The sequence below is a fragment of the Bos mutus genome, chromosome 27 (assembly GCF_027580195.1).
Source record: "Bos mutus isolate GX-2022 chromosome 27, NWIPB_WYAK_1.1, whole genome shotgun sequence".
In the NCBI taxonomy this organism is placed as follows: Eukaryota; Metazoa; Chordata; class Mammalia; order Artiodactyla; family Bovidae; genus Bos; species Bos mutus.
In genome coordinates this window covers 28,034,339-28,106,427 of record NC_091643.1, presented here as the reverse complement: position 1 = coordinate 28,106,427, position 72,089 = coordinate 28,034,339, and positions in this window count along the sequence as shown.

Below are 72,089 nucleotides of genomic sequence, written 5' to 3'. Positions count from 1 at the left end.
TTACAAGCAACAGGTTAATGTTAAGTGTTTCCCTAAGTTCTGTTAGACAGTCTACCAAATTATCAAAGCCAAGGAGGAGGTCATGGGAACCCCAATTTATCTATAGCTGACCGGTCAGAAATACAGCTGACTAGCTGGGACTTAAATTGGCATCTGAGGGAGCAAGAGAGACAATTCTGTGGGATAAGGGTCTGACCCCTACTGTCAGAATAGAGTTCAACTTCAGGACATCGAGCTGGTGTCAGAGAATTGCTTAATATGTGGAAAATCTACACATCCAAAGTCAGAATTATAGAGTGTGAAGAAGCACAGAGGTGTGTTTTCTTCACACAAAGATTATATAGTCAGTACAAGGCTGAGGGGGCATTCAAACCCAGGCAGACTACCTCTAGACAGACAACATGCTCTTGGCCTCTGTTCAATACTATCCACCTACTAAAATATCCAGAGATTACCCGTAACTCACATTACTTACAAGAATAACATTTAAATTGTGTTTAAAAGCACTACAAGATCTGATATTATCATCCTCTCAACTTCTTCGAAGTTGGACTAGAAACCGGGAAGCAGAGAAATAACAGTGGGAGATGTCATTGTCCTACTTGAGGGCTTCTTTTGCGGATTGAGGAAATACGTCCCTATTTTCCAAATCAGAAATCAAGTCTAAACATAAAAAGACAGGATATCTTAAATAGGACTGTCATAGTGAAAAACCTGGCATCCATGATGAAAATAATAATACGGAACGTATTTTGAAGTAACAGGCACCATCCTAGGCTGTTAAAGTGGGTTTTCTCTTTAATTATAATATACTACGGTTACCACTATGGAGAAAGAGAAGAGCAGCCGGAAAGGCAGGGAGCTGGAGCTTGATGTTCTCCTGGTGCACATACTCTATCTCACACAGAGCCATCCGGTGCGATCACACTGTGATGAGGACGGAGCAGGACAAAAGTATCACCGCCCCATAATCAAGTCTGAACCCAGATAAAAACAGCATTTACCAAACCACAGAAGTAAGTGAAGGTCCTCTTAACCTGGCTAAAAGGAGGGGTTGCCACTCCTTCACCAGTTACTACCTGAGCCTCCTCCATTCCTCTGTCATGCTGCTGCTGCTGCTGCTGCTGCTAAGTCGCTTCAGTTGTGTCCGACTCTGTGTGATCCCAGAGACGGCAGCCCACCAGGCCCCGCTGTCCCTGGGATTCTCTAGGCAAGAACACTGGAGTGAGCTGCCATTTCCTCCTCCAATGCATGAAAGTGAAAAGTGAAAGTGAAGTCGTTCAGTTGCGTCCGACTCTTAGCGACCCCTGGACTGCAGCCTACCAGGTTCCTCCGTCCATGGGATTTTCCAGGCAAGACACCCCACTCCCTAACAGCCTCCAATCCAGAATAAAACTTTGCTTCTTTGAGCCGTCTCCAGAATCGCTTGACAAAAGCCCAAATCCTATCATTTCTTTCTAACACTTCCCTGCTGACATGTTCCAGGATCCCCAGGATGTGTGTTCTTCCTCACTGAAACATGTCAATGAACCAGCTTTGTTCAATCACAAGTTTCTGGTGCTTTGCAGCTGACAGCATTGACACTATTACATCACTAAGTTATTGATGAAGAAACTGGCCTCAGAGAAAATAAATCACTAATTATTCGACTCTAGACTTAAACTCACTTTGCTTTTTTCCTTTTGTTATTTTTGTTTCTATTTGGGTATGTTTTTGTAATACAAACTCCAGAGACTTCCCTCTGAGCCACTCACTGCATTATACAGTTTCCCAAAGATTACTGTAAATATACATGATAATAGGAGGGCAAGAGAGAACGCTAGTGCCCTCTGCATTCTTATTATGTACTGGCTGCTTTATCTGTATCTCCTATTTCAATCTCACAAGTACTGAGTTGGCCAAGACGTCCCTTATGATTATACAGTGGAAGTGAGAAATAGATTTAGGGACTAGATCTGATAGATAGAGTGCCTGATGAACTATGGAATGAGGTTCGTGACATTGTACAGGGGACAGGGATCAAGACCATCCCCATGGAAAAGAAATGCAAAAAAGCAAAATGGCTGTCTGGGAAGGCCTTACAAATAGCTGTGAAAAGAAGAGAAGTGAAAAGCAAAGGAGAAAAGGAAAGATATAAGCATCTGAATGCAGAGTTCCAAAGAATAGCAAGAAGAGATAAGAAAGCCTTCCTCAGCAATCAATGCAAAGAAATAGAGGAAAACAACAGAATGGGAAAGACTAGAGATCTCTTCAAGAAAATTAGAGATACCAAGGGAACATTTCATGCAAAGATGGGCTCGATAAAGGACAGAAATGGTATGGACCTAACAGAAGCAGAAGATATCAAGAAGAGGTGGCAAGAATACACAGAAGAACTGTACAAAAAAGATCTTCACGATCCAGATAATCATGATGGTGTGGTCACTGACTTAGAGCCAGACATCCTGGAATGTAAAGTCAAGTGGGCCTTAGAAAGCATCACTATGAACAAAGCTAGTGGAGGTGATGGAATTCCAGGTGACCTATTTCAAATCCTGAAACATGATGCTGTAAAAGTGCTGCACTCAATATGCCAGCAAATTTGGAAAAATCCCAAAGAAAGGCAATGCCAAAGAATGCTCAAACTACCACACAATGGCACTCATCTCACACTAGTAAAGTAATGCTCAAAATTCTCCCAGCCAGGCTTCAGCAATATGTGAACTGTGAACTTCCTGATGTTCAAGCTGGTTTTAGAAAAGACGGAGGAACCAGAGATCAAATTGCCAACATCTGCTGGATCATGGAAAAAGCAAGAGAGTTCCAGAAAAACATCTATTTCTGCTTTATTGACTATGCCAAAGCCTTTGACTGTGTGGATCACAATAAACTGTGGGAAATTCTGAAAGAGATGGGAATATCAGACCACCTGATCTGCCTCTTGAGAAACGTGTATGCAGGTCAGGAAGCAACAGTTAGAACTGGACATGGAACAACAGACTGGTTCCAAATAGGAAAAGGAGTACATCAAGGCTGTATATTGTCACCCTGCTTATTTAACTTATATGCAGAGTACATCATGAGAAACGCTGGACTGGAAGAAACACAAGCTGGAATCAAGACTGCCGGGAGAAATATGGATAACCTCAGATATGCAGATGACACCACCCTTATGGCAGAAAGTGAAGAGGAACTCAAAAGCCTCTTGATGAAAGTGAAAGTGGAGAGTGAAAAAGTTGGCTTTAAGCTCAACATTCAGAAAATGAACATCATGGCATCCAGTCCCATCACTTCATGGGAAGTAGATGGGGAAACAGTAGAAACAGTGTCAGACTTTATTTTTCTGGGCTCCAAAATCACTGCAGATGGTGACTGCAGCCATGAAATTAAAAGACGTTTACTCCTTGGAAGGAAAGTTATGACCAACCTAGACAGTATATTCAAAAGCAGAGACATTACTTTGCCAACAAAGGTCCATCTAGTCTAGGTTTTTCCTGTGGTCATGTATGGATGTGAGAGTTGGACTGTGAAGAAGGCTGAGCACCAAAGAATTGATGCTTTTGAAGTGTGGTGTTGGAGAAGACTCTTGAGAGTCCCTTGGACTGCAAGGAGATCCAACCAGTCCATCCTGAAGGAGATCAGCTCTGGGATTTCTTTGGAAGGAATGATGCTAAAGCTGAAACTCCAGTGTTTTGGCCACCTGATGTGAAGAGTTGACTCACTGGAAAAGACTCTGATGCTGGGAGGGATTGGGGGCAAGAGGAGAAGTGGACGACAGAGGATGAGATGGCTGGATGGCATCACTGACTCAATGGACGTGAGTCTGAGTGAACTCAGGGAGTTGGTGATGGACAGGGAGGCCTGGCGTGCTGTGATTCACGGGGTCACAAAGAGTCGGACACGACTGAGCGACTGAACTTAACTGAACTGAACTGACTGAAATGATGTTGCAGGAAAACCCAGACAAATTTTTTTTACCAATCCAATATGTACAACAATCCTTTGAAGAAGCTCATTCAACAACTGAAAAAAATCTGTATATCAATGGTAAGCAATTTCTCAAGACTAGCGAGTTTTAAAAATTTAACCTACCTGTGCAAGTGCTTAGTCGCTCAGTCAGGCCCAACTCTCTGCAGCGCCATGGGCTGTAGCCTGTCAGGCTACCTGGTCCATGGAATTTTCCAGGGAAGAATAGTGGAGCAGGTTGTCATTTCTTACTCCAGGGGATCTTCTCAACCCAAGGATGGAACTTGTGTCTCCTACATCTCCTGCATGGGAAGACAAATTCCTTACCACTAGAGCCACTTGGGAAGCCCTAACTTAGCTATGCTGCTGCTGCTAAGTCGCTTCAGTCGTGTCCAACTCTGTGTGATCCCAGAGATGGCAGCCCACCAGGCACTCCCATCCCTGGGATTCTCCAGGCAAGAACACTGGAGTGGGTTGCCATTTCCTTCTCAAATGCATGAAAGTGAAAAGTGAAAGTGAAGTCGCTCAGTCGCGTCTGACTCTTCGTGACCCCATGGACTGCAGCCTACCAGGCTCCTCCGTCCATGGGATTTTCCAGGCCAGCGTACTGGAGTGGGTTGCCATTGCCTTCTCCAAACTTAGCTATACCAGCTATCTTATTCTCACATGCCCACACCATACTGGAATAGCCCATGTCTGGAAAGGAGTTAGGCCAACTTTCTCTGTAAGCACCATCTGGTCTGGCCTCATGCTTAATTCCGGATAAAGTTCAGCAGCAAACATATACTCTGCATGCACTCGCTTTATATTCCAGTTGCTGTTCAGTTTTTCACACAAGTTTTAGAACAGAACCCTCTCTATTTCTGCCTCTAAAATCTACTAAAATCAACCTGATTTTGAGAGCATGTTGAGAGTATCTTGGTTATTATGGCAGAACATTTACTCTAACACAAATAATGGCACTGGCTTGAGAGTTTCTAGCCAAGATGGGAACTAGCAAAATAAAATGTGCTATTTCAAGGAGTGGTATACATGCAATATATACTATCAACAACTACTAATTAAATTACCCTTGTCCTAAAGAGACACTTTCATTCTCCTGAACTATAATTGGAGGATCTTAGGTTACTGGGATGCTTCTGTCCCAAAAGCATACTAAGTCCTGGTTTCATTTACCTTCCTGCTTTTAACAAAATCATTTTCAGTAAAAAAAAGGCAAAAGAAGAAAAGAAAACAGAAACAAAATATATCTCATATGCCTCATCCTCTATTATATCAATTTTCAAAAGCTGATTCTTTGTTGAAGAACTACTCAAACCTGCATTTGAACAGGAGTTCACTGCAGATAGCAATAAGAACTGTAGACATTATTAAGTTAACTCCTTATTTCTTAGACTCTGATAATCTGCACATCAGCATAGCTAAAGTAAATGCTGAAGTTATAGGCAAAACAAAAGCGTTTCACTTTTCAGACTTGTTTAAGATGAAATCATAGTACAACATTTTTGAACTATAACTAAAATTCAAGTTCTACATATCTTCAAGAAGACAACATCACTAGTAATGCCAGCATTTCTACACTGATTTTTCAAATTTACTGATGTAGATAAAGGGTATAAATATATACTAAGATGACATTTTCCTGAAAATAAAAACACTACATAAATTACATGAAGTAGCAAACCTTTATGTCATATATACAGCCATTTATACTTTGTATCAATGAACACTCATATATATATATATATATATATATTCAATAATGTAACTTTCAATGAAATCATAATTGATTTCTAAGTGTCACTGAGTAGTAAAGTCTGAGTCATGATTTCACTTTAAATTTGACAGTACAATGCAAAAGAAGCACGGAAGCCAAGAGGTCTCACAATTTACGAAGCATTCCAGGCAGCTATGTGGTTTTCCTTCCAATAATGAGCACTCAAGATCAAGCCTTACAACTGACACTTTTACACATTTAATGAAGATATAGGATTGTGGAATAGCAAGTTTTTCATTTGTACTTTCATTAATATATTTCTCATTTTTTCACTAGTGAATACAGAAAAACTCAATATAAAGGTGGTGATCATTCAGAGACCTGGCAAGGTTTGCTGCAACGGAGCCCCCAGTACTAACATTAAGTGGATGGCTCACAGCAGCAGCTATAAAGGAACAGAATTTAATATTCTGGGACTCAAGTCTGGGACTGCAGTTCCATAGACTCAGAATTAAGGATCACCTCATTTCTTAAAAGCAATAAGGGATAAAGAAATAGGAAAGGACTACATTAAAAGGCCAACATAATACTGGATTCAGTGTAAGAGCCCCGTAGAAATTAGACATTTTGATTAGTGGACACTAGAAACACTACGAAGACCAGAAGGCCTGGAAAGTAGGGTCTGATATAACATGGACATACTTACAATGATTAGACATTTTGGGATGAAACTTGCTTCAAAAATTGAAGAGGACTTAATATTTGGAATTCTGTTCTTATTTCCTGTGTTACCATTTTTTTATATTTCAGTAAACTCATAGAAATTTTTTATTCTAGACATAGGGCTCAATTTACATTCCCACCAAGAGTGCATTAGGGCTCTTTTTTCTTTACACCCACACACACCAACAGCTCTTAACTCACGTGTTTTGATGACACCCGTGCTAACAAGTGTAACATGGTATCTCATTATAGCTTCGATTTGCATTTCCCTGATGACTAGTGATGTGGAGCATCTTTTCACCTGTCTCTTGGTCATTTATATGTTTTCTTTGGAAACATGTCTATTCAGATTCTCTGTTCATTTCCTTATCAGACTATTTGTTTTTCTTGCTATTAAGTTGTATGAGTTACTTATATATTTTGAATATTAACCTTTTATCTGATACATAGTTATGATGGTTCTTCCAGTCCATTCAGAGACCACAGTGATAAATGGTAAAAGAAAAATAAAAGGGGAAGTGATTGATAAGGAATGATGGGGAGTAATACAGTAATACAATGTGATAAGTGCTATGACGGAGTTAAAGCAAGACAAGGAGTAATTGGGAGGCGTTTTATTCTAGTTTGGGCAGTTGGATAAAGCTCCCAAAAGATCATATTCAGCTGAAATGAACTGACCGAAAAAAAAGCAAGTCTTGAAAAATTCTGGAGGAAGAGACCTGTAGGAAGAGAAAGCAGCTAGTGCCATACATCTCAGGAAGGAAGAAATTCAGTATATTTGAGAAGAGGAGGCCAGTCAAGTTCCCAAAAGGAGAATGGGGGGCTGGGGGTGATGTGAGATGAAATCAGGGAGGCAAGAAAGTGTAGATAGGAGTAAGGTCAAACTCAGGATTTTAGATTCAAGTATAAAGGGAAATCAATAGAGGGTTTTCCCAGGCTGTAGTTGGATCTTATTTATGTTTCGCACAGAACTGAGGCAGGGAAAAGAGCCTTATCAGGGAGATCAGACAGTAGAAATTACAGGCGTATTAAAGGGAGATGGAATGCCTTGAACCAAGTAGTGGAAATAGTGGAAATGTGGAGCTGGATAGATTTGGGGTGTGTTCTCCAGGTGGAGGTAACAGGCACTGCTGATAACCTACACCAGGAACATTTATTCCTTTTAATTATTTCTGTGTCTCATAAGAATTAATTTGCAGTGTTTGTGATTTGGTAAAAAACAAACAAACAAACAAAAAAAAAAACAGCGTTTCTTTCAGATGTTTTAAATCTGTTTGAAAGCTGGTTAATCCTACTGTATACCTATGGCCAAACTATAAATTATACTCCATGGATATTTCAGACATTGCAAAGTTACCCATTAAAATATGACTAGCTAAACAAAGATTACTTTGATAATAGTTATGTCTGTATTTTTTTTCTTTGTTAAAAAAGTAAAATTCTGGTGATTAGTTTGAGGATGTTTAATAGTTTAATAACATTTATTAAAGTATGTTAGGGAAAAAAATAGTAAATTTCACTCCACCAAAAACAATATGCACTGACAATAAATTTTGGAAGATTCATAAAGAATAACTAACCTGAAACTCTGTAACAATGAATCCTCAATATGTAGATATGAGAGACGGTTTTTTGTTTTGTTCTGTTTTGTTTTAGTTTTAGGCAAAAAAGAAAACAATGAATGGCTAGTAAAACTGCCACAACAATCTGGTTTTATTTTATTGTAAATTACAAAGAAAAGGAAAAAACTTTTTCGAGTTCTCCTATCTACACACTAAAAATAGCGAAAGAGTTTGTTTGATAGCATGCCATCCCCATTTAACATAAGTTTAAAGGCACCCAATAATAGTAATCATTTAGAAGGCATCCATCAGAAAATTTCCCATTGCTATTTATTTTATTAGTTCAGTTGAGTAGAAACAATAGCAGCCTTGCATTTAAGAAAGTTAATGATGGGTTTGTTTTCTTTTTAACAAGGAAGAAAGAAAGAAAGCTGAAATGCACACTGTTGTTGGAGTGAAAACAAAGAAAACTCATCAAAGCAACCAGGAAGGCCACCCTGGAAACAAAGGATTCAGGGCCTAGATATTGGTCACAACAGGATGCCTTCAAATCCTTGGGGAAAAGTCGAGAACACGGAACAGTGAATTTGGCTAATTGTTCAGCACTCCACACACTAATGTCAAGAGCACACTTCTGACCCAAATTCTGATTAGTTAGGATCTAGTTTAGACTTTGAGATAGATCATCAAATTCATTCTTGCCAAAATCTTCCAGGCATGGTTATGATACTTTGTTTGACCTCAGACAATAACTATTCTTGAAATCATCAAACTGATTTCCGTTTTTCTATCTCCAGTGCTCTTTAAGTCAGAGAATGTCCTTTTGTTGTGTCATGACTGAACAACAACAAACAACTGGACTCTTGACTTTAAACAGGGGCTTGCTTTTCACTTGAGTATAGAATTTCCATCTTTAATGATCCTGGAGAAGTTCCTACCATCTGGGCAGTAGATGCAGAGTCATGTATTTAGAATATGGACAGGCTGCCGGTTGCAATCAGAAAGCCATGTGACACTGTAACTGAGATACAGGGCAAAATGTAATAATTCTACATTTAGTAGCACTCTTACCGTGTATTAGAAATCACAGGCAAGGAGAGATTGATTTCGTAAGTGCAACTTGGCCAGGAGGAAAAATGGAATTTTAAAATAGCACTATAACAATTTTTTTTCCCCTCTGAGTATTCAATTTATCCTGATAATTTGAGCAATGAGCCTGGGCAAGCTCAGAGAAGAGTATTAGTACCTTTGTTGAATGTGTCAGTGCTGCAGATATTCACATCAAAATATCAAATCAAGAACCTACAATTAAATATACTAATCAAGCCAGTCAACCCTAAAGGAAATCAATCCTGAATATTCATTGGAAGGACTGATGCTGAAGTTGAAACTCCAATATTGTGGCCACCTGATGTAAAGCACTGACTCATTGGAAAAGACCCTGATGCTGGGAAAGATTGAAGGCAGGAGGAGAAGGGGATGACAGAGGAGAGAGGGTTGGATGGCATCACTGACTTGATGGACATGAGTTTGAGCAAGCTCCGGGAGTTGGTGATGGACAGCCTGGCGTGCTGTAGTCTATGGGGTTGCAAAGACTTGGGTATGACTGAGCTACTGAACTGAACTGAAGAATTCATAGGCAGAAGTAAAGAGAGTATTTCGTGTTCATCATGGGGCCTCCCCAGTGGCTCAGACAGTTAACAATCTGCCTGTAATGAAGGAGATGTGGGTTCAATCCCTGAGTTGGGAATATCCCATGGAGGAGGAAATGGCAACCCACTCTAGTATTCTTGCCTGGACAATCCCAAGGACAGAGCGCCTGGCGGGTCCATAGGGTCACAAAGAGTCAGACACAACTGACACTTTCATTTTCACGAAGCTGGATTTCTTCCATGACTAAACATAACTGCCTTCGAAAATAATGACGAAAACACTAATAATGATCCTTTTTTTCTCTATCTCACCCATTTGCTGCAACATTTCCTGTCCCTTCTACAACCCTTCTGTTCCTGTCATTTCTGAAGTTCAGAAAATACAGCATCACTGTGACTTCAGACAGAAAGACCTTCATTTTCTTCACTTAGATTGACTGTATTTGTTTATTTCCTAAAATGCTCATTTCGCTTAGGAAGAGACACAAGTTGATGACAGGTGAAATTACAGTTTCCTTGTGTCGTCATCTAACAATTTATTCTAGGTCTGCTAATTCTCATGATGCCCTACTAGAGAAACAATTAAAAGACAATGAAATTTTTAGAAATGCTAATCAAGTATACTATATCACTGTCAGATTCAAAATATATCGGTTCTTATTTTTCACAAGATTTAAGAGGCTCTCTTTCTGTACAGTTTAGTAATAAGAAAAGTTGCAAAGAATAACAGCCAAGGATGAGAATTAGCAGCCATAAAATTAAATGAGGTTAAAAATTAAAAACTCTAAATGGTAACTAGACTACTCTGCATAGACATTTTGAAGGGATAAAGAAAAGCTCTCAGCGGACTGGCAAACTCACAAAGGCAAGTCAGTGACTAAGGATCAGTAATCAGCTCACTGGAATGCAACCCTCTGGGAAACTTCACCCAAAAGAAAACCTGCCTGGACACATGGTTAGGAAGGAAACTGGCATTCTGAAAATGCTACTGAAGGCAGCACCAGGAGATGCAAACCATATGGCATATTTAGAGATGTTTTCCATTCATATTCATGTATTAAAGGTTCTGAGATCTTCTGCAAAGGAATGTGTTTAATTTTACTTAACCCAGCATTTTCCATGCTTATTTCAGCAAGCTCAGTTCAGTCGCTCAGCCGGTCCGACTCTTGAGACCCCATGAATCGCAGCAGGCCAGGCCTCCCTGTCCATCACACACTCCCTGAGCGACTCAAGACTCACATCCATCGAGTCAGTGATGCCATCCAGCCATCTCATCCTCTGTCGTCCACTTCTCCTCCTGCCCCCAATCCCTCCCAGCATCACTGGTCTTTTCCAATGAGTCAACTCTTCGCACGAGGTGGCCAAAGTACTGGAGGTTCAGCTGTAGCATCATTCCTTCCAAAGAAATCCCAGGGCTGATTTCCTTCAGAATGGACTGATTGGATCTCCTTGCAGTCCAAGGGACTCTCAAGAGTCTTCTCCAACACCACAGTTCAAAAGAATCAATTCTTCGGCGCTCAGCCTTCTTCACAGTCCAACTCTCACATCCATACATGACCAAGGAAAAACCATAGCCTTGACTAGACGAACCTCTGTTGGCAAAGTAATGTCTCTGCTTTTGAATATGCTATCTAGGTTGCTCATAACTTTCCTTCCAAGGAGAAAGCATCTTTTAATTTCATGGCTGCAGTCACCATCTGCAGTGATTTTGGAGCCCAAAAAAATAAAGTCTGACACTGTTTCCACTGTTTCCCTATCTATTTCCCATGAAGTGATGGGACTGGATGCCATGATCTTCGTTTTCTGAATGTTGAGCTTAAAGCCAACTTTTTCACTCTCCAATTTCACTTTCATCAAGAGGCTTTTGAGTTCCTCTTCACTTTCTGCCATAAGGGTGGTGTCATCTGCATATCTGAGGTTATTAATATTTCTCCCGGCAATCTTGATTCCAGCTTGTGTTTCTTCCAGTCCAGCGTTTCTCATGATGTACTCTGCATATAAGTTAAATAAGCAGGGTGACAATATACAGCCTTGACGTACTCCTTTTCCTATTTGGAACCAGTCTGCTGTTCCATGTCCATTTTTAACTGTTGCTTCCTGACCTGCACACAGATTTCTCAAGAGGCAGGTCAGGTGGTCTGGTATTTCCTTCTCTTTCAGAGTTTTCCACAGTTTATTGTGATCCACACAGTCAAAGGCTTTGGCATAGTCAATAAAGCAGAAATAGATGTTTTTCTGGCACTCTCTTGCTTTTTCCATGATCCAGTGGATGTTGGCAATTTGATCTCTGGTTCCTCCGCCTTTTCTAAAACCAGCTTGAACATCTGGAAGTTCACGATTCATGTATTGCTGAAGCCCGGCTTGGAGATTTTTGAGCATTACCTTATTAGCATGTGAGATGAGTGCAATTGTGCGGTAGTTTGAGCATTCTTTGGCATTGCCTTTCTTTGGGACTGGAATGAAAATTGACCTTTTCCAGTCCTGTGGCCACTGCTGAGTTTTCCAAATTTGCTGGCATATTGAGTGCAGCACTTTCACAGCATCATCTTCAGGATTTGAAATAGGTCACCTGGAATTCCATCACCTCCACTAGCTTTGTTCATAGTGATGCTTTCTAAGGCCCACTTGACTTCACATTCCAGGATGTCTGGCTCTAAGTCAGTGACCACACCATCGTGATTATCTGGGTCGTGAAGATCTTTTTTGTACAGTTCTTCTGTGTATTCTTGCCACCTCTTCTTGATATCTTCTGCTTCTGTTAGGTCCATACCATTTCTGTCCTTTATCGAGCCCATCTTTGCATGAAATGTTCCCTTGGTATCTCTAATTTTCTTGAAGAGATCTCTAGTCTTTCCCATTCTGTTGTTTTCCTCTATTTCTTTGCATTGATTGCTGAGGAAGGCTTTCTTATCTCTTCTTGCTATTCTTTGGAACTCTGCATTCAGATGCTTATATCTTTCCTTTTCTCCTTCGCTTTTCGCTTCTCTTCTTTTCACAGCTATTTGTAAGGCCTCCCCAGACCACTGTTTTGCTTTTTTGCATTTCTTTTCCATGGGGATGGTCTTGATCCCTGTCCCCTGTACAATGTCACGAACCTCATTCCATAGTTCATCAGGCACTCTATCTATCAGATCTAGTCCCTAAATCTATTTCTCACTTCCACTGTATAATCATAAGGGATCTGATTTAGGTCATACCTGAATGGTCTAGTGGTTTTCCCTACTTTCTTCTAAATTAGTCTGAATTTGGCAATAAGGAGTTCATGATCTGAGCCACAGTCAGCTCCCGGTCTTATTTTTGTTGACTATATAGAGCTTCTCCATCTTTGGCTGCAAAGAACATAATCAATCTGATTTTGGTGTTGACCATCTGGTGATGTCCATTTGTAGAGTCTTCTCTTGTGTTGTTGGAAGAGGGTGTTTGCTATGACCAGTGCATTTTCTTGGCAAAACTCTGTTAGTCTTTGCCCTGCTTCATTCCGTATTCCAAGGCCAAATTTGCCTGTTACTCCAGGTGTTTCTTGACTTCCTACTTTTGCATTCCAGTCCCCTATAATGAAAAGGACATCTTTTTTGGGTGTTAGTTCTAAAAGGTCTTGTAGGTCTTCATAGAAACGTTCAACTTCTGCTTCTTCAGTGTTACTGGTTGGGGCATAGACTTGGATTACTGTGATATTGAATGGTTTGCCTTGGAAACGAACAGAGATCATTCTGTCATTTTTGAGACTGCATCCAAGTACTGCATTTCGGACTCTTTTGTTGACCATGATGGCTACTCCATTTCTTCTGAGGGATTCCTGCCCGCAGTAGTAGATATAATGGTCATCTGAGTTAAATTCACCCATACCAGTCCATTTCAGTTCTCTGATTCCTAGAATGTCGACATTCACTCTTGCCATCTCTTGTTTGACCACTTCCAATTTGCCTTGATTCATGGACCTGACATTCCAGGTTCCTATGCAGTATTGCTCTTTACAGCATCGGACCTTGCTTCTATCACCAGTCACATCCACAGCTGGGTATCGTTTTTCCTTTGGCTCCATCCCTTCATTCTTTCTGGAGTTATTTCTCCACTGATCTCCAATAGCATACTGGGCACCTACTGATCTGGGAAGTTTCTCTTTCAGTATCCTATCATTTTGCCTTTTCATACTGTTCATGGGGTTCTCAAGGAAAGAATACTGAAGTGGTTTGCCATTCCCTTCTCCAGTGGACCACATTCTGTCAGACCTCTCCACCATGACCCGCCTGTCTTGGGTGGCCCCACAGGCATGGCTTAGTTTCACTGAGTTAGACAAGGCTGTGGTCCTAGTGTGGTTAGATTGACTAGTTTCCTGTGAGTATGGTTTCAGTTTGTCTGCCCTCTGATGCCCTCTTGCAACATCTACCGTCTTACTTGGGTTTCTCTTACCTTGGGTGTGGGATATCTCATCTCGGCTGCTCCACCAAAGCGCAGCCGCTGCTCCTTACCTATTTCAACAAGGGAATACTCTAATATTTGGTGAAACACAGTTTGGAAAAGTTTGTTGATAAGTCAAAGTTTTGCCCATAGTTCCATTTGGTTCTCTCTGAAATTAATCTGTGTCCTGACACATATCAATTGTCTGCCAGACTTTGTAAAAGTCTAAGTAGATCTACGAATTGTCACAAAGGTAGTGCAAGATAAGAAATCATTTTTATCTCATTTCTGATATTAAATGTTCCTTATCTGTTACCTTGGCAGAAAAGGAATTAAATGAGTTATTAAAGTGTGAGATGATCATTGCCAATTATCTCTGAGAACTATTTAAGCTTCTCTTAAAGGTGTGTCCCAAATAACATCTACCAAGAGACTGATCAAGGAAGCCCAAAATGGGCTGTTAGTTTAACAAATAAAAACATGGGCTATGGAAAAAAATTAACTGGTTTTTCTCTGAAGTCACAAACCTGCTACTAAGCATCATCACTTTCACAATCAGCTCATCAGGCATTTGTTAATTGTGCCCTGAGCTGAGCACTGCATTTTATCAAAAACATATATATCTTGCCATCCAGTTAGAGAAGCACTGAATAATTTTAACCATATCAAGCTCCCCCTGCTTGACAAAGTATTCAAAACGAATTTTAAAACTATTTCCTTTGGAATGTAATAGATTCTCTTATCATTCTCTAGTTGGTTAAACCTAGAGAATTCCTGGTTCAATTGGGAACAATCACAAAAAGTGTCATCAAATATCAACCAGTGCTACCTGCTTGAAATAGCTTTTTTTTTTTTTTAATGGTTTCTTACTGATAAATTTTTTCGCTATTCAAGCCCCAGGAAAGCAAATTGGAAGTTGAAAATCTTTAATAAGTATTTTTTACAACAATAAATCGTCAATTTTACTAGGCTTGCCAAAAGCAGGTAAGAAGGAAAAGTTCCTCCCATGAGGCTTTACTCTGGTAACAATTATGTGTTGCAGGAAGTTAGAGCTAATTAGTTTGTAAAGTACAGAGCTTCAGAAAGTGTAAGCTTCTTCAAACTGTATCCAGTGAGAAGACACACTACTTACTATTTTCAAACAGTAAAAACAATAAAGAGCAAATTCTGAGGAAAAAAGCAGCCATACCTAAAATAATGATAATAAAACAACAATAACAAAATGTATTCCTGGTCAAATAAAAAAAAAACCACATTTTTCTTTAAACTTCTAAGTTGGAAAATTAAAGTTAATTATTGCTGACAAATAAGTTCTAGAGAGTTGCTGTACAGCATTTTGCCTATCACCACAACATTGTATTGTACACTTAAAAGGTTGTTGAGCAAAAAAAAAAAAAAAAAGGTTGTTGAGCAAAGATCTCAAGTTAAATGTTCTTACCACAATAAAATATGCATATATATGTAATAATAACTTATAAGACTTAGCTTCTACAAAATGTAGCTGGGTTTTTAAGATAGAGATTTTTTGATACTTATAATGCACTGAGTAAATATTTAGTTACCTTGGCTGGTGCCCACATACCACATAGGTAATATTAGTTTATTTGCTAAATGTCTCACCAACAAAAACTTTAGTTAATACAGTCACTTTAGCTTTATCCTTTCCAAGAAATGTTTGCAAAAGAAATAATATCTCAAAAGAGAAGTCACTGCTCATTCTGGACTGTAAATGAAGCATTTTGGCGTTGATATATATACAAGAAAAGATGTATAAACTACTATGGTGCTTGTTATTTTATTCAAGATACAAGAGAAATAAATGTCTTCCAATAGCTATTGTACAGATTTTTATGTTTCAGAATCTCTCTTTCCTAGATAATCTCATGCTCACACACACATATATACACACCACACAAAGGCAAAATAAAACTCAAATATATTTTAATCCAAACATGTTAAGTCAAACAACAGGATTCTAGTGCAGTTTTGCAGGCTTGGTCATGTTTGGCATATAAAAAAACGTTTGAATACTCAAAATTATTTTGGTATCATCTCTATGATACCAATTCCTAATTGGATCTCTGTAAATATACCAGTAAATATTTATCAGCTGCTGATTATGTGCCTTTGTTACCCTAAGATCTGTGCAGAATAAGAAAGTTTTCTTAGGGGGCATATTAAATGTTAGAAAGGTTTTCTAATACTAATTTCTAAAGCTTGTCAGAGTTGTCCACAGTTATGAAAATGATGGTAAAATCTATCTATCTCTGTATCTATCACACCACATACTATGCCACTCCACACTTCAGGTTAGAAAAATTAATGACTGAAACTGACGACACAAAATTCCACTGTGAATTCTATAATCGGTTTCAAGGACCTGTGTTGGGTTACTGATGAGCTGAAAGAACTAATACAATATCCTTTGTTTAACGACCCAAATACTCCAAACATATTTTAAGTCAAGGAAAAACTACTACATTACTATGTTTTTAAAAATAAACTCTCTTCAAGCTTTGTGACTTTCCAGAACCTTCAAGAGCATATGTTTGTTTCAATGAAAGGTACATGAACTCTTTATGGTTTTTAAATATAGGTTGTGCAGACCTGCATATTAAGATAAGCATAACATCCTTTCAAAATTAAATTTCCAGTGGAATTTTTGCTCAATGTGAATAATGAGGTAAGCTCAGCATTATAGGAATTATAGTGGCCCTGAGTTTAATAAGTGCAAGCAGGTATCTTTAATTATGTATTTGAAATGGTTTAGGGACCTTCTCATTGTTCAACAGCAAAGCAATAAAGGGGGCCTATTTGCGCCATGTACTGTCCCCTCCCTAACATAATTCTGAAATATAAACTTTGCAAGGTTGTTTTCTGTGGTGTGGAAAACCAGTGTTTCTATGAGATAAAAACATGGAACTAATTGTTTATGTTAGAGCCTTTAGGACTGGTGGTATTTTACATGCAGATTCACTAGAGCAATTTGTTTTACATGTGTATTAAGCCAAAAGGATCAAATTATCTGAGTGGGTTGAACTAAGATGATAGACCCAGTTCATTCTATTTCGAAAAGAATTTGCGATTCAGCATTTTATACAAATCTAATTGAAATGTATTCATGCCTCTGTAAAGCAGTGATAAACTTAATAAATGAGGACAGTTATTATGCACCCATAAAATATAAAAACCCAGGAAATTATAAAACCGTTATCAGCGTGACTGTTTAAAATAACATAACTAGCTCTAAAGCTGGGTCAAAATAATTATTCCATCCGTCAGAAGGGCACTCTAGTAGAATGAACCACATTTTTCTGTCAACAGAATTAAGTTTCTTTATAGGATGACAATAATAGATGTTATCAGCATCTGCACCGTGTATCACGGATTACAGTTCAGGAGGGTCATTACCACCTGAACCAAGGCGAGCATCAATTCTCAGGCCAACACACAGGACTACCGTGTGTTATCATCTGCAACAAATAGGTCTGTGGTCCTTTATGAAGTGAAGGGCTTTGCTGTCACTGCAGCGGAAGAGGTAAAATAGCCCTTTTTGATCATGAAATCATGAGTCATTTAATATTGTATGAGTAGTTATTTTCAACTGTTTTCCTTTACTCCCTTCTTTTTGGTTGGTGCTAAAGCGAGATTTTTCCTGAAGAACCCGCCTGCAGTACAAGAGTGGTTTCTGGGGGCAACGTAGCAGGACCTGGATCCTAGGCACCTTTTCCTGTTACATAAGAGGATGTAGCAAATTTTTTAAAAAAGATTCTAACACCCTAGATGACATTTCATATCACTATTGTAACAGGGTATTTTTTGAAGAGCCTCTTAATGCTCTTTGGTTTTCTTACAATAATCCCCTTTTTAAAAAATGTTGAGTCTAACTCAACAGCTCTACAAGAAACTTTTGACTTGCTAACAAGATAAATAAAGGGTGCTTCATATTGAAGACCTCACTAAACAAAGTGCAGTTTGCAAATGTTTACCTTTTCAGCAAGCTTAGAAATATTTTCAAGTGAGAGAGCTTTGGGTAATAGTTTTGTAATGTGGAGGCAAATATAAAATTCAGTTCACTATAAATTTCTATTTTCTTTCTATCTGTTCATCCAAGTACAGAACTCTAATGGCCAGTGTGTGACCTTTCTGTCTAGAATAGGAAACAACTTCCCTGTTAAGGGCAGAACACTGCAGTTGATGTCTAGATAGCCACCATTAAAAAGGCTGGACTACTTATTTTATGTGAATGATGTACTAAAATCCTCATACACATCAATTTTGGGGACAGGTCCACCTCAAAATGTTGGAAGAACATTTGAGCAGAACCTACTTATTAGAATCTCCTATTTTTAATTTTTTTTTTAATATTATCTTGGGACAAAAAATGAAACCCTCAAAGCATATACACATATGAGTCGTGGAAATAAATACTAAATGCAACCAAAAATGGGTCAGATGATCATTTTCGTGGTGCTCCAGGCAGCATCTAATTATAAAGGGTTTTTTGATGGGTTTTGTTTTCTTTTCTTTTCAGGCATATTGATATATTCTTGTCCAGGAAAAAGGAACTCATGAAATAAGTCTTTAATTCTAATGTACAATAGATGGAAGGAATTTGGGGGTTCTACACATGTCTATAAAAGACAAAGTGACCTCCAAAGTTACACTCGAGCTCTGTTTCGGTGAGTCTGTGAGTTGTGATGAATGAAAATGGGCAGGAGCGGGCCATGTAAGCAACCTCAGTGTCAGTGAACAATGTATTCTGCTCTCTATGCAAGGACATGACTGCAGGCCTTGCACCAAGCACACATCCCCATGATTCCAGGACTGCAAGGTGTTACTTACACCTGTGGAAGAGCAGTGAAAACAATGAAAAGAACTCAGACCTTTGTGACGTCAACATTGTCTAAACAAATTCCTGTTTAAATAATCATGAGCAGAAAACACCAACTCTCGGATGACAAAAACTGAAAAACAGAAAACTGAGCTTTGTGTTTTTATAATTTCTTTTCATGGCAGTGCCTAAATTAATGTACTACTATTCTACACTTGCTTACATGATCTCAGATAAATATATTTATCTAGCATTTTCACTTGTGTCCTCCACTTTAATAGTGAGTAACATCTAAGAGGTTTTGATAAACTTCTACAGACAAAGGCAAGCAGAACAGCAAAAGTGCTCTTAATGTTGTAAACGATGAAACTTCCTTTCATAGTTATAAACAAGTTAAAAACAAGATATTCTTATAATCCAATCATGCCAAGTCTAGATTGAAACTCCAAACAGGATAGCCAATGTGGAAATATAAAGCTAAGGGTTGGTTTCAAAGCACAGTAGAGATGTTTGAAAAGGGAAAGTGAAAGTGAAGCCGCTCAGTCCTGTGTCCAACTCTTTGCAACCCCATGGACTGTAGCCTACCAGGCTCCTCCCTCCATGGGATTCTCCAGGCAAGAGTACTGGAGTGGGTTGCCATTTCCTTCTCCAGGGGATCTTCCCGACCCAGGGATCAAACCCAGGTCTCCTGCATTCCAAGCAGACGCTTTAACCTCTGAGCCACCAGGGAAGCCTTTTTAGAGATGCTTAAGACATATTAAAATAGATTTGTAGGGACTTCCCTGGTGGTCTAGTGGTTAAGACTCTATGCTCCCAATGCAGGAGGCACAGGTTCTATTCAGGGTCAGGAAACTAAGATCCAGCAAGCCATGTGGTGCAGACAAAAAAAAAAAAAAAAAAATAGATTTGTAAAAATGGGAGAGTAACTTGAAGAAGCAAATGCTCTATTGAAAACTTCGTCTGTATACATGAAGAGAAACAGAGAACAAAAAGCAGATGGAAAGACAAAGGCTGGAAACAGCAGGAAAAAACTTGATTGTTAAGATAATAGTAAGGTTTTGAATGAAGCAAGAAGGCAAAGACCCAAAGCTGTTATTACAGTCAAGATCCCTCTTCTCTAGGCTGTTGGTTTTATTCTTGGCTCCTCAGGCCATACCCATCTGATTAGTTATAAAGGTTACAATCCCTAAACCAAAATTTGTCTCAAAGTTCTCATCCAGTAACCCACCAGAGACTGTGAAGACCTCCAAGAGCTAGAGATAGATATCAAAGCTTTAGAACTACATCATAAGAAATCTTTTCTCATTTTATCCATGTGAGAAAAGAAGTAATAATTATGTTTTTGCCTTTAGCATTGCTTTTAATTCTCAGAACTTTTTGGTAACATATGGAGTTTGTTTTAGTTATGAAAATTAACTGTGTTTATTTTAATTGCCAGATAATATAAAATTCAATGAATATTTTTTTCCCCATAGAATGTGGAAATTATGCTGTCTAACCATGTGAAATATGAACTGTTCCTTTGGCTATTCATCTACTGGCTTGGCATGACTTTTATTTTAAATTCTAATTTTCAGAGTCCTTTCGGAGGGTGTTGTTACTTCATCCCATAGTCCTGTGAGATTTGTACGGTGTCTGTAAAATTCTGAAGTGTGTGTAGGTTTTTTTAAGTATCACATATAATTAGGATTAAATATTCACATTATCATGAGCCTGTTCTTACAGATATAAAGCAAAGAAAATTCCCAATGGGCAATATTTCAGAAAATATTTGCATCCTTAACTTTTATAGCATTAAATCTGTCTTACTGAGTTAAAGCTAACATTGGTTTAGTGACCAACTTTGAATATTAAAACATAAATAAATAAATCAAAAATATGACCTAAAAGATAACTAATTGAGCAAGAGAAAGAGATAAACAACATAAATTATAAGTTATTGATTTCATTTTCATATTTTAACTGGTTATTCTGCCAGTTGTAAGTATAGTTTATGTATGTGAACACATACATATTGCCACTGTTTAAAAATGACATGGTTCAAAGATCTTTAAAGAAATTTAATACTTTATGGGCTTAAAATTATGAAATCTTTATCCCAGAAAAACTGGAAAACAAAAAAATCAGAACACTTTGCCTTTTCTAATGCTATAATTCTGTATTATTTGGTTAACTCTTTAGTCTTCATGTTGCCCTCAAATATTTAATTGCTGGTGTGTGTTACTCGCTCAGTTGTGTCCAACTCTTTGCAACCCCATGGACTGTAGCCCGCCAGGCTCCTCTGTCTATGAAATCCTCCCGGCAAGGATACTGGAGTGGGTTGCCACTTCCTTCTCCAGGGGATCTTCCTGAACCAGGGATCGAATCTGGGTCTCCTGCATTGCAGGCAGATGCTTTACTGTCAAAGCTACTGCTGCTGCTAGGTTGCTTCAGTCGTGTCCGACTCTGTGCAACCCCATAGACGGCAGCCCACCAGGGTCCGTTGTCCCTGGGATTCTCCAGGCAAGAACACTGGACTGGGTTGCCATTTCCTTCTCCAGTCAAAGCTAGTAGGGAAGCCCTTTAATTGCTGCAGCTGCTGCTAAATCGCTTCAGTCGTGTCTGACTCTGTGTGACTCCACAGACGGCAGCTCACAAGGCTCCCCCGTCCCTGGGATTTTCCAGGCAAGAACACGGTGTGGGTTGCCATTTCCTTCTCCAATGCAGGAAAGTGAAAAGTGAAAGTGAAAGTGAAGTCGTGTCTGACCCTCAGCGACCCCATGGACTACAGCCTACCAGGCTCCTCTGTCCATGGGATTTTCCAGGCAAGAGTACTGGAGTGGGGTGCCATTGCCTTCTCCTCTTTAATTGCTAGAGACAGCAATAAACATTGACTCAATCTGTAATTTACATAATCCTGGAAAAAATTGCTCAGAATAGCTAATCTATAACTTGGCAGTGGAAACACTTGAAGAAGATGCACTAATCTAACAAATTAAGATTTTAATCTATAAAGTGTGTTCATTATATAGAGATCAATTCAACAAATACAGTCTCCAATAAAGCACAGTCCTGAGTCCTTTTAAGATGCACAGCAAATGAAATCCTTGCCCTCAAGGAGCTTAGGTTACGTGTAAACATTAGAAGGAAGATCTGTGCTTCTATTAAAGTTGTTTTGCCTCAGACAATTTTATATAGGAGCATTAAACCTCATGAACATAATGCTTTTTCCCTTTAAGAACAGTAAAACTAAAGACATTTATAGGGAAACACTGCAATTGTATTTAAAGACAATTGAAATTACTTAAAAGCGAAGACACCATAAAATACTTTTAACATGAAACTATACTATTAGAGTCCTCAAATAAAGAGACATGTCCACATTGTTAACTGCAATTCAGGAGGAAAATGACACTTTTAAGAAGCCAAATTTTTTCAGTTAAACAATATTTTTAAAATAATTCTAAAGAATTTCTTTTAAGCAAAAAGTTAACAAAACATGTATCAATCTGAATGTTTTCTGAGGGTACTTAAATTTATTTTTTAATCTGGTGACTTAATATGAGAAATGCTATTAAATGCATCCCACCTTCACCATAGGTTCTCAAATGACTTAAAGGAAGAATGGTACTTTATTTATCTTCTTTTCGTCAGTCCTTAGCATGGAGACTTGTACATAGTAGGAAAGAAACAAAAGTTGCTCAATGTTAGAACTACTTCTAATATTATCTATTTGGTCACCTGCAGAATTATTTTCACATGCTCAGTGTCCCTTCTACTCTCTACCATCCCTAACAGCAATTCTCAGATGTTGCTACTGCCATATAGAAGGATGAGGGAGAAGCAGGTAAACTTGTGGGAGCACGAACCAAAAAGAAAACTGGTCAGGTTTTACAAATGATCAACAGAGTGATGGCAAGCCTCTGGCAGCTACTGTGCTATCAGATGGGTAGAAAACATTCATCACCATTGCTAACTATTTTCTGGATAATGCTATTCATTGAACTCTCAAATTTAAATCATCACACACCGGCTAAAGATATGAGCAACTCATCCAACAGGGCAGGACTAGCTATAATTAATATATAATAAATTTCTAATAAATATTTTAATGAATAATTAAGTGAATAAATGAGAAGAGAGATACAAAATGAAATGAAATGAGGCATGAAATTAGTATTGAGTGGCAAAGAAAAAGAAGTCCAGTGGTAGAGGGCCAGAGGTAAGACACAGGACCATCAAAAATCACATATGGATACAACTGGATTTCAGCCACACCACTGGCTAGCTGGCTCCGAACACAGCACTGCCTATGAAAATGTAGACAGTAGCTCTGTGCCTTTACACACCCGCCACCTTTCTTCTGGAAAGGACCAAACACTCATTACTTACGTAGTCTTAGATCTTTATCTCAAGCATTATCTTCTAGAAATTTCCTGTAATGACCTGCCTCCTTCTCTTGCTTTAGCAGTTATATGTTCTACCAGTCATTAGGAATTCTTATTCTCTTTGTAGCCTTTTTTTTTTTAGTGCTCTATTTATTGGGTATCTTCTGTATCATATCCACTAGGCACTGGGTATAGAAAAGTGAACAAAATCTTACTGTCCAGCACAGCAATACACTATAATGTAAGCCTTTGTTTCCTATGTTATTTTCTTTGTTTCACAAGAATAGTCTTAACAATTAAATGTGTTTTACAAGTATTGCTGCCTTAGTAACTATTTAAATGATAGGTATGTGATAGAGGTTAGAATTATTTAGCAATTTCCTAAAAAGCACATGGAACATTAGGAGAGATTTTGTTTCTAATGGGGGGATAAAAATGGACTAGTTTTCTCCATTATATATTAAATATGAGGGATCTTCATGCAAATGTTAGATTGTAATTCCTCTCTACATCTCCTAACAAAAGATCTCAATTCACTTACTGAAACAATTAACTAATTGTAAATGAAATTAATAATCTAGATAAATTCCATGTGATAGCTATAATATCCTTATACAACTACCTTATAGAATCCAAAGGCTATTTTTTTAGTGCATTAATGAAATTCTCCTTTCTGAGAATATTAGGAAATAGGATTTTTAAATTAAAAAATAATAAACACGTTCCTTTTTCTCAAGAAATATACCTGGTTTAGTGTTTTGCCTCTATGGTATGAAAAGACAACTTTTTATAAAAGATAGCTCGGAAAATATTTTACAATTCCCAATGAAAGGCTAATAGCAAAAACACACCTACCCTCAAATTAAGCAATATATAATAATGGTTAATGAAACGAGCTTCGGAATCTAGCAGCCTGAGTCTGAACTTCATGTCATTACTCACCACCTGGGAGACTTGGACACTTCCCTTGATTTTACTAAGCCTTGGCTTTCCTGTCTGTTGTCTGTGGTGAAAGTGCAATGGTGAATTAAACATTTTTCTCAGTCTCGAACACAGAGTAAGGGCTTAATAAATGTCACACATCATTATTACATGTTTGTTCAACTGACATTATTCCCACTGAGTGGGGCCAACTTTGAAAAAAAATTATAGGGTAGTTCACCATATGACTCCTAAAATCTCTCCACTGATTAATATTAAAATTTTATTTTCGATTAATAAGTTCAGCTTCAAAATGTAAGTTTTTTTTCTTTGTCTCTCACATAAAGAAATAGTCAAGCTTAACATAAGAAATGCTTTGAGGATGCATTAAGCAGACCTTTATACCCATGTCTGGAAAAATAACCTTTTAATTAAGGTTATTATTGCATATTTTTTGCCTGATTTCAATTTTAATTAATAGTGTTAAATAATTCAAGAAAATTAACTATGAAAATAGTGAAATTATAAGCAATGGGGTAGATGAGCAAGAATAGGCTTGGAATGCATCAAAGTACATAAACTAACTTCTCAATTCAGGTGAATGCCTTGTGTACTCTGCAGCGAGACCTGACTCCCACCGTCACAGAAATATGCCAACTAGAACCAGCTCTTATTTGCCTTTATCTCTCTGCTCCGTGACCCTCTCTGACTTCTCCTTGAAACATCCTTTGAGCATAACCTGATTCTCATTCAATTCTCTTTCCTTCAGCCTCCCTGTATTCTCTGAATCTTTTTTAGATTCTGTTTTATTCCCACCTTTCGCAGGTCTATTTTCCGCCTCTTCTTTTGTCCCTCTACATTTTTTTGATTACAGTCACTAACTTCACATTCATAACTTCCATTTATTTCAGAAAGACTTCAGCCACCTCACCACTTCTGTCTGTTTCTGTTTAGATTAATTTGATGACACCCAGAGTCAAGGAATGCTGGGAAATACCTCTAGCTGAAAGGTCAAGAGCCCAAAAAAGACTTGGGAGAATTTTTTTTTTTTTTTTTTGAGGAAGAGCCAATGCAATGACTAGTCTTTATTGGGAAGAAGGAACTTCACAGCACATTTTGAGAGAGTTAATGCAGGGGTTCAGCAGGCCAACTGGGAGGCACCAGCTTGTGGTCCATATTTAGGGCATCTTTGAGTCTTGACACTGTGCAGCTAGAACCAGATGACAGCACTGTTTTCTTCACAGTTGCATGCCACTATTCACTCGCTGGTGATGGAGGAGACTAAATTAGGATCTGCTTTGGTACCCAAAGCTGCCTCTGGGGCAAGCACATTGAATGGGTCTCATCCCTTCTGTGACCTTCCTCTCCAGACCAGTTGTCTGCTCACCATTAGCAGGAACGCCACCTCTGTAGGCCTTCAAGTGCATCACAGTAGGTCCACCTGGCCCATGGGGCCTCAGGGTGGTCTCCAGCCAGTGTTGCAGCTCTGCAAAGTAACCCTGACTGGCTTTCTCTCTAAGGAAAAGAGTGAATGAAGTCTGCTGACCTCTACCCCTCACCTTGGTTCTCAGTTTCCCTTCCGCTGAGGCCAAAGCCCTACTCACCCTCCCCATTTTTTCCAGAACAAATCACTATACAGAACCCTTGACTGGGTTCCTGCTACCTGTTTTTGGCCTCTTTTCTTACTTACTTATTATTTCAAGTATCTTCAGATGGACTGTACCATAATTTGTCACAAAAAAGTGACAAACAAAAAGTTATTATGTTCACAGGAAAATAATGGACTAAAGCAATGGGGATAAAGTTGATATGAGTAAAAAAAAACTTAAACACTGAAGAATAACCAGAATTCCATATTTTCTTGCAAGTCAACAACAAAGAGCTTTAAAGAAGATATCCACAGGTAAGTAAAGATGTGTTATATTTAAGTATTGACATATAAGCAAAACTAATAACTATAACAGGCAAAAAAATGCAATTGAGAGAAGACATTACTAAACCTCAGTGGTGATAACAGGAAAGAGGAAGAATTAGAAGTTACAGATGCAAGACAAATTACTATCGGAAATGAGAGAAGGGTCATTGTTACAGATCTCATGGACATGAAAAAGATAATACAAGAATATTATGAACAGCTCTATAACCACAAACTTAATAATTTAGGCGAAATGGGACAATTCTTTGAAAGACACAATGTACCAAAACTCGCACAAAGAGATTAATAGGCCTCCATCAAATAACTAAAGTGAATCAACAATGAGTAACCTTCCAACACAAAAGCATCCAGCCCAGGAGATCTCAATGGTTAATTCTACCAAACATTTAAAGAAAAGATGATCCAGTTCTCCACTGCTGCTGCTGCTAAGTCGCTTCAGTCATGTCCGACTCTGTGCGACCCCATAGACGGCAGCCCACCAGGCTCCGCCGTCCCTGGGATTCTCCAGGCAAGAATACTGGAGTGGGTTGCCATTTCCTTCTCCAATGCATGAAAGTGAAAAGTGAAAGTGAGGTCGCTCAGTCGTGTCTGACTCTTTGCGACCCCATGGACTGCAGCCTACCAGGCTCCTCCATCCACGGGATTTTCTAGGCAAGAGTACTGGAGTGGGATGCCATCGCCTTCTCCGCCAATTTGCTCCAAAAAACAGAAGCAGAAGGGACCCCTCCTAACTTATTCAATATGAGGTCAGCATTATCCTAATACCAGAGAGACATAAGAAAGAAAAACTAAGAACAATATTCCTCATGAATATACATGCAAAATTCTCAATTAAATATTAGAAATGGAGTCCAAAAATGTATAAAAATAATTCTACACAACGATCAAACCTGGAATCTACTCCAGGTATGCAAGGTTGGCTTAAACCAATTAGTGTAACGCATTACATCAACAGCATAAAGAAATTATAGATGTAGTAAACCACATGATAATGACGATTTTGGGGGAGGGAACTTTGGGATTATCTCAAAAGAATACATCCCTAGAGAATGCCACAGATCACTAAGTTTGGCCAGCTCATGGGAAAGAAGAAAAACACCCATTGATTCAAAAGACCTAGAGGTAAGTTTGAGAGTCCAGACTTCATTCTTAATGTCACAATATAACATTTTACAAAACCTTACTTTACAAAACCTTAATCTTACTTTGTAATGGTAAAATAGCTAAATATAATAGTCATGTGCACTCCACAGAATTTGTGCAAGCAAAATGATTGTACTTATGACATCATTTTGAAAATCAAAACGTAAGCCAATATGTTTTAACATAAAATATTCAGATTTTGGTTTCAGGAGGTACAACATTAGCAATTATGAGTTTTCTATTAAAAATGTGACTAAATAATCTCTAAAGAAAGCTAAGTATAGGGTATGTGAGGCAGGGCTAAATTTACAAAGCTAATATTTGTAACATGAAATAAAATTTGAAATTCACTGGGCTGAAATATATTCAATATCATATGACTAGAGGAGAAGAGAATAAAAAGGATATGTGAAATTTTAAATATATTCCTCTCATTTTAAGAATGATTCCTGTAAAAAGAATGAATTATAATATTCTAAATGTAAACTCAAGTCCCTCAAATATCAAACCTGAACTAAAATGAAATCTCCATTTTTATCAGTGGGTAGACAGAGTTTCTGCTTTAAGGTTCATTTTTTTAATCTTGTGCAAAAGCAAAATATTTATACACTACTATACATTTTCCACAGCCTTCTACTTTTCTGTATTTATCTCCTTTTTTGAGCACATAATGTATTTCCGTCTACTGAAAAAAAAAAAAACTGTCTCAAATATTACTACTGATTGAACTAAATTTGGCTTTTATACAAACCCACATGGGAAAAGAATACTAATAAAGTCATTGACGGTGGAGAATCTACAACCATCTGTCACTTGCCAAGCTATGTTTACACTCCGGCAGAGAAGGACTATAAGGTAACTTTTTCCTAAAACTGCTTATCATTACCAGCACGAGGAACTTTCTCCAGATCCTTAATAAGTTATATATAAGCTGAAACGATGTCCTTTTTCAAACCTTAACCCTGCTCCATATCATTATTTATTCAAGCACTGGCTTCATTCAGAGTTAGAAGGAAGAAGGCAAGGCATCAAATGACATCATTTCAGCTTTCTACGATAAATTATACACCTGTCAAATCTCCACATTCTATAAAACTGCATGACTTTGGAAGCACATGAGCATTTTCAATTTTTTCCATTATTCTTCCATTTAACTTATAAAATATAGATGAAAAATATTTTTTTTTTTGCATTTAGTGAATCCCTGTTATGATTTCTTGGTTAAAAATACAAAATTTAGAAACTCTTATTGAATTAAGGGAAAAATACATGCCCACTAAAATATTACAGTAACGTAGTTTTTTTCAATGAAGCAACTCTTAGAGTGAAACAACCACATTCCAAAATATTCATCACAGATCCAATGAGCATTAGAAACTTAGTATAGGAAGACATAGCAAAACTGTACCCAGGTCCCTGGGAACTTACCACCCAGTTAAAGTAAGTTATATAGTAGTAATAACAACAATAACAACAAAGCAAATATATGTAATACAATGTAGTACATGAGTATATAATGATTACTATATGTCAGGTATATGTCTAAGTCCCTTACCTATACTAATTCATGTAATACTTACAACCACCCTACAGAATGGGTAAATTTATTATGCATCTGCATCTGCTGCACTGGCAGGCAGGTTCTTTACCACTGGGAAGCCTTTTGGGTGTATTATCCATATAAATATACCACAGGCACCTCAAATTCAACATGTCACCTTGACATTTTATAGAAACACTTTTCATGTGTTCACTTGCTTTCTCTCTCCCTGACCAGTATGTAAGCTCTGTGGAACAAGATCTTGCCTGTTAGTTATGGTTATGTCTCTGGTGACCAGGCATGGTGCCAGGCATACAACAGGGGCTGATTTATTTGCTAAATGCTGAATACTTATGTATCTAAAAGAATGAAAGTCTAAATTTGTCTTAACTTCTTCCCCCACCAAACAAACAACAAAAACAACAAAGGCTTGACCATCTTGATACATGCTCTCTATTTCTTGTGTTACACACGTGTTCAGGCAAAAGACCTGGAAATCGATTTGCTCCCTTTTCACCACCACTCTCCATACTACAATCATGCAATTGTCTTGCTCCTTCCTTCTAATTATCTAATTCCTCCACTTCTGTTTTCACTCCCACTATTGTATTTCTGACTACCACGTATTAATATTTTGCTGGGAATGCTACAGCCTCTTTACACATTTGCCCCTGACTTTTCTCCAGTCCACTCTCCCCACTGGCGTTCAATTAATGTTTCTAGAATATAAATCTGATTACATCGTTCTCTTATTCAGATATTTGATAGGTTTCCAGTGTCCTCAGGATGAAGTGGAGAAGGCAACTGCACCCCACTCCAGTACTCTTGCCTGGAAAATCCCATGGACGGAGGAGCCTGGTGGGGTGGGGTCCATGGGGTCGCTAAGAGTCAGACACGACTGAGCAACTTCATTTTCACTTTTCACTTTCATGCATTGGAGAAGGAAATGGCAACCCACTCTAGTGTTCTTGCCTGGAGAATCCCAGGAACGGGGGAGCCTGGTGGGGTGGGGTCCATGGGGTCGCACAGAGTCGGACACAACTGAAGCGACTTAGCAGCAGCAGCAGGATGAAGTACAAGTTCCTTAACACCAGTTAGAATGTCTTTCATGGTCTAGTCATTGCATAAGGCTATAATCTCAGCCTCACAACAAATCCTTCTACTGAACTTCTTGGCTGCCTAAATTTTACATTAATGAAACTCTTTGAGTTTATCAAATAAATTTCTTCTCTTGTTCCCTTGGGTTTTTTCAAATGATGATACAACCTGAACCTCTCCTTTTTCCCTTTTCCCTTCTTCCATAATATTTATCATTCAGGTCTTGGGTTTAATATCTCCTCTTTTAGAAGGCTTCCCATAATTCCCAAAATGATGTTATCTGCTTGATTATGTTCTCTATTCCTACTGCTGCTGCATTCTGTATTACCTTCTTCTGGGAACTGCTACAGATGATTTAGGGCTTCCCAGGTGGCTTGGTGGGTAAAGAAGCCACTTGCCAATGCAGGAGATGTAAGAGACACAAGTTCAATCCCTGGGTCAGGAAGATCACCTGGAGGATGACGTGGCAACCCACTCCAGTATTCTCGCCTGGAGAATCCCCAAGGACAGAGAAGCCTGGTGGGCTGGAGTCCATAGGGTCATAACTGAGTGACTAACACACAAAGAGATGACCTAAGATGCCTAAGTAAATCATGCTCGTCACCATATCATAATAAAGAAGGCTCCAAGCTGGCTCAACCACACCAGGGCACTGTTTCAACTCACCCTGTCCTCTAGCATCTACCCACCCACGTGCACGCTTGTGGAACAATCAGATTTTATAGGAAAGACGTGACTGATGAAACTTATTTGTGGATTCTTTCCTCCTTCCTCAGAACCAAGCATCTGTGAATTTATGTTGCTCACTGATGCAGGGAGATTTGAGGAGCTGCTGAGTTTGCGTCACAGATGTGTACATGCCCAAGTATATACACATCTTTTCATCAACTTACACAATTCTGGAATTCCAGGATAAAGTCACAGAATTTATCCCCCAACTGTGTCCTTTAACAAACATTTACTGCATGAAGGACATCCAAACAATAAACTACACTCCCCCTCCAGAACTCATAGGTGGGTCCTTATTTAGACATCATTACCAATATTCCTCTTTAGTGGTATAAAACAGCCGCATAACCCCTAGGAACTCTCTGGAATATCATTTATTTAATCATTTTCACTATACTTATCACCACCTGAAATTATCCTGTTCATGAATTTGGTTATTTGTCCATTGCCTCTCCCCTCCCAGTCACTGTCATGCAAACTTTTTGATAGCAGGGACCTCGTATGACTTTCTCAGTGTTCTACTGCTAGTCTCTGCAAAAATAGTTGGTACATAATAGGTGACCATTAAATATTTACTTAATTAGGAAAAGGACAAATGAATAGATTCCATGGATATTTTGAAAACACTATACTCTCTATTCGGAGAGGTTCAAACTAGGACACAACGAGGGTACATTATATCCAGAAGGAGGTAACTTGAATTAACAAATTGGTATTCCTTCTCGAATTCTAATAATTTTTTTCAGTTTTAGAAGTAATTAGCTTGCACAAAAACTGTGAAAGGTAGAATTATAATCTCAAAAGACAGATTCAAACCTATAAAGTATCAACATACTTTTAAAGGTAAATAATTAGAAATTAAATTATATCTTGATTTGAAAGAATGTCAGCTAAGGGTTTACATCTCTTCATTAGTAAGGAAGCAGGTGCCACTCCCACTGATTTGTATCTTACTCATACACACAAAAACAAGCTAACTGGAAACAACTCTTTTAACTTATCTATCAGTCCCTAACTGAAACCAAAGTTTTCTGGCTTGTGTGCAGAAAACTTCATCAAGATCCTACTCAGGATCTACACAACATCTATAAAAGATCTACGCTGGATGAGTTCAACTCAGTCACAGAGAACACCATTTGGTCTCCAGCCATCATCTCCACCTTAGTATTGACCAAGGCTCCTGAAATAAGCACTGAGGTTCAGAACCACTCATAAAGAGTCTTTCAGAAATCTCCTTTGCCCTGCTATGTCTCATTCCATACCTGTCTGCACCTTAGCTAGCACTGTATCTATCCTAACTGAATGGTTCTTAAAATGATGAAGTAGAACACCAGCTAATAATAAGGTCCCTGACCATGAATACTTCTGTTTGCAGAGAACAGAAGACTAACTGAGCTGATCAGTATTATAGTCTCAACTGCACTACACCTGGACAGTATGATGCTGCTACCTGCGGTATAGAAACATCACTCTAAGTGCTAAGTAATAGGAAGAATATGTCTGTCACTAATTATGAGTTGGAATTCACACTATGCAGGGTACTATTCAAAGCCACTACATTCCTACACAACTGTAAATCACAATTTTATTTTAGAACAGGGCCTCTGCTTTCTGACTAGGTTTATAAAGAACATGACACAATGGGAAAGTGGACATTTACTAATACTCCCTTCTGCACCCGCACACAAGGAGCAGGTAATAAATGCTGCTGTCTGACTTGATCATGATGATGCCTGGCACAGTGGAGACACAATTAATGAATATTCTTTGACTGATGATGAGACAAGCAGCACAAACATGGATTTTTCTCCTTTGTCAGTTTGCCCCAAATAGTTTTGAACAAAAGCAAAATGTGCTCCAGCCACAGCAGAAAGCTAAGACAACAGAATCTTTCTTGTTTCATCTTAATAATATTTACATATCAGTTTCTATATATAACTGATATATATAACAGGCACTGTTTAACCCTCAAAGCCACCCTAATAAATGATGATGATGATAATAACGGGCTATTAGGATTTCTGCTTTTACAGATGAACAGAAAACACAGAGGAGAGTATCTTGTCCAAGGTCACTTTCCCTTTCCAGTAGATTTCACTTTTGGCCTCTTATGTACAGTGCTGCAGGGCTTCCCTGGTGGCTCAGAGGGTAAAGAATCTGCCTGCAGTGCAGGAGATCAAGGTTCGATCCCTGGGTCAGGAAGATACCCTGGAAAAAGGAATGGCTAACCCCTCCAGTATTCTTGCCTGGAGAATTCCATGAACAAAGGGGTCTGACGGGCTACAGTCCATGCGGTCACGAAGCATTGAACACGACTGAGTGACTAAGCACACACACACCTACACTGTTACAATGAACATTCATGTATATATGTACATATACATGAGTACAGTCTCTCACTTTTCATTCTTCTTTCTCTTAAGGTAATGTGCTTTTAAATAAGAGTTCTTCCAACACATTTACTGAAGTTTAGGAGTTTGCAAAACAAAGGGAGTCATCCCTGAGAAACTTCATCAATTGAAAGAAGCTTCTCTTTGAGTTGTGAGACTTACAGGTTTAACACCAACAAGCTGCAGTCCTTGCATTAATTCTGACAATGGCGCTACTTTCAATTAAAACCACTAATACCCTAGGCACTGCTTCATGCTCCATTGCTTTTAACCTTTTTTCAAAAAATGAACTTTAAATAGATAAGAGTCACATCAGCTTTGTGATGAAATAGCTTCCCAGATGTTTGCAGGAAAAATGATATAGAGAAAGATGGATCCTCAGATGAGAAAGCATTTTCATGGCACAGTCAGGGAAGAAATTCAGACTGGATTTCTAAGAAGCAGAGAGCTAAATTCTTTGGACATCTTCTATCTACCCTGGGCTATTTACCTATTTTGTGTGATCTTTTTTTTTTCAAATGTTGAGAAATATTATTTTGGAAAATAACTTTGTCATCTTTATAAGGAGATAACTTTCTGAACCATATATAAATGTTTGTCCTTTATTGAATGAGACATTTTATTGCATATTTATGGCAGCCACTCTACTTGCCTGTATGGTTGTTAAACCCATGCTATATATAAATATGTATTTGGTAATTTTAGCCATGAAGTGAAGTGAAGTGAATTTGCTGAGTCATGTGTGACTCTTTGCAATTCCATGGACTGTAGCCCACCAGGCTCCTCAGCCCATGGGATTTTCCAGGCATGAATACTGGAGTGGGTTGCCATTTCCTTCTCCAGGGACCTTCCAGACCCAGGGATCAAACCTGGGTCTCCCGCATTGTAGGCAGACGCTTTACCGTCCAAGCTACCAGGGAAGCCATAGCTTTTCTTTTTATATATGTAAATAGGGAAGGAAACTTACTTTTTTTTTTAACCTTTTGACCTCCTTCACCCGTTTTGTCTAACCTCCAACCTTGTATCTCTGGCAACCACCAATCTGGTCCCTGTATCAATGAGCTTGGGTTTTTTTTCTTTAGAGTCCACAAAAAATAGAAATCATAAAGTATTTGTTTTTCTTTATGACTTATCTCAGTAAGCATATTGCTCTTGTGATCCATCCATGTTGTCACAAATGGCAAGATTTCTTTTATGTCTGAATAATATTCCATTGTGTTTATGTATGTGTATATAATATATGTATATATGTATACATACAACAATTTCATTATTCATTCATCCACTGATGAACACTCAGGCTGTTTCCATGTCTCGGTTATGGTAAATATGCTACAATAACGTGGGGGTGCAAGTATCTTTTCGCATTAATGTTTTTGTTTGCTTCAGATAAACACACAAACGTTCAATTGCTAAATCATACGGGAGTCCATTTTTAATTTTTTGAGGAACCCCCATCCTGTCTTCCATAATGTCTGCGTGAATTTACCTTCCCACCAGTGCACTGGGGTTCCTTTTCTCCACATCCTCGCCGACATTTCTTACTTCTTGTCTTTTCGATGTTAGCCATTCCCAGACGTGAGGTGACAGCTCACTGTTGTTTTTGATCCGATTCCTCTGATGATTAATGATGTTGAGAGTCTTTTCATATACCTATTTGACATCTGTATGTCTTCTTTGGAAAATTTTTTATTCAGATTGTCTGTCCATTTTTAAATCAGATTGTCTAATTTTTGGCCACTGAGTTGTATGAGCTTTTTATATTTTTTGCATATTAGCCATTTATCAGTATATGATTTGCAAATATCTGCTCTCATTCAGTGGGCTGCCTTTCCATTTGGTTGATGGTTTCCTTTTCTGTGCAGAAAAGTATGATACAGTCCCACTTATTTGTTTTTGTTGCTTTTACTTTTGGTATTAGATTCGAAACATCATCACTGAGACCTAGGTCTGGAAGATTGCCCTTCTTCTAGGAATTTTAGGGATTCGGGTCTTAATTCAAGTCTGTAATCCATTTTGAGTTAATTTTTGTGTATGATATGGGACAGTGGCCAAATACTTAAAACTGAATAACTAACTTAGAGATATTTTTCCATAGAGCAAATTAAGATATATCTGGGTTTATAGTGTGATGCCAGTTGCATGTTGAACGTGTGAGAGAAATACAACAGTACAGTGAAGTAATGAACTAGCTATGTTCAAATCCTGGCTCCATATTTACTTTACTGCAGATTTTAACAACTTGAACAGAATAAAAAAGGTGGGAGAAAACAGAAAAATCTAAAATGAAAGAACTCAGTCTGTAGTCTTGCCACACAATTATAAATGATCTAAGTAGTCAGCGCAACATATGGCACAGTAGTAGGACGGTAATTTAATAATGGTGATGGAAAAAAAAGTGAAAGTGTTAGTTGCTCAGTCATATCCAATTCTTTGCGACCCCATAGACTGTAGCTCACCAGGCTCCTTTGTCCATGGAATTCTCCAGGCAAGAACACTGGAGTGGGTAGCCTTTCCCTTCTGCAGGGGATCTTTTCGACCCAAGGATCGAACCTAAGTCTCCTGAACTGCAGGCAGGTTCTTCACCTCTGGAGCCACACCAGAGAAGCCCAATGATGCTGATAAGATACTATTATTTTAAGTCAAGTCAACCTCCTTTATAAGGCACCTATACAAGCTACATAACTCTCCTAGGTACTGACAACATGGGAGTATGTAAAATAGACCTCTTTCCAGCCCTGAGAGAATTCACTGTTAACTTGGTGCCGAAGCTTCATAAAATTAGGTAATGAAAGTTAGGGATTTGGGGGTTGGATTTTATTAGAAAACAAAAATTAAAGGAAGATTCTGAAGATGAAAACAGGAATGACTTCCAGTAACTTTTTATGTTTTATCATATTCATTATATGCTGCATGCAAATATATGTGGGCCTATGGTTTTTTCAGTGGTCATGTATGGATGTGAGAGTTGGACTGTGAAGAAAGCTGAGTGCTGAAGAACTGATGCTTTTGAACTGTGGTGTTGGAGAAGACTCTTGAGAATCCCTTGGACTGCAAGGAGATCCAACCAGTCTATTCTAAAGGAGATCAGCCCTGGGTGTTCCTTGGAAGGAATGATGCTAAAGCTGAAACTCCAGTACTTTGGCCACCTCATGTGAAGAGTTGACTCATTGGAAAAGACTCTGATGCTGGGAGGGATTGGGGGCAGGAGGACAAGTGGACGACAGAGGATGAGATGGCTGGATGGCATCACTGACTCGATGGACCTGAGTTTCAGTGAACTCTGGGAGATGGTGATGGACAGGGAGGCCTGGCGTGCTGCGATTCATGGGGTCGCAAAGAGTCGGACACGACTGAGCAACTGAACTGAACTGAACTGGAGTAAATTTAACCTAATCCTAAGGATCATTTGTCCTTTTTAGTTTCAATGTGTTTTTATGTAGTTTATCCAATTAATATGAAAATAAAACATAGAAAATAAACAATAAATATAATTTAAGGAAATCATTTCCAAAATACTTGGAATCATTCCCAAAAAGCTACTTGGTATCAAGGCAGAAAATGGAAAAGTAAAACTTAATGTTAACTTTAGTTGCTATAACATATCATGTAACTGTATTGCATTTTTTCTACTTTGAATTAAGATCAGTTATATCTTAATGAATGAATTTTTTACACTATGAAACAATTATTATAAATGATTTTTGAGATTATTCCAGTAGTTTTTACTACATGAAATCTGATTACTACATTGCCTTAGGCACTTTTTATGTTTTGTTTATAAAGCTCATAAAATGACTAAATGAAAAAGATAAACAGAATGAAAAGCTTGAAGGGCTGACAGAAGAGCTATGGTTCCTACTCTATTAAATCTATACTGCATATCTAAAAAAATAATTTATGACAATCTCTTTGTATGGAAGAAAAATTTTATAATGTTTAGATCTATTAAGAGAAAGGATGATTTCCTAGGGTTTGAAGCCATAAGAATAATGAAAAAGAGATATATCATCCCTCTGTCTTCTATCATGTGTAAAGTCAATTTTTAAAATGGCAAGATATTCAATCTAAAACCATTAAAGATTATTTCCCAAATCTTGCACTAACTTTAGATATATAACCTATTATACAGTCATTTTACAAAAAAAAAGTAAAGGGAGATTTATCCTTTTACTAGATCAGGTAGCTGGATGGCTGTCTTCATTAGGGATTTAAGTATAATCTTGCCTCAGGTAGATAAAAGAACTAAATCACCTCTTATGATGTCTCTATGACAACTTCCAACACTTGGAAAGTAAGTACACTCTTAATGCAACAACCAGCATTTATGACTGGAAGGAATTATAGAAACCATCCAGTTCAGGGGTTACCAAACTACTGACCGTTTCCTGGTTTTAATAAATTTCATTATAAGACAGATAGTTTCATGCTCATTCACTTGTTTCTTTAAATATTGCCTCGGCTGCCTTTGCATTACGACAGCAGAGCTGAGGAGCTGCAGCTGAAACCACAGGGGCCACAAAGCAAAAAAAAAAAAAAAAAACCCACTATCGGGCCCTTACAAAAAAGAGCTGTTGACTCCTGACCTCATCCATCTATCTCATTGACAATGAAATGGTTAAAGCCCTGAGAAAGAAAAGTAAGTTGCCACGCTTACCCAGACAGTAAACAATGGAAGTCTTCTGTTTCTAGATTCATTGAATGCATCATTATACTATCCTGTCACTTGTGATATAAAATAATGTTTGATATCCTCCAGAATGGCTTCCCAGGTGGTGCAGTGGTAAAAAACCCACTTGCGATGCAGGAGATGTGAGTTCAAATCCTGGGTTGAGAAGATCCCCTACAGGAGGAAATGGCAACCCACTCAGGTATTCTTGCTCAGGAAATCCCATGGACAGAGGAGCCTGGCGGAACACGGTGCACGGGGTTACAGAGAGTCAGACATGACAGAGCCACTGAGCACTCAAACTCAGTATTACTGATACAATGACATAATCCTTTCTAAGAATTTTTTATACTGGTAAATGTATTGTTTTGTCCGTCTTATTCTTTTCCTTGAAAATAAGGGAAGGTTTAAAAAGACTAGTAACTAGAACAACACCCATATCTTTTGGTCTGTAAGTTGTATTTGTATTGGTCTGACCAAAAAGTTCATTCAGGTTTTCCTATAAGATAGCATGGAAAAACCCAAACAAACTTGTTGGCCAACCCAATACATAACGAAAACAATGTGATATGAACACATAATACATTATATATCACTGGCTTCCAATTGTCAATCACATTTTTACTTTCCCTGATTGACTCCAAACTTCTGCCCATTACTGATATCCAAGTATACACCATGTGAAGACACCATCAAGCAGAATGCCAACCAGTATCTTCAGAAATACTTAAGTCCCATCACTTCATGGCAAATAGAAGGGGAAAAAGTAGAAACAGTGACAGATTTTCTTTTCCTGGGCCCCAAAATCACTGCAGATGGTGACTGCATCCATGAGATTAGAAGACACTTGCTTCTTGGAAGTAAAGTAATGAGAAACCTAGACAGCATATTAAAAAACAGAGACATCACTCTGCCGACAAAGGTCTGTATGGTCAGTGCTATGGTTTTTCCAGTAGTCACATATGGATGTGAGAGTTGGACCATAAGAAAGGCTGAGCACAGAAAAACTGATGGTTTCGAAGACTCTTCAGAATCCCTTGGATTGATCAAACCAGTCAACCCTAAAGGAAAATCAATCATGAATATTCATTGGAGGAACTGATGCTAAAGCTGAAGCTGCAACCCTTTGGCCACCTGATACAAAGAGCCAGCTCACTGGAAAGCTGGGAAAGATTGCAGGCAAAAAGGAGGAGAGGGCTGCAGATGATGAGATTGTTAGATAGCATCACTGACTCAATGGACATGAACTTGAGCAAACTCTGGGAGACAGTGGAGGACAGGGAAGCCTGGCATGCTGCAGTCCATCATGTCACAAAGAGTCAGACTCAACAACTGAACAACAAAAAATAGACAGATGGTCTGTTCTTTAAAGATTCAAGGAAGAGATGGTAAGAGCTTAGTGTTAAGAGTGAAAAGATGGCAAGCAGGTTACTTTGGATCAAATTTTACTCCACACCACCTGTCAGATTACAACATGTACACACACACACACACACACACACACACACACACACATATATCTAACTCTTAAGGCACCCTACTGAAATGTTACATATCTTTTCAATCTAAATCTTTGGTTATTATGTTGCTGAACTCAAAATAAACAAAATGCCATTTATTTCCCATTTTGCAGTGGTAAGTATTTTGATGTTTATGATATCAGTGGTTTGCAACAACAAGTTACCAACTAGTGCTGTCATCCAAATACTATGTAATCATCTGAAACTGTTGCATCAGTGATTCTAGTCTAGCACAGAAAATTTCAGTTCCAACAGGTACTTATGGAAGCAAATTCTGTGTACAAATGTAAAAACGTGGAAATATGAACAGTACAATAGAAGAGCCGGGTAGACTGAGCCTAGAGTACATTTTTTTCCAGTTTGGAGTTCAATGAAACTATTTTTCTTTCAAGAATCCAAAATCTGCTTTAATTAGGATATCAAAGAGACCAGACTTCCCAAAATTTTAACCTCACAAAAATGTTAGAATTAATGTCCTTTATGTTTCTAAAATAATGAAGTTTCCTATAGAAGGAAATAACACTTAGGGTGTATGCTGCATGCCTACTGAAAAGATTAAAGCCTTCTTGGTAATTTCCTAATTTCCCAGCTCCTTTCTTTCAATATTTGCTCTCAAGAGGTTAGTGTAGACTTCTGAGAAGTGCAAGCTGCTCTTTAAATCATCTTTTATATCCCACAATCACTGTTGATAAAATAGGACAATGTCAAGGGATTTTATGACATGTAATTCTTCAACATGCACAATAAATGAAAAGAATAATTTATACATCTCTAATTATAGTATGGTAAAAGAAAGAAGGAAGATCCTATCATTGAAGTTACGAATTATGTATAAGACTCATCCAAAGCCAGCACTTACTTCTGTTCAGGATAACTTTATGGCTCATTAACTCTGTTGTGTGTAGAGGTAAGACTTTCACGGTCTTACTGTTCATACATTTTCAATTATAATTAAATTGATTATATACATTTCTAAATAACTAGTTTTTAAAAACAAAGGCATGAATGACCCAATATATCATGGGATAAATACATGAGCCACAATTAGTTTCTTCTTAGCCTTATGGAGAGCTACTTTAAAAAAAAAAATCTTAAACAGAAGTTATTTAAATTATGAAAATCAGTTATATTTTTAAATATTCAAAAATTTCAGCAATTAGTAAGCTATATACATTCAATTTTATCTCCTTTTCTGTTTTAAAGTCTAAAATAATATTTTATGTATATGTACATTCATTAATAAGTTTGAAACTCTTCTCATGTCACTTATAGCTCTATAATTTGGCTGAGGAAAACGATTTAAAAAAAAAAAAAGAAGAAGAATTGCATATTTCTCCATTCATTCTTCCAATGTACCCCTGAATCAACATTAGTTGGCCTGAAGTATGTTCAAGTCTTTAAACAAATATGACTGTGTCTATGTCAGGATCTGAAGAATTTGATTTGATTATAAAATAGATAGTGAAGTGAAGGTGCTCAGTCGTGTCCGACTCTTTGGGACCCCATGGACTGTAGCCCACCAGGCTCCTCAGTCCATGGAATTTTCCAGGCAAGAACACTGGAGTGGGTTGCCATTTTCTTCTCCAAAATAGACAGTATAATATTGTAAACTGTGCACAGCACAGAGGTAAAAGTTTCAGTTTCCCACTGTTCACCTCCACCAGATCTTTCTCTCCAGAAGTAATCACAGTTAGGAATTTTTTGTGTATCATTTTGAGTTATATTCTGTGCATATGTATGTGGGTTTATATTCTGTGCATATGTATGTGGGTTTTGAAATGTTAAGCCCTGTAGAGGAGAACAGGTAAGAACTAGGGATCAATGCAGAATATTTTACATAAACAGAGGGTGATGACATTCCACTCAATAAAGTACACTCACTGGATAGCTCCTGTGTGCAAACTGTCATAATAAATTTTATAGAAGACATCAGTTCAGTTCAGTCGCTCAGTCATGTCTGACTCTTTGTGACCCCATGAACCACAGCACGCCAGGCCTCCCTGTCCATCACCAACTCCTGGAGTCCACCCAAACCCATGTCCATTGAGTCAGTGATGCCATCACCCATCTCATCCTCTGTTGTCCCCTTCTCTTCCTGCCCTCAATCTTTCCCAGCATCAGGGTCTTTTCAAATGAGTCAGCTCTTCGCATCAGGTGACCAAAGTATTGGAGTTTCAGCTTCAACATCAGTCCTTCCAATGAACACCCAGGACTGATCTCCTTTAGGATGGACTGGCTGGATCTCCTTGCAGTCCAAGGGACTCTCAAGAGTCTTCTCCAACACCACAGTTCAAAAGCATCAATTCTTTGGCACTCAGCTTTCTTTATACTCCAACTCTCACATTCATACATGACTACTGGAAAAACGACAGCCTTGACTAAACGGACCTTTGTTGACATGGGAGGGTGCAAAAGTGGAGAGATCACACTGGCTGCCTTCCATGAGTGTGTATTTCTGTAATGTACAAAAATAAACACCACTGGGGCTTCCCTGGCAGTCCAGTGGTTAGGACTTCCTGCTTCCAGTGAAGGGGGCATGGGTTTGATCCCTGGTCCAAGAACTAAGGTCCCACATACCACTTAGCGCAGCCATAAAAACACCACCAAAAAAGATAAATAGCACTACTGTAAAAGCCATGCTGAGTGTTACATGGTATAAAAGAATCGGTTATGGGAGAACAAAAGTGAGTGGTTTCAATCTACTTGGATGAGTTTGTTTGAATTAATCATATGGTCAGGAAGACTGACACTGCTTAACATACTTAGAGGGGAAGAAAAAAAACAGCGTGGCATGACTCAGGATTAGAGTACACAAACAGGTACAGTAATTAATAAAGTAGAAAGGTAGGTGGAGGCCAATTTTGGATTTTACACAGTAGACAAAATACTGACATTACTGGTTATTTAAAAATAAGCTATCAATATCAGATATGTATTATAGAAAAAAAAAAATATCCAGTGGAAAGAAGAGTGGATCAAAGATGGACAAGACTAAGGTGAGTAAAATAAGAACTTACGGTGATCCTCCAGGCAAGACTTTCAAAAGGGCTTATAAACACGGCAAGACTGAACTGAGAGACAAATCAAAGAGGAGGGTCGACCTGAATATAGGGTTTAAACATTTCAATCTGAGGTATCAAACAGCAGGAAACTGGGGAAGCTGCAAGATTTCTCGCTTGACTGATTGTGTGGCTGCTGAAGTTATTAATTAAGAAAAGGGAATATAGAAGGAGCTGGGGAAGAATGGTGAGGAATAATGAACTCGGCTTTGAAAATACTAAACCTGAGTCGCCTGTGGGGCCCTCACAAAAATTATCCCAGAAGCAATGTCTGGGACTTTTAAGTTAATTGAATAGCAAAACTCAGAGCCATAAATTTAAGATGATTTCCATCTAGTTGATATCACCCAGCAAGATATTTTAAACTGAAGAAAGGTCCAAGAGATAAACACATCCACCAGGCAAGAAATGCTGAAGAAGAAAGAAAAGAAGGACCCAGAAGGATGCATAAGGGAAGAGAAACACCAAACAGCTCCTGACAGGCCCCCAGGCCTCCCAGAAGCTCGCATCTTCTCAGCACCACTTCTGCTCCTGGGATAGTTCCAAAGCTTTGTCTTGTGATTTTTCTTTGGGCTTTGATGACTGCTAGTCCTGGCCCCTTCTTTGTTATCAGCACTCAGACTTTCATCTTTCAGATACACAAAGAATACACTACTTGCCTCTGTCCTTAAGAGTTAGAAGTTGTTTTGAGCTGAAAACAATTTTTACTAACAAATACTACATGAAAAAAAGAAAGAGGCTTTTAAAAATAAAAGCAATAAGAAAGCTATACAGATTCAGTGGAAACTTAAATTGTTTTACCTTGCTGTTCATGTTCTTCTGACATACAAAGAAGCGAAAGCTTATGGTTCTCAGCACCCTCACTCATTCCATTTTTACGTGTTTCTTTTTTGCATCAGGCTTTTCTAAAACTCCAATTATCTTTTTCTTCCAGGGCCATGGCTCTGAATCTTTTCCAAATCCTTCCCTATTCAGTACACTTTAAACTCCCTAAATAAGTCTCAATGTTCAGCAACTGGACCCACCTGTGAGATTCATTTATATCTCGGAGATTACCACATAATCAGTGTTTTGTTCCTTAATGTAGAAAAATGCCTGTGTTACTGCTGCTTAAGTGAAGAGGAACGGATACAGGGTACAGAATGGAGTAGCGGAGATTTTTTTTCCCCTTCTCTGTGTTTTATTCCAGTGTCAACAACAATAAACATTTACTGACTGGCTCCCAAGCAGAATACTGAGTAATGAAAAGAAATGCCGCTTCTATTTTCTCTTCTCAAAAAAACTCATTAAAGAATAGCTATGCAAACAAGTGGAAGAGTTAACCTAGGAAGAGAAAATCACCTACGTAACAACTTCAGTTCAGTCCAGTCGCTCAGTCGTGGCCGACTCTTTGCGACCCCATGAATCGCAGCACGCCAGGCCTCCCTGTCCATCACCAACTCCCGGAGTTCACTCACACTCACGTCCATCGAGTCAGTGATGCCATCCAGCCATCTCATCCTCTGTCGTCCCCTTCTCCTCCAGCCCCCAATCCCTCCCAGCATCAGAGTCTTTTCCAATGAGTCAACTCTTCACATGAGGTGGCCAAAGTACTGGAGTTTCAGCTTCAGCATCATTCCTTCCAAAGAAATCCCAGGGCTGATCTCCTTCAGAATGGACTGGTTGGATCTCCTTGCAGTCCAAGGGACTCTTACGAGTCTTCTCCAACACCACAGTTCAAAAGCATCAATTCTTCGGCGCTCAGCCTTCTTCACAGTCCAACTCTCACATCCATACATGACCACAGGAAAAACCATAGCCTTGACTAGACAGACCTTTGTTGGCAAAGTATTGTCTCTGCTTTTGAATATGCTATCTAGGTTGGACATAACTTTCCTTCCAAGGAGTAAGTGTCTTTTAATTTCATGGCTGCGGTCACCATCTGCAGTGATTTTGGAGCCCCAAAAAATACAGTCTGCCACTGTTTCCACTGTTTCCCCATCTATTTCCCATGAAGTGATGGGACCGGATGCCATAACAACTTAGCATATTCTAGAAAAGACACCACAAAACTGCAGAATGGAAGGGGTAGTTAGTATTATTTGAACTAAGTGCTTTGCAACTGGGGTGGGGAGGGGGGAATTCATTTAGAATGATACTTCATACCATAAACCAAAATAATTCTATTTAAAGTGCTTTTAAAATACATAAAAATAGACTATGATTGTTTCCCCAAATCTGTACCTGAATTTTTCCTTCATCAACTAATAAAAGCATCAATAGATCTGAGGATAGCAATAAAAGAGAGACTTTTTATGTTTTAAAAAACCACACAAACTAGAAAAATAACAGAAAAAATTCATCAGTTAAATGGAAAAGAGATATGAACATGCAATTCAAAAAATAGCACATTTTAAGTAGACATTGGCTTTAAAATATGGGAGTGCTGAAACCTGATAAACAGGAAAAGTTTTACATTAAAACAGCAATGAAGTAGAATGACTTTCACATATTGCTGGGACCATCCGAAATTTCTTCAACCATATGGAAAGCAATTTGGCAACATAAACTGAAAGACTTTACACGCTTTAAATCAGTAATTCTACCTCAGAACAAGCATGGATTACATTCTCAGGAAGTAAATTGTAAATTATGATTAATTCACTTAATGTAGCATCCATTAAAACCTATAAGAACTGTAGAAATAGGGTAAAAGTCTTTATAATTACAAGGGGAAAAGCATGATATAAAATTTCACATACAACGTAATTGCTTCTAGGTAAAATTTATGAGTTCATTTGCCACATGATGTATAAAACGCACAAAGGTGTGTTAGTCGTATCTCAAAAGAGAGCTCTGCCAGCCAGCCCGCAGGTTCGCAGGACTAGGCTCCAGCTGTGGTTCTGCTCCCTTTCTCTCTTTCAGGGTCAAGGCAAAAGGAAGTCGCCACTATGGCATGCTCTACGCGTAGTATTACTAAAATTGTGTCGGCTGAACGAAGTTATGGGGTCAAGTTGAATATCAGAGACAAGGACAAATACACTTTTATTTTAAATCATATATCCTTGTATGGTTAAGTCATAAAGAGGTATCAAAATTGAAAGCAAAAATTATAGAGTAGACATAACATAACTACTAAGATGCCAAAGGAAGCAGGGACTGGGAGTGGGACAGTATGAATTAACGAACAAGAGAAGGACGAGGCTGGGGAGAGCAGGGAGCCTGTGCTGAAGATACCAGGAGAGAGGCCCCAGGGAAAATTTTAATCTTAGACAAGTACCCAGGTAAAGAAATAACTGGACAAGATTTCAAAACCCCATTATGTGCTCAAGAGCCATCCTCACCATGGAAGCCATCTCTGCCATCCCCTGCTTCCTCAGCCTCTTTGTCATCATCAGTGATCACCTCCAGACGATCATCCCTCTGATCTTCCTTCTGCAAATGCACATGACAAAGAGTGCAGAATGAAGAATAATCCAATGCACCACAGGGAGATGAATGACCACCTGCTGGCTTCAGAACCCTCATTTACGAAATGAGGATGCTGCGTTATATAATCTCATCGACAAGTTATTTAATCTGTCTAAACTTCAATTTCCTCATTAAATATAAATGATAACAGTATCTCAAATGAACGTACTGAAGAGGAACAGACTCACAGATTTAACAGAACGAACTTAGAGTTGCTGTTGGGAAGGACTGGGTGAAGGGATAGTTAGGGAGTTTGAGACGGACATGTACACTCTGCTATATTTCAAATGGATAACCAACAAGGACCTACTGTAAAGCATAAGGAACTCTGCCCAATGTGATGTGGCAGCCTGGATGGGAGAGAACTTTGGGGGAGAATGGATACAGGTATATGCACGGCTGAGTCCCTTCTCTGTTCACCTCTAACTATTAAAACAATGTTAATTGGCTATACCCTGATACAAAATAAAAAGTTTTTAAAAAATGATAATAGTATCTACAGTGACAAGAGTGTCTACTTCATGTGATGCTGTGGGATTTAATTACATAGCACTTGTAGAACTCTGAACATAAGTGTTAAACAGTTCGGTGCTAAGTCCAGCTATTTGAGACATCTGTGACGTTTTAGCCTATCCAAAAGGACAGGAAACAACCATTTCTCGCCAAGAATCATCCCGTCTCCATTATAATCACCTCCTCTCCAGATTTACTCTCAAACACTGACTAACTCTAAAGGTTTATTTAATGCTTCCCAGTCCAAATATATAATTCAGTCAACTACTCTAATTTGAAAATAACTTTAAAATACACGTATCTAAGTTTTCTCATCTGATGTCATAAAGCTTCTTAACTCATCTCATGCATCCTATCCCAATTGATTCCCCCCATCTGGCAACTTGAAACTCTCACTGCATGTGAAATAAACTCTAATCCAGACTCATTACCTCGGCCTTTATGATCCCACATGACCCCTGTCCTCTGCTTACTTTTCCACTGCCATTTCAGTCACGCTTGCCGTTTACCTTCTCCTACCATACTAAATCTCTCTCCCTACTTCCTCCATTGTGCCTTGTCCCACTCTTTACGGGATTTTTCAGAGGATGTATACTCAGTATGTCTCTCTCAATCTCTTTTCTTCCCTCATTAGTTCCTCATTTCAGCTGACCCCTCATTAACATTTAAAGTGCTGCTCAAGGGACTACCCTAGTGGTTCAGTGGTTCAGAACCTGTCTTCCGATAAAGGGGATATGGGTTCGAGCTTTGGTTGGGGAACTAAGATCCCACATGCCACGGGGCCACTAAGCCCGTGTGCCACAACTGGAGAAAGCATACAAGCTGCAACGAAGACCAACACAGCCAAAATAAATGAAGTGCTGCTCAACTATTACTCCCTAATAGGAGACTCGCCCAAATTCTCAGACCTCGTCAGAAACTTCTGCTGCTTCTTCTCATCAGTCTATATACAGATCATTCTCTTATAACCCTTTTCCAAGATTTACATTCTGTAAGTTTATCCCTTTGCTTGTTTGCATGCACCTGTTGACTTCTCCTTGCTAGAACAAATGTCTGCTGAGGGCAGAGTCCTACTGGGAAACAGCAATAAACAACGCAGAAAGGACTCTGTGTGTCAGCCACAGTCACTGAAAATATATTCCTGAATATGTCTGTGGGATGGTTAAAATGTCTCTGTCCTTCACTAGACAGTCGACTCCACAGATTATAGGAGCTTATGTGTCAGCTGATTGCTTTAGGTGGAGCCTCTCTATACTGCACAGTGAAATGACTGGGGCTCAGTTCACACTTAATAGATGTTTACCTCTTCTCAGAATGACCTCCTTGTTGCTGTTGTTCAGTTGCTAAGTCCTAGCCAACTCTTGCAGCCCCGTGGACTGCAGCACATCATGCTTCCTGTCCTTCACTATCTTCTATAGTTTGTTCAAACTCATGTCCATTGAGTTGGTGATGCCATCCAACCATCTCATCTTCTGGCGCTCTTCTCCTACTGTCCTCGGTCTTTGCCAACATCAGGCTCTTTTCCAATGAGCCCACTCTTTTCATCAGGTGGCCAAAGTATTAGAGCTTCAGTTTTAGCATCCATTTTCCAGTGAATATTCAGGGTTGATTTCCTTTAGGATTGACTGGTTTGATCTCCTGGCTGTCCAGGGGACTCTCAAGAGCCTTCTCTAGCACCAAAGCTTAAACACATCAATTCTTCATTGCTCAGCCTTCTATATGGTCCAAATGTCACATCCATACATGACTAATGGAAAAACCATAGCTTTGAATAGATGGACCTTTTTCTGCAAAGTGATGTGTATGCTTTTTAATATACTGCCTAGGTTTGTCATAGCTTTTCTTCCAAGAAGCAAGTATCTTCTGATTTCATGGCTGCAATCACCATCCGCAATGATTCTGGAGCCCACGAAAAGAAAATCTGTCACTGTTTCCATTTTTTCCTCATCTATTTGCCATGAGTGATGGGACCAGATGCCATGACCTTAGTTTTCTGAATGCTGAGTTTTAAGCCAGCTTGTTCACTCTTCTCTTTCAACTCTCATCAAAAAGCTCTTTAGCTCTTCTTCACTTTCTGCCATTAGAGTTGTATCATCTGTGTATTTGTTGATAATTCTCCCAGAAATCTTGATTCGAGCTTGTTATTCATCTAGCCCAGCCTTTTGCATGATGTACTCTGCATAGAAGTTAAATGAACAGGTTAAATACACAGACTTGAAATATTCCTTTCCCAATTTTGAACCAGTCTGTTGTTCTATGTTCAGTTCTAACTGTTGCTTCTTTAGATTTCTCAAGAGATAGGTAAGATGGTCTAGTATTCACATCACTTTGAAAATTGTCCAGAGTTCATTGTGATACACACAGCCAAAGGCTTTTGTGTAGTCAATGAAGCAGAAGTAGATATTTTTTGAAATTCCCTTGCTTTTTCTTGGATCCAAAGGTTGTTGGCAATTTGATCTCTAGTTCCTCTGCTTTTTATAAATTCAGCTTGTACATCTATAAGTTCCAACTTCCTGCACTGTTGAAGCATAGCTTGAAAGACTTTGAGCATTACCTTACTACCATGTGAAACTGTGTGGTAATTTGAACATTCTTTGGCACTGCCTTTCTTTGGAATTGGAATGAAAACTGACTTTCTCCAGTCCTATGGCCACTGCTGAGTTTCCCAAATTTGCTGGCATTTTGAGTGCAGCACTTTAACAGCAGCATTTTTAAGATTTGAAATAGTTCAGCTGGAATTCCATCACCTCCACAAGTTTTGTTTGTAGTGATTCTTCCTAAGGTCCATTTGATTTCACACTCCAGGATATCTGGTTCTAGGTGACTGACCACACCATCATGATTATCCAGGTCATTAAGATCCTTTTTATATAGTTCTTCTGTGTATTCTTGCCACCTCTTATTAATACCTTCTGCTTCTGTTAGATCCATACCATTTCTGCCCTTTATTGTTCCCATCTTTGCATGAAATGTTCCCCTGCTATCTTCAATTTTCTTGAAGACATCTCCAGTCTTCCCATTCTATCATTTTCCTCCATTTCTTTGCATTGTTCACTGAAGAAGCCTTTCTTATCCCTTCTTGCTATTCCTCTTCAGCTTCCTTTCTTCATCTCAGGGAAACACCTTGGGGAGGAAGTATGTAAGACTTCCACTGGGAAGACTCTTCATCTCTGAAGGTGTTCACTATGCAAATATTGTCTTTTCTTAATTCAAAAATAGAAGAGTGAAATGAAGCTAAGTGGTCTGGATGCAGAGAGAGATGGTGTGAATGCTAACAAGTTAATCAGTTTACTTCTTCACACAAATATTAAAGGAAAATGTAACAAAAGGAGGATTTATAGTTACATAGCTACAATATCAATGTAACAGACTATAACAAAAATTAAGGATATCTTCAGAGTCGCAAGTAATTGTATGAGAAGACTCAGAAGATTCATTACAGTGAAAGGCTTTTGGCAATATGCCTTCTGGAAATCCATATAACCAAAGAAATTTACTTGCCAAAAAGCCTCTGAATTTCTGATTAGAATGCCAGGCAGGATTATATTTTTAAATTTAGAAACTAGTCTTATAAATTTTTTCTAAATTCCATTAAGACTCAGTTATAGAGGCTGTGCTCTGCATCAACTAGGAGGAGAAACACGTAACACTGCAAGGATTGCTTATCAAGTTCAGGGAGAAAATGTTTTAAAGGCAATACAATTCTGACTCTTTCTTATATAGAAATTTTACTATTCTATGTTACATTTTCATACAACACGTTATTTGATGCCCCTGGGCCATTCTGTAGAATGGAAGCCTATCTTAGTAAATGTCATGATGAAATGAAATCAAGGATTATGTAAGTTGTGAAACTTTCATTAAATATGAAGTCCTATATTCACTGCCTTAGAATTGATGTCTTTAATACTTGCTTTTCAAAGTTTGGTGCCAGTATCAGCTATGTCCCAAAATTAACAAAATGTACTGAGAATTTAAGGCAATGACATTTAATAAAATAAACAGTCAATTCATATTTTAATATATCACTTTGTTGCCTAAATGTAAAATGACCTCAAATGTAATTACCTTTTATTCCAAAACTTTTTTCATCAACTTGCAATGTTAATATATAAATGAAACAGTCAAATGTCTATTTATAATATTAACTGTTTTCATTATCCAAATATTTCAAGTTATACTCTGTTACAGCATCATACAGCAAAACTTTTTGCAATAATAAAAATGTTCTATATCTGCTCTGTCTAACGTTATTGCTACTAGCCATGTGTAGTACTGGGCCCCTGAAATGTGATTAATGCAACTGAAAAACTGAATTTTTACATTTCTTTCATTTTAAATAATTTAAATTCAAATTGCCTCACATGACTAGTGGCTACCACAATGGACAACATGGCAATATAAAATTAAATATTCTTTTGGGAACATTATTCTTTTTCACTCTCATTCAAACTGTCCACATACACCTTGAGTAAGTGCTTTAGTGATAGTTGCTCAGTCATGTCTGACTCTGCAGCCTCATGGACTGTAGCCTGACAGGCTCCTCTGACCATGGAATTTAGAAGGCGAGAACACTGGAGTGGGTTGCCATTTCCTTCTCTATGGGGTCTTTCCAACCCAGGGATCGAACCCAGTTCTCCCACATTGCAGGTGGATTCTTTACCATCTGAGCTACCAGGGAAGCCACATCCATCTTAGACGATATTATCTTCACCATCTTTAACAAGTCTAACAATGGCATTAGATGTGTTACTTTTTCTTTTCCACAGCATGTAATTTTGTGACGTCTAAGTTGCTTTAAAATACAAAGAAGATTGAAAAATTGTATGTGTAAAGATAGGGGCATAAGAACAAGAAAAGTTCATGATTCTTATGTCTCAAATGAGACTGAGGAGAGGAGATGCACAATAAGAAATTCAGAAGCGTAAAAAAAGAACAGGACTTCCCTGGGATCCAGTGGTTAAGCATCCACCCTGCAGTGCAGGGTATGCAAGTTTGATCCCTGACCCGGGAGCTAAGATTCCATATACTACAGAGCAACTAAGTCCGTGCCCGAGTGCCACAGCAAGAGAGCTCGTGCCTGACACAAAAGGTCCCACATGCTGCAACTAAGACCTGATGCAGCAAATAAATAATCAACTGTTTCTAAAAGTTCAGAAGTAGAATCACAGATGTAGAAAACAAGTTTATGGTTACCAGGGAATAAGGTGGTAGGCAGGGATAAATTAGGAGACTGGACTTGACACATACACACTACTATATAGAAAACAGATAACTAATAAGTACCTACTGTATAGCACAAGGAACTCTACTCAATACTTCTAAATGGCGTATCTGGGAAAAGAATCTCAAAAAAAAAAAAAAGTGGATACACATGTATATAAAACGGAGTCACTTCACTGTGCGCTAACCCTAACCCTGAAATTAACACAACATTGTCAATAAACTTGGTAAAGAATCCACCTGCAATGCAGGAGACCCTGGTTTGATTCCTGGGTCAGGAAGATTCCCTGAAGAAGGGATCGGCTACCCACTCCAGTGTTCTTGGACTGCCCTTGTGGCTCAGCTGGTCAAGAATCCACCTGCAATGTGGGAGACCTGGGTTCAGTCCCTGGGTTCGGAAGACCCCTGGAGAAGGGAAAGGCTATGCACTACAGTATTCCAGCCTGAAGAATTCCATGGACTGTAGAGTCCATGGGGTCACAAAGAGTCAGCCACGACTGAGTGACTTTCACTTTCACTTGTCAATAAACTACTCTAGAATGAAGAGGCTGGGCCAAAGTGGAAATAATGCTCAGCTGTGGATGTGAATGGTGGTGAAAGTGAAGTCTGATACTGTAAGCAACAATACTGCATAGGAACCTAGAAGATTAGGTCCATGGATCAAGGTAAACTGGACATGGTCAAACAGGAGATGGTAAGAGAAATCAGTGAACTAAAATGGATGGGAATGGGTGAATTTAATTCAGATGACCATTAAATCTACTACATGGGCAAGAATCTCTTAGGAGAAAGAGAGTAGCCCTCATAGTCAACTAGAGTCCGAAATGCAGAATCTGGGGGCAATCTCAAAAATGACAGAATGATCACAGTTCATTTTCAGGGAAAAACATTCAACACCACAGTAATCCAAGTCTATGCCCCAACCACTAATGCTGAAGAAGCTGAAGTTGAATGGTTCTATGAAGACCTACAGGCCTTCTAGAATTAACCCCAAGAAAAGATGTCCTTTTCATCATAGGGGATTGGAACACAAAAGCAGGAAGTCAAGAGACACCTGGAGAAAGAGGGAAGTTTGGCCTCGGAGTACAGAATGAAGAACAACAAAGGTTAACAGAGTTTTGTCAACGGAACATACTGGTCATAGCAAACACTCTCTTCCAACAACATAAGAGACGCTTTACACATGGACATCACCAGAGAGTCAAGACCAAAGTCAGACATTATATTCTTTGCAGCTGAAAACAGAGAAGCTCTATACAGTCAGCAAAAACAAGACCAGGAACTGCCTGTGCCTCAGATCATGAGTTACTTATTACAAAATTCATGTTTGAATTGAAAAAGCAGGGAAAACCACTAGGCCATTCAGGTATGACCAAAATCAAATCCCTTATGATTATACAGTGGAGGTGATGAATAGATTCAAGGGATTAGAACCTAGTAAACAAGAGTATCTGAAGAACTATGGATGGAAGTTCATAACACTGTACAGGAGGTAGTGACCAAAACCATTCCAAAGAAAAAGAAACAAACACAAGAAAACAAAGCAGCTGTCTCAGGAGGCTTTACAAATAGCTGAGAAAAGAAGAGAAGCGAAAGGCAGAAGAGAACGGGAAAGATATGCCCAACTGAATTCAGAGTCCAGACAATAGCAAGGACAGATAAGAAAGCCGTCTTAAGTGGAAAATGCAAAGAAATAAAAAAATAAAATAGGAAAGACCAAAATCACTATAGATGGTGATTGCAGCCATGAAATTAAAAGACACTTGCTCCTTGGAAGAAAAGCTATGACCAACCTAGACAGCATATTAAGAAGTAGAGACATTACTTTGCCAACAAAGGTGTATCTAGTCAAAGCTATGGTTTTTGCAGTAGTCCTATACAGATGTGAGAGGTGGACTATAAAGAAAACTGAGTGCTGAAGAACTGACGCTTTTGAACTGTGGAGTTGGAGAAGATTCTTGAGAATCCCTTGGACTACAAGGAGATCCAACCTGTCCATTCTAAAGGAAATCAGTCCTGAACATTCACTGGAAGAACCAATGTTGAAGCTGAAACTCCAATACTTTGGCCACCTAATGCGAAGAACTGACTCACTGGAAAAGACCCTGATGCTGGGAAAGATTGAGGGCAGGAGGAGAAGGGGATGACAGAGGATGAGATGGCTGGATGGCATCACCAACTCAATGGACATGAGTTTGAGTAAGCTCCGGGAGTTGGTGATGGACAGGGAAGGCTGGCATGCTGCAGTCCATGGGGTCACAAAGAGTCAGACACTACTGAGAGACTGAACTGAACTGAAGAGACCATTTAAGAAAATTGGGGATATCAAGGGAACATTTCATGCAAGGATAGGCATGTTAAAGGACAGAAATACTAAGGATCTAACAGAAGCAGAAGAAATTAAGAAGTGGCAAAAAAACAGAAAACTATACAAAAATGTTTTAGTGACCAGGATAACAATGATTATGTGGTCACTCAGCCAGACATTCTGAAGAGTAAAATCAAGTGGGCCTTAGGAAGCATACTAAGAATAAAGGTAGTGGAGGTGGTAAAATTCCTACATAATTTCATAATTCCTAAGCTACATAAGATCTTAAAAAACGATGTTGTCAAAGTGCTGCACTCAATATGTCAGCAAATTTGGAAAACTCTGCAGTGGCCACAGGATGGGGAAAAGTCAGTTTTCATTCCAATCCCAAAGAAAAGAAATGACAAAGAATGCTCAAACTACCGTGCAATTGCACTCATCTCACACGCTAGCAAGGTAATGCTCAAAATTCTCCAAGCCAGGCTTCAACAATATGGGAACCATGAACTTCCAGGTGTTCAAGCTGGTTTTAGAAAAGGCAGAGGAACCAGAGATTAAATTGCCAACATCTGCTGGATCATAGAAAAAGCAAGGGAATTCCAGGAAAACATACATTTCTGCTTCACTGACTATGCCAAAGCCTTTGACTGTGTGGACGACAACAAACCGTAGACAATCCACAAAGAGATGAGAATAATAAATCACTTTTCTAGCCTCCTGAGAAACCTGTATTCAGGTCAAGAAGCAACAGTTGGAACTGAACATGGAACAATGGATTGGTTCAAAATCGGGAAAGGAGTATGTCAAGGTTGTATATTGTCACCCTGCTTATTTAACTTCTTTGCAGGATACTTCATGTGAAATGCTGGGCTAGATGAATCACAAGCTGGAATCAAGTCTGCTGGGAGAAGTATCAACAACCTCAGATATGCAGATGATACCACTAATGGCAGAAAGTGAGGAGGAACTAGAGAGCTTCTTGATGAGGGTGAAAGAGGAGAGTGAACAAACGGCTTAAACTTCACATTCAACAAACTAAAACCATGGCATCTGTTCCCATCACTTCATGACAAATAGAAGGGGAAAAGTGGAAGCAGTGTCAGATTTTATTTTACTGGGCTCCAAAATCACTGCAGACTGTGACTGTAGCCATGAAATTAAGATGCTTGCTCCTTGGAAGGAAAGCTGTTTCAAACCTAGACAGCATATTAAAAAGCAGAGACATCACTTTGCTGACAAAGGTCCAAATAATCAAAGCTATGGTTTTTTTCAGAGGTCATGTATGGATGTTGAACATTGGACCATAAAGAAGGTTGACCACCAAAGAAACTATACTTTCGAACTTTCAAGCTAGCAAAGACTCTTAAGAGTTCCTTGGACAGCAAGGAGATCAAATCGGTCCATCCTAAAGGAAATCAATCCTGAATATTCATTGGAAGGACTAATGCTGAAGCTGTAACTCCAATACTTTGGCCACCTGATGCAAAAAGCCGATTCATTGGAAAAGACCCTGATTTGAGGAAAGACTGAGGGCAGGAGGAGAAGGGGGCAACAGAGGATGAGATGGTTGGATGGCATTACCATCACAACTCAATGGACATGAGTTTGAGCAAACTCCTGGAGATAGAGAAGGACCAGGAAGCCTGGCATGCTGCAGTCCATAGGGTTGTAAAGAGTCAGACATGACCTAGTGACTAACCAACAACAAAAATTGACTAAACAAACATTTTTCCAAAAAAGAAATTTTGGCTTCATTTTCTTTGAAGATAGTCCTACTCTTACACTGGGGTTTAGCATTCTGTTCTTCCAAGTTCTCAGGAACCAAAGGATCCATATGGTAATAACAAAGCCTTTCATTCTGCAATACTTTCAAGTAAGTGACTGTAAAAAGACTAGTGTACAACCACATCCACATTTGCAATTGTGAGTCTTTGCCCATAGGAATAATCACTAAATCTGTTTTTTAAATATATATTTCCTTCTTTTTCACCCACTAGGTAAGGTGACTCTTAACAAAATCTAGGAAACTTGAAATCATTTCAGTCAAACCTGAACTTTGTTGTTTAAAATGAAATGATAGAGAGACTATTATATTAGAGAGACTCTCTATTATATGAGAGACTTCTTAAGGACACAGACAGTGCTGTCTTCCGAAAAATAATTTTGCCAAAAAACAACTGCTTTATACTTGGGACATATGGTAACTAAGTATGGAAATGAGAAGTGAGGATTGCTACTTTAAAAGCTGTGTATTTTCTTTACAATCACATGAATTATTTTCCCATCACCAGCCATCTTTAGAAGTGGGCCCTTCCTTAACTGTCAAAACAGCAATTCATGCAGAATAATTTGACTTTAGTTGGAAGTGACCGGTCATTCTAAGGATCACCAAGTGGCAACACTCCTGAAGCCAGGAGACGCCTCAGAAGGTGAGCAAGGGGCTCACGTGCCAATCTCAAGAGTTTCTAGCATATAATAATGATGAGTAATTAATTATGTGATCATTTTTTACCTCTTGATATGTATTAGTAACATATATAGCTATGTATTTACTGGCAAATAAAATGAAATATCCAACGAGATTGAAGAACTACTCTCAACTCACTCTTCAAACTTTCCTTGTAACTAACTTCCCCCAAGATTAAATGAATAATGTTTAATGTGTGCCATTTAGTTCTGCTTTATTACCAAGAATTCCTAGAATGGGGTGAATGAAAACGAATGTTAATATACTGCAATCCAGAAAAAAAAAAATCTCATATCCATAAAAAGAAATTAATGATTTCCAGAAGCAAATAATTTTAGTGTGATGATGATCTCTGAAGAAGAATTAAGGTGCTTTCAGGTGCTCTGCTTGGATCTTTAGCTTAATGGGGAAGATTAATCAAGAGGCTAATGACTAGATGAGTATTTTTGTTGTTCTATTTTTAATGAATAAGAGACACTTGTATTCATTAAAATCATAAAAAAGATAAATAATGAATCACCTCAAATTGCAGAATTTTCATATTTCTTTAGAAACTGACACTGTGTCTGCCAATAATAGCCACATATAATACTTATGAAGGGCTGACTTTCTGTAATGAGAAATCCAACAATTACCATCGTAATAACTTGGGAGGCACAGATGGAATACAGGAATAAAGGCAGGTTTCAAGTGGAGGTGGTGTGTGTAGCGTTAGGGCTCTTGGATGCAGGGATGCTTTGAAGGTCCGAAGGGTGAAGCATGAGTGCTCTCACAATCATTCAAATGAACATGAAACTTACCTGTTATAAAGCAATTTCCATTGTTCTTCCTTATACATTTCTCACTGTATTTTACTAAGAACTTTTCAGACCCAAAGTTTACATTTTTCTCTGAACATCTTCGTCACTTTTTTACCTTGTTTTTTCAACTCCACTGTCCCTTTCTTCTCCACCCAGATTTTACTTTGAAAAAGGTAAAATCCTTTTTATCAAATCCCGAGTTATGTTTCAGTGATTTTATTCCTCTTCCTCCTTCTTCCTTTGAAATATCTGGATACAAAACTATTTCCCACAAATGATTTCTAACACTACTGGGTAAGAGATCAACTTGTTTTTCCTGCTTTCTTTGGTAAATACGACCTCTGCCGGAAACCGAAACAACACAAAGTATTCAATGCAAACTATTCAAATTTCTATATTAATAGAAATTAATATTTCTATTTGGCTCAATAATTATTTAAGATTTTTAAGATCTTAACCTACATTTATTGGTAAAGGTCAACTTATAAATTTAAGCACAAAATACTTACCAAAAACTCTTAAAGCAGCAGAGCACTGAGATGCTATGACTAGAAAGAAAACATTAAGATGTTTTTTCCACGCATATACATGTAATTCAATTGGGTGCAGACTTTTATCAAAAAGTACTTTAAATGAAGTTAACTGTCTTTCATATTCTGTAAAAAGTTTTCCATCCATGAGACAAAACCATGACAAGTTGCCACAAAGGGAAACAAAACTACAGAATGATTACAAAATACTATTTAGAACTGATATTTTAAATATATTTAAGCTGTCATTCTTGAATATTTCACAACAAATTACCTCAATGATATTTCTTAGTTATCATAAAGAACTATATCAAGAAGCATAGCATATTTTAACATGCCTAGTTTTAAGATCTTCAAATGCAAATAAAGCATTTTAAAAGCATTACAATGCATCCTGTTACTACTTAAAACTCCTGATTGTGTACACTTAAAAATAGTAAAGATACAATAGGAAACAGACTGGAAGCAAGCTAACAAATAGATAGCGTTCATAAATGTACCTAATTTGATACTGAAGTCAAATGGTTCTATCAAAATGACTTAGGAACTTTAGAGATAAACTAATACCAAGACCTGCAGGGAGCCTTATCTTGTTCTGTACATATGAGTTCAGAGCTCTCCACCGAATTCTACTCTTTATCACCTCTGATTATTTCACATGGACCACTGGGAGCAGACCAAACTGGGGCACCGATCCTAACTTATGTCCTTTCTGACCCCTTTCCAAGCCTTACCAGGGTGTTTGAAGATGTGTGTATCAAAATAAAGCTTGGATAAAAAAGTGTCTATAATTCAGAATAAAACTTTGTTTCATTATTATACTAACTAAATATTTTATCTTCTGATGTGGCTCTCCTCTGATCCTCTTAATATGAAATATGATGTTGGTCAGAATATAAGAAAAGTACACTATATCACATTTCACAAAGGCAATGAACTTTCGACTTTTAATAATTTTTTAAACTACAAAAAAATTAAATTTTATAGTAAATATTTATATGTATATGCAACAGATTTTTTACATATATATGCAACATACATATTAGAGAGAGAGAGAAATTTCTAGTTAAACATAATCTTGAGAAATTTTTCCATATGTTGAAATATCCTGTTCATCTGACATACAAGGATAGATACAGGGAGGTACATATACATTTATGCCACAGACATTTACTTCAACACATTATGTAAGTTATTTTTTTTTCCTTTCCTAAGAAAAAGAACAGCTCCCTGTATAGAACTCATTTTCTGGGGGCAATGGAGCAAGGTAGCAAATTAAACCTTTCATCTGTTGGTTAGAATTCATAAGACTGCACTCTGGCTAATTCATAAGACTGCACTCTGGCTAATCTATTTGACCTCTCTGTGTGTATACCAAGAGAAAGAGGTAGAGACAGAGATGGAGATAAATATAAAATATGTATCATAACAAATAATCATTTATAACTTTCACTTACGTGAACCCATAAAACCAGCCCTATGTGTGTATCACTGTGTGTGGTTTCTGCATGTTAACAGGGTTTTGACAGTTACGTCCGTGAAAGTCTCTGAACTTATCTGGTAGTTGAAAACCTATTTTTTTGTTTAAATTATAGAGAATTAGTGCTGTGGTCAGTTCAGTTCAGTTCAGTTGCTCAGTCGTGTCCGACTCTTTGCGACCCCCTGAACTGCAGCACGCCAGGCCTCCCTGTCCATCACAAACTCCCGGAGTTCACTCAGACTCACGTCCATCGAGTCGGTGATGCCATCCAGCCATCTCGTCCTCTGTCGTCCCCTTCTCCTCCTGACCCCAATCCCTCCCAGCATCAGAGTCTTTTCCAATGAGTCAACTCTTTGCACAAGGTGGCCAAAGTACTGGAGTATTCAGCACTAATTTTATTCATCCACCATATCATTCATTCACCTCAATTAACAGATGTGATAAATAATATACTGAAAGCACTTCTCTTCCAAAGGCCAAAAAAAAAAAACAAAAACCAATGAATAATGAAGATGGGAAGAGAACCTAAACTGCTTCATCTTCAGTTGAGTCTATTTCTAACCATACCGCAATGCCTCACAGATGGCATCTTATTATCCTATTCGTTGTATTGTTATTCATCTGGCTCTTTGAATAACTGATAAAAATTAACTAGCAAAATGAATCATTTTCATGAATATTTGATCTTGGAAATGTATTCTGAAACCCTTACAGAAGAGCAATATTAAAGCAGATTAAACATTAGGATGGGTGTGTGTATCTTAAATTGTTTTAATATAAACTGGTTTCTCTAACTTTAATCAAGAATACTTAAACCCAGTTTAGGCAACAAAATAGTCTAGTTTAAAAACATTTTTAGGAAAGGACATCCCATAGGTTCATGTGTCAACTGTTAACACAGTGGTCCAGAGCCCTGCCTGTCTTCACCCCTCAGTTACCCCTCAAATGCACACACACTCTCCAAAATCACGGGCAAAACAAAAATCTCCCAGATGATTCAGACATGCTCAGTTTTGCTTACTTTGACCCTCAAACTGAGAACAAGACATAAAAGTAGAGAAACTGAACATAAATAAAGTTTGGTTCAATCATTTCTTTAAAAACTATAAATGACTGTAAAAGTCAATGACTGTAGAAGTCAAGGAGGAATGCCTCATACTTATGTAACCTTAAGAGTTCATGGAGCAGATAATCAAATGACGTTACATGATGAGAAAGAAGACTTCACTGGTTTCCAATAAATGTATCTGACCTTGAGAAGGGTACTTAAAATATCACTGTTCCTTTATTTGTAAAATATGTATAATCCTACAACAAGTTTGTCATGAGTATTGAGGCTCATAATATATACTTCTGGAAACTTAAAAAAAAATTAAAAGTGCCAAAATTCAAACTATTGTCTGTATGATGCAGTTTATCGATTCCTATGAAAAACTATGGAGGAGGGGCTGTCAAGAATGATTAGATCAAATGTGAATGAGAATTGGAGTACTAGTTTATTTCAGTGAATTGCACCAAAGAATTATTTGAAATAAATCTAGCAAGGTGTAAAGATAAAGTAACCAACAAACATCATGATTTATACTTGCTAACTTGATGGTGGACAGAGACTAAAGGCTTGAAAAAATACAAATAAATGCCTAACATAGAGGAGGAGGATATGAACTGAAAGAATTTATTTAAATGGAAAATAGAAGACGACAGTGAGAATCAAGTAAAGTGGTAGACAAGAACTATCACATATGTGAATGAGCCTTCACTAGATAGATTTTAGAATTCAATTTCAGTGCTAAGTTTTCCAAAAATTAAGACAGTAATCCTTTTGAATATCTAGTATTAATGATAATACAACAATCTATTAGTCCTTAAAGGGAAACATCACATACACACAGACAGAGAGAATATAAATGTATGACTTTTAATCAACCTGAACACACATATTCACTTTTAATTTAGTCAACTTTTCTTCACTTCTAACGTGTTAAATACAACTTATTGTATACTTATTACACGCCAGACACTGTTCTAAGTTTTTGACATCTACTCTTTTATTCACTGTTGATATCTGCCCAAGAAAATAAGCATTTTCCCTATTTTAGCTGTGTAGAAACAGATATTTCAAAATGTCAGGGTCACATCATACCAAGTAACTGGCCCAGGATTGACTTGGTCTGTCAAACTTCAAAGCCTGCAGTTTAAAACACTGTACTGTCTTTTCTCTTGTATAATATTCAAGTGGTGCTGTCATTATTCACATTTTTAATGTCTTTTGAACTTATTTCAAGTTCATTTTCAGGAGTGTTTCAGTCAGAGCAGAGTCATGAACAGAAAAGCCATGCCAGCATTTTAACAGGGGAAATTCCTGGAGGCCTGGGAAGACAACAAGCAGGGATACGGGGATTCCTAGGTAACGCCCCTGGACTGGGATAAAAGGAAGAGCATGGGCTTATCATAACCTAGAATCTTGGAAAACCTGTGAGAGAGGGGCAGTTACTATTGATGGAGGCCACCTCACAGGTCTCAGGAGGGATCCCAGAGACCTGGAACTACTATCTCTGGGCTGGGGTTTGGTCGGGGGCGGGGCGGGGGGAAGTTCTGGTGGGGAGCGGGGTGGGTGTTACTGCCTGGCTGGTCCTAGTATTTCACTCTCAACATCTATGAGCATGGCCTGGGGTGTGGAACAAAAGCTAAATCAAAGCTGCTCCTTAACGAGGCTGACAGGAAGGACCGTGTCCATCTTACCACCTCCCGCTTTCCTGTCTGCCTCTAGCGCCTTTTGTAGGCAGGAACCTGATGGCAAGACCCAATACTGGTCACATATGTCCATCCTAGCACCACAGAGCAGAGTTTAGAAAGGTCGGTTTGAGGCACAGAATACACACAAGACAATAAGCTAATGATTCTAAGTGTACCAAGACTTATAAAAGGACTCTACAGAATGTGTCTTCTGTAGCAGGTAAGACTTACACTGAATCTTTAGTAGGTAAAGGAAAGGAGCAAAAGCATTGTATCAATATTATAGATAAACGTTGTGTGTTATAACATAAGCAATGGTGTGAGGCAGGAACTGGATGTGTATGCCAGTGTCAGAGGTAAGATGCTAGCTTGATTGAAAGGAAAGAAGGTGAGACATGTGTAGGGAAGTCAGACTGTGGACTAAGTTGAACCCATATTTCTGACTTGATAGAGAAGACAACTGTAGGTTTGGAAGCACTGAAGATGTTAAAGCAATGTTTCTTTAGGATAGTCATACCTTTTCTCAGGCTAGTGATTGCTGTTATATTTTTTCAAGAACATTCAGATTTAAACAAGAACATATTTTTAATACGTCTGAGCATAGTGTGCAAGAAAATCAACTAGTTCCTAAATTATGAAAATTGTCACTTTCTTTTGAAGCAAAATGATTTAAAGGGCTAAAAATCAAGCCATAATGGAATAGTCCTAGATTTGCAATCTTATTTTAATTTTCTTCTTTATAACATGTGAATTTTATGATTCTCCTATTTTAAGGATTATGGATGGCTACTACTAAGTTTTGGAACTCTCAGGTGCAGCAGTGGGTGTGCTTTATTACGATCTGAAAAACCAGTGACAAAGGGGCAGGCAGGCGGATTAGTATTAGAGATACACTGCCTTCCCAACGCTTGGCTCATTTAGATTTTGCTTTTTTAAAAAACTACAATCAGTTAGATTTTGCTTTTTTTTAGAACTGCTGCTTTCAATAAAGAGGGTGAGAATTTTTAATCTATTTTACTATCTATTAAATATGTTTCATCAGCCTGGATGAATCACAAGCTGGAATCAAGATCTTGACAGTCCCGTGGACTGTAAAGAGATCAAACCAGTCAGTTCTAAAGGAAATCAACTCTGAATATTCATTGGAAGGACTGATACTGAGGCTCCAATAGTTCGGCCACCTGATGCGAAGAGCCAGCTCGTTGGAAAAGACACTGATGCTGGGAAAGATTGAAGGCAAAAGAAGAGGGCAGCAGAGGATCAGATGGTTGGATGGCATTACTGACTCAATGAACATGAATTTGAGCAAACTCTGGGAGATACTGAAGGACAGAGAAGCCTGGCATGCTGCAGAACATGGGGTCCCAAAGAGTTGGACACAACTTAGCAACTGAAAAACAAAATATATTTCTGAAAGAATACTAAAATTTATATAAAGAATTGTGTCTTTACATACATAAATTACATGTATATTAACCATATCTCTATCTTAATGGTTTGGGTTTGTTTTTCTTACATGCATGATTTGTTCTATTTTAATTATTGCCTATTGTTTGCTTTTCTCAGGAGGGTAAACAGAAGTGAATGTCCAGATATTTGGAATCAGGCAGGTCTAGTTTGAATCTTGGCTAGCCTACTTATTAACTCTATGGCTTTGTTCAGGTTATTTCTGTGAATTTCAGATTTTTTATCTGGACATAAATATAATTATACTGCCCACCTCATAGAATTTTTCTATCAATTAAATAAAATGATAAAGGCACTTAGCAAAGGGACTGGCATACATCAAGGAAATGATATATGATACCTATTATTGTTATTGTTGTTGACTATTACACCTTGATTGGAAAAAAAAAAAACAAGGAATGACCATCAGTGAAAGTCTGCCGCTGCTGCTAAGTCGCTTCAGTCGTGTCCGACTCCGTGCCACCCCATAGTCGGCAGCCCACCAGGCTCCGCCGTCCCTGGGATTCTCCAGGCAAGAACACTGGAGTGGGTTGCCATTTCCTTCTCCAATGTGTGAAAGTGAAAAGTGAAAGTGAAGTCGCTCAGTCCTGTCCGACCCTCTAAACGACTCAAAAATACACTGAAGACTAGTTACTTTGTCTCAATACAAAGGGACTTAAAAATGGAATCACATCTTTGAATCTGATTAGGAAGAAAGATATAATGTGGGATCACTATTTTATCTTTCATCCTCCCCAGCACTAGATACTCTATAACTACTCTGGCTATTCCTTTCTCTGGGCTCAGATTTCAGCAGGTTTGCACATCTAGGACATTTACAAAAGATAAACACTGTATCTTTTTAATATGGCCAGTGAGGAAAAGCTTTTAAATATGTATTTCAAGCCCAAAGTGTGGATACTTGGGAAACCATGAATAGGTTTCTAAGTCGGTATTGAGAAAAGAAAACTCTGAAAATCACACTTCGGAGGTAACTTTTTAAAATTCTAATTTCCAGTGAAGGATGGGATGTGCAGCATTCATGCAAATATATGCAAATAAATACAGCTGTTTTTCTTTTTTATTCCTAAATCTGGTCCTTTGAAATACCTCAGCAAAAATAATTTGCATGGAGGCTGTAATAAACTGTAGTACATATCTCTGTTACATAAAACAAAACATTCTCTGTATATATACTTCCACATTTATTATGATGTAGTTTAGAATTACATTACATGATGACTATTATTCACTGGATCCTGGTGATGGTTTTCATTCAACTGATGTTGGCAAGGATTAGACTTCTCCTTCGGAAGCAAGCAGCATCTCATGTGCAAGCCCCATGAACCTGGAGACTGTGTTCTGTTTTGTTTAAAACTGTATCGCCAATGTCAAATTTAGTACTCCAAATAAAACAATTGTTTTATCAGTAGCTGCTGAATAAATGAATAATTAATACTAGTTGAAAGATTTCTGGTGTTTTCATGATTTTTTTTTTAACTGCTGAAGCATCTACACCATTTTCCCTCAAAATCTGTTAAGTATCTCTTGCAATCTAAGTGTGAGTTTTGTACACTAGATTGAGTTTTCTATAATAATGAGACCAAATCATAGTTTCTAATTAAAAAAATTAGAGTTCAGGTTATTGTTCTGATAAGAAAACATATCTGCCTCAGTCATAAATTAAGTTCACAGGTTGGAAGCATCTAGACTTTTCCACGAGAGAGCAGAAACTCACAAAGCGGTGGAGGGTGGAAAATGGCCTATTCACCCCATTCTGTCCATTGTGGGGACCCTGTTCACTCTTCCAATTTCAAAAGGGCCAGTACCACCACCTTGATCTGCATCTGACCTCCACCCATCACTGTTCACCACCGATGACACACAGGTAGGACCAGAGCAACGCCATGAAGAGCCCTATAACTGTCCCCCCAGTCACTTGAGGAGGCTATTTTAAATCTATGGAAGAACAAAAATATCATGCTCTGTGCCTAAGGCAAGCTCAGGTATTTACAGCCATTATAAAGGATAGAAACTGAAGTAAAGGAAAGTTATTCGACAAATTCAACGCTGTCAGTTATAACACTGGAATGAGAACACAGAGCCACTGACTGTTCTATTATTTTACCCTAGGAGTACAAGCTTTCTCATCTCCAAGAAGTGAATAAATAATGTGTCTTTGACTTAAATTGTGAACTCTGATATCTCAGAAATCTTGACAATTCCTTATAGCCCTAGAAATTTTCTACTTTTTCATGTTCTTATTAAACCGATGTCAATGTAACTTTCAATGAGTTTGTTCCCCTATATACGAATCAAAATAGAATCACACTCCCCAAAAATGCAATACTGTTTGGAGAAAGCAAGCAGTTTATAAATAACTGATGACCTATTAAAGTGAAGCCAGTTTTCCTAAGACTTGATAAAGAAAAGTTAGGTCAACTTTTGAGTACTTTAAATAAAGTATTGTTAACTAAACTTTGTAGACTGATTAGTGTCTCAAAATAGAACATTTAGTCAATCTTACCAAGGAATACTCCTTTTATCCTGAATTAAATATCCCAATATCTTCCCTAGGATATTAAGAAATAATATCACATTGGTCTAATCTGACATGTTGGTCAGCAATTTAATTTTCTAGGATATGAAATCTTTATTTGCTTAGAGAAATCATTTCCAATAAAATATTCAAGTTTCAAAATGCACACCTACCTTCATTGAAGACACACTACCTCCACTGAAGACACATTTATATAATGTATTTCTTAGAATTATCTATGGTTATGGTTTAAAACAGAAGATAAATATACTACCATCCTTTTCCCCCTTCCTCACTTTATTCTAGATAGAACAAATGGATGCAATTGATTCTACATCATTTAACTCACTTTTTCTATCTATAAAGGTAAAAATGAAGATCTAAATGTCAATCTGTATTTTTTTCTTTCTCGGCATTTAAACCAAAGTGCAGAATATTACGTATTAATTGTAATTGTTTAAAACTTTCCCTAGGGAGCTTTTTTAATAGGCATTCCAAGAAAAATTATAAGGTGACTTTAGAAACAAAGATACAAAAACATATCTCTAAATAAGTGTTATCCTTCAAGAAAGTTACAATGAATAAATAGCAATGGTATTACAGCTTCTGGCCGAAAGTCAGAGTACTATACAGATTTGTAAAACCATCTGCTACTTACAGATGGGATGATCTAAGGCAAGTTACTCAACATTCCATGTCTCAGTTTAGCTGTCTGTATATGGTAGATTGTTACAGAACAACACTGGATAAAATACACCTTTCTAAATGTATGTCCTTATAGAGTCTTCCCCCAGACTGAATCTGGGCTAGCATTATGAATTGCTTAGTCCAACAGACTGTAATGCAAGTAGGTGACATTATCCAAGTTAAAGGTCTAGGAATTAAGAGACTTCGCAGTTTTCATTTTTACCTCCTTGAAATCAGACCATCATGCTATGAAGATGCCTCATCTAGCCTATTGAAGGGTGAGAGATCCTGTGGAGAAGACATGTGATACCCTAGCTGACAGTCAATAGCCAGACACAAAATTCAGGCCATCTTGGTTACTCCAGCCTCATTTGAGCCATCAGATGATGGCAGGAACATGAATGTTCCCAGGTGGTATCAGAAGAACTATCCAGACTGCCAATCTGAGAATCATTAGAATTGACAAATTGTTGTTTTAAGTCATTAAGTTTGGGGGTAGTTTGTTAAAGAGCAAGGATCAAGTGAAACATTGTGCAATGGGATAATATTAATAATAACATTTATCTAATAAAGTTTTATAAAGATAAGATGAAAAAAATACATATATATACTTAGAACAAAATCTGGAACAAACGAATGCTCAGCAGACGTTAATCATAATTATTACTACAAAATGACTAATTGGAAGAAGACAACACTAATATACACATGCAAATTCTAGAGTATTTGTTTAAAATCTGCATATTACTCCATAATATAAGGCAATGAATGGCAAGAAACTGCAGTGATTTGAATCCCGGGGTTACAGAAAAAACACTTATAGATGTATAATGATGCTTTTATCAGAGACAAACTCAAGGTCTAAAGACCACATCTACAAAGTGGAATTTTTCTTCAGTTTTTAAAATTATTTTATTAATTACTCTCATCTAATAATGAGAAAATTTCATGTAATAATATATATTTTCAGCTTCTGTAAAAATCTGGCTGACTTTTCAGGATCTAGCTAAAAAGGCCCTCATCATAACCACTGTCTGGAGCTGATGAGTCACCTCCCGTCTGAAGCTGCATGTGTGCTCCAAGTCGTGGTGGGCTCCACTTGGCCTATCGCTTGTTTAGTTAGCAAACTAACCCCTGCAGGCATTTGAGTTTGGGGACGCCAGCTTTAAATCAAGGATAAATAGAGGGCTAGGTCTGTATTTCTTAATTTTAAAGCTATGAACTCCTAAAGTTGCAAAAATCCTTAGAAAGCATCTATTTCAACTAATTTAATTTAGAATCCAGCCATGTAGCAAATTAACCAAAGAAAAAGCTAGAATTCAGAGATTCTAAGTCTAGCTCCAGGCTACTTCCACCTCTCTGAAGGTCAACAATCTGGAGGTTAGGAGTTCATGACAAAAATTCAGCATTTGGATAGGGACTCAGCCAGGACTGGTGGGTGTTGGTGATAAAAAGAGAAACATGTAGTTCTAATAGCACCGTCCATTTCTTAACAGTAAGAAATAAGTCACCAGAAACAACTTCCAGATCAGTTAGAAATGTTTGCTTTTGTACTCAATGTTACTTAAGATCAGTATTTGCTGTCATAGGACTTCAGAAGCCACAAACCCAGGGAAGGGAGATTTGGAAACTTGGTCAGATGAGATGAACTGACTACTTATTGACTTCCAGTTGTGTGTTGTTTTTGAGAACTTTACCTTACCAGGAGCAGATCTGGTGAGAAAAATCAGTCTTAGGTTGGGAAGATCCCTTGGAGAAGGGAAAGGCTACCCACTCCAGTATTCTGGCCTGGAGAATTCCATGGACTGTATAGTCCATGGGCTCACAAAGAGTCGAACATGATTGAGCAGATTTCACTTTCACTTTCATGTAGAACTGGAGGACAGCAAATTATCTTTGAGCAGGCTGTAGGTACTTTTCTAGCAAGGACAAAAAAAATCAAGGGCTGGGTCACCCAAGTTAGTTACACCTTCCTCTGTGTGCATAAAGCATGTTGCTTCATTTCTACTGCGTCTCCAACAAGTAATATATACACATTGACTGCCTCAATACACTAAGTTTCTCAGAGATTACAACTTTTATCTTTGAAACAAGGTTGCCAGATAAACTCAGGATGCTCAATTAAATATGAATTTCAGGTAAACAAATCATTTAATTTACATATGTCCATGCAGTATTTGAATAATACTGGAATCAGAATATGATTATAAAGTAATTCACTGCTAATCTCAAATTCACATTTAAATTTAACTGGGCAGCCTGTTCTGGTTGTTGGTTTGCTTCATTTTGATTTGCTTTCTGCTAAATTGGTAATGCTACTTAGAGATAAATGCCAAATAGTCATGTCATAGAAGAAATGTTTAATAAAGGCTATTTGAATACTGAATGTCACTTTTTGCAATTCCACTTAATGGTGTGATATCCAGCCTTCACTAACCTTTGGATGTCATCAGATTCTAATCTGATCCTAGACACAATCTCATCTCCAGTAATAATAATTAAAAACCAAAATAACAATACTGACAATATTTCTGCGGTGTCTTATGGTTTTCAAAGGTCAGAGGCAGTGCTTTCTCTTTTTAAAATAAATTCAGAATAATCACATTACTCAACTGTGACTTTAATAAAAAGAAGATGTAGAGAGTAAAGAATTCAATGTGGTTCATGGAAAGATCTTCATATTTATGTGAAGTACTATATTTCTGGTTCATACATTTTCTCTCACATTTAAATCAGATCATTCTTTTGCTAGCATGACTATGTCAGTTTCAGAAGGAGAGAAAATACTTTAGAACACTGCTGGCTGCAGGTGAACATGCATTTATTTTTCTATGTCACCCCATTTTTATGCCTTGCAATCTTTCAACTGCTAATTAAGACAAAGGGCAAAATTATATCCTTGAGCAAACAGTCTAGTATCCTTTCCCAGTCTGGGATGTGCCAGACACCACACTTGAAGTGTGCTTTTTTCCAGAGTCTTTATATAGCATAATAGACTAACCAAGAACAAGCTGAGCAGACTGAAAGGAAGAATTACTTCACACTCCTGCTGATGTTGCTTAAAGTACAGAAATGCTTCTGTTAATTTTTTACTCTTCAGAATGGCACACAGAAGGCACACTAGCAAGTATCAGAATTCACAATGCCATCTGTCTACTAAAAATACAGTCTAATTCATTAGACACTAAGATATACATATATTTTTTTGTTTAGTTTACTGGTTATTTTTATTGCTTTCTGTTGATCTGGAACTAAGAAATTAAGCAATAAGAAAATGAGAACTAAGTTTCTGTTCCAGTCAAGGAAATGTGCTGCTTTCCTAGGACTTTGGAAAGTCTCTGATGGCCAGAAAGTATCATAGAATTCTTGAGTGAAAAAATAGTTACACAGTAATACGGCAAGGAGGTGGGAGCCAGAGATTATCAACAGGCAAAACTAATTTGATGACTCCTATCACTCTTACAGGATATGCATGTCTTCAGAGGCTGACATATCCTTCTACCATTTCAGAGAAAATTATCTCAGATCAAAACTAGAAAATTCAATGAACTAAAGACAGTTTTTTGGTAGAACATGATCATCTGTGAGAATTTCATGACAACGTCATCTCTTTATACTATGCTCCAGAGTTTCTTTCATCTTTCAAAGATCAAATGTTTATCCTCCAGTTAAGCAGCATTCTCTAAACCTTTGGACCAAAATACCTGGTTCTGACCCTGAGGAAAATGTGTAAGCATTTGACTCAATCACTCAATGTATACTAGCTCACTCTACCCCTGGGAAGACAACAAAGAAAGGTTTATACAGATATCAATGAGGAGAATGCATTATATAAATTTAGAAGCACCTATAAATATATAAATCAGTGTATACACTTGTGCATTTATATATGTCACTGTAATATATATTATATATAATGTGTACTTTATATATATGTCAAAATCTCAAAAGGGAAATTTTGAAATAAAAAAAAAAATTAATATTTATTTGACCGTGTCCAGTCTTTGTTGCGGGAGCTTCTTAGTTGCAACATGTGGGATCTTTCGTTGCAGTGCACAGACTCTAGTTGTGGCTGGGGCTTAGCTGCTCCAAGGCATGTGGGATCTTAGTTCCTCAACCAGGGACTGAACCCACTTCTCCTGCACTTGCAAGGCAGACTCTTAACTACTGGACTGCCAAGTCCAACTTAGCAGGTTTTTGGCCTGTCTCTCTCACAAACAGGAAGTACAATTCTTAGAGAATAACAACTGGAGGATAAATATTTAATCTTTCAAAGATGAGACAAACTCTGGACTTAAAACTAAGGTCATTAGATTAGAAACGCTTAGCTTCTTACGATTTGTATTCCTTTATCCAGTCCTACAGAAAAATAAAAGGCTTAATCTAAAGAATATGCATAAAGAAGCTTCAACTTACACTCTAATTGCAAAATTTGTTACCAATAGTCTTTTAATCCCTTCCTTCCCTAGTTCTCCTCTACATGAGTTTATCATTTGAAAGCAAACATTTATCTTTACATTGACTTGGGAAAATTTGTTCAGAGACTCTAAGCATTTATTAAGAAAGAGGAGCTCAGGCTTCATTTCCCTGTCTTTTTTTGCTACACTTCAGTATTGATAATATGGTTAAGAGGAGACCTCCAATGCCTACATCCCAAGTAATTGGGATGCTTGTGAAAAGTCCCAGTTTACTTATCCCTTAGAGCAAGGTGTTGGGCACATTCCTCCAGTATCCACTGCTGCATTTGGTTCTACACCGTTCCAAAGCAACCCCTCGTTAGCCAGGCCAGGCAGAAGCCTGCAGCAACCCGCTGACGACCAGCAGCTGGAGATGCAGGCAGTCACAATCACCCCGTGTGACCTAGCCCATCAAACCAGCTGGATCAGGGAGTGAAATTGCCTTCAGCCCTGAATTCCTAGCTCTTCACAATGTTCACTCCCAGAGAGGGTAAAAGGACAGAGATTTCAGTTGCTCCAACACATAGGGGGATTTATAATGAGTCAGGCAGCAAAATAACAGATGGTGCATTGAGTGTAAACATGAAAATACCCTTGGAGCCGAAACAGAAGGCTAGCGCTCGCAGGGGAGTCAAGCAAAAATAAGAGAGGGCTTCCGCTCTCTCTTAAGTCTTCTCAGTTTTCCTCTCACTTCTCAAGGCACAGTCTTTGCGGCCCGTAACATCTTCACTCTCACAAAGTAACTGATAAGAACACAATTGTCCCAAATTGTGTTCCACCAGGAGGTCCTCAGCTTCTAATCCCTATGCTCACTCACCTCCTGCTCAGAAAGGTTTCCTCATGTTCCTCTTTCATGGTTGGGAAGATCCCCTTGGGGAGGGACAGGCAACCCACTCCAGTATTCCTGCCTGCAGAATCCCCATGGACGGAGGAGCCTGGCGGGCTACAGTCCATGGGGTCAAAGAGTCAGACTCAACTAACAGTCGTGTTAGTCAGTAAGCCACTAACACTCTTCCTTTAGAGTGTTGAGCCTCCTTCCTCCCTTCTTTCTGGACTTGACTGTCTGTTGGAATGGTCCACCTGGAGAACTGTAACACTGACCATATTTCATCACTCTCATTTCTTTTTTTCTTTTTCATTTTTTGTGTATCATTGAGCAGTCACTCTACCACCACCACTGGCTTCCTGTTTGAAATGCTTCTTTTTTTCCTTAGTCTTCTTAATCTTTCCATTAACTGTACTAGAATTTT